This window comes from Manis javanica, chromosome 3 (genome assembly GCF_040802235.1).
Source record: "Manis javanica isolate MJ-LG chromosome 3, MJ_LKY, whole genome shotgun sequence".
NCBI classification, from domain to species: Eukaryota; Metazoa; Chordata; class Mammalia; order Pholidota; family Manidae; genus Manis; species Manis javanica.
The window spans coordinates 95976773-96048861 of NC_133158.1; positions in this window are offsets into that span (position 1 = coordinate 95976773).

Below are 72089 nucleotides of genomic sequence, written 5' to 3' on the forward strand. Positions count from 1 at the left end.
GGAAAAATGTCTCCAGATCCTCTAACCATTTTTAATCAAACTTACTTTTGCTATTGAGTTGTATGATTTCTTCAAATCTTTTGGATATTATTCCCTCATCAGATACATGATTTGTAAATATTTTCTCCCAATCTGTAGGTTGCCTTTTAATTTTGTCGATGGTTTCCTTTGCTGTGCAGAAGATTTTTTGTTTGATGTAGTTCCATGAGATTTCTGGTCAATATTATATTTTGTGAATAACCTCATGCGCATACCATCTATGAGATGAATTGCAAGATGCACTAATTTGTAAAGCCACATATTAGAGAAAAAATATTTTGTTTTAAATTCACATTTTTTCACTCATTCACTATCAGAAGGGAGTTTGAAATAAAGTACAATTGCTATAAAAAAAGGTTAATTTTTAAAATGTTACTTAGTATTTTGAATCATAAGAAATGTAATTGTCCCTTTGTACATTAGGTATTCAGTCATGGAGAAGTTCCAAGTCACACTCCTGACTAATTCTGATAAAAATATAGTGTTGGGAAAAGACCAACCATTTTTGGTGTGGGTATATTCATGATGGAAAGCTGGTATCTAAGTGCATTCCCAGTGAGACAAACACATAGCACAGGGCTGACTTATCTGATGTGATCTTCTTCTACCTCACAAACATATTAAGATGATTTGTGAGCTATTGAGAATAACAAAAGTGAGTAATTTCAGATCATAAAGGAGGGAATGGCTTGTTAAAAAATCATGAGCAACTATTAATGAATACTAATTGATCTGTGTTCTCAGGGCCTTCTGCCTTCAGAAAAGGACATTTGGGTCATTTCTTGTCTTTTCACTAGGGAAGGAAAATTTGTGATTGCATTTCCAAAGTTATTTCTGCTCCATGAAATCTTATTCATGGTTCAGATCCTGTGGATACTATGCTTTTCTCTTAATTTCACCAAAATCTTGTACTATGTTAAATGAATTTAAGTCTTTGTGCTGTTTATACCTTCAAATACTTGTAGACAATCAGTATTCTGCACCTTGTTTGGTACTTAGCTCTGCTTTACATACTTAGTACCTTAATCTCCCCTTATAAATTAGTCTTAGTGGGAAAGATGCTTGAATATGAACTACCAGTTTGGGAATTTATCGAAACTAAATGTTATTCAAATATCAACCCAGGGAAATAAGTTAAACTTTGTAAAGAGGGATCATTCAATTGACTTCAGAGATGGCTAAAAAATATGTAATAAATGTATTCTTTATTCATTTTTAGTTTCAGTGACCAGTACTGAAGGAATTCAGGGATTGTTGCCCCAAAAGACGGTACTCTGATATACTGAATATTTTAAGCTGTAGGAGTTTGAGAAGATGGCAGGAAGAGAAGGTCACTCTGATCTCCCTTCTTTGCCTTTTTTCCCTGAAACAGGCTATAAAACCTTCATGTGAGCGGTGCTCTTCTTATATCTCAATGAAAGGAACTCTCCTATCTCTGAAGACAAAGGGATGCCAACAAGAATTCTACCAACCAGTCCTGGCTAACTTTCCCCCAGTATATTACCTTACATTCCTTAACTTATCATATTCTGCTATGACTGTCGACTTTTCATCAAACCCAGGATCAAAGTACAGAGGTCTGTTTCTTTAGGTCTTCATATCCTTATGAAGTCTCCCATGTCACATAAAACTTACATTAAATGAATTTGCCTGTTTTTCTCCTGTTAATCTGTCTGTCAGTTTTTCAGACCCAGCCAGGGACTCTAAGAAGGTTCAGGAAAACTTTGTCCTCCCCTCTAATATATTAATTTCTCACATAGATTTAGTGGTAGAGAATACCTGGTACTGGACATTTGATTTAAATGGCTTCTAGTCAATTCAGTTTAGTCACTTTCATATGTTATAATTTTGTTTTTGTTTTTTCTTGGGATGGGCAGAGAAGTCCTTGCCCAAACAATTGAATCCATGCAGATAATTTATGTGGTTAGCTGGACAGCAGAGAATTTAGGCAAACAGCTTTTCATGGCATCCTTCAAACCCCACAGGCCTGTTGTGTCTAAATTACAGCTATTCCTTCATTGAATAGGTTAAGATTGCCATCTATGCTGCGTTTGCAGGCTTGTTCTGGAGTTCTGTGGTTTGCAGGTAGAAAATAAGAGATAAAGACAGCAAGGGAAGGGAATCCTTGGGATGGTCATGAAAATCTGTAGGCCTATCCAGCTTTGGAAGCCTGAGGATTGGACATATTTAACTGTTCACATCACTCACATTGATACGTCCCAACTCTTCGGGAAACTTTCAGGAAATTTTTGCAGATACTTTACCAAATGGTATCATTTTAGGCAAATTTTCCTTTTCTTTTCTAACAATCGTTCTCAATATAGCAATGGTTGACCTAACACATCCTAGACATTAATTCTGTTCTAAGAAGTATGCCCTAAAGGTTCTGTGCATCTCATTGCCAGTCCCAGGTTGTAGAAATAAAACTGCTTGTAGAAAGCTTCTTGCACCGCTTAAAAAAATTCTTCAGTATCTTCCCATTGTATTCATTTTTATCACCTACAACCCAAAACTCATTTGTATCACCTACAACGTCTTGCATGGCCTAACCTATACCTACTTCTCTACTGAATGAATGAAAGCAAACAAACACAAGGTCTTTTGAAGTCTGTGTACTTAAAGAACTTGTTTTCCAACTCTGGGTGTTGATTACATGGAGTTAAATAAGCCATAACCACAAAGCGCAAAATTCGCTGAAGAAAGGAAAAAGTAATTGGCTTTTATTAAGCATCTGTCATTCTCAGGAAATATCAGACGCCTTTGTGTATACCTAAACCTTGTGAGGTAGGCATGATCATTTTCATTTTTCAGCTGGATCAATTGGGAGTCAGAGTAATTGAGTGATGTTTCCAAGTTAACACAGCTGGTAAGTAGAAGAATATGAATTCAAACCTAGATGTGTCTGAAGAGCCAAAGACCATGATATTGAAATGTGTCACCCTAGAGGTACTATCAACATTTTTGCTATGGAGCGTTCACATACTCATTTTCTTCTTTCAAAGAATATTTGTTGTCTGCTAGGTATTCTGCAAGATGCTAGAGGTAGAGTAGGTAAACAAAGCCCAGAAACTGTCTTTGTTGCCTAGGAGCTTATGGTGTAGTGGGATGCCAAACTTCCAGCTAGTGATCATTACATTGACTATATGTAATATAAAAAGGACTCTGAAGGAATGGAATACAACTCTATAGAAATGTATTAAAAAAAGGAACTTGGACCAAGGTGTGAGAGGAAGCTTTCCTGGGTAGTATAACTGACATCTAAAGCATGATGAGTAAGAGGTAAACAGCTGAAAAACAGGAAATCAAAGTGGGGAGAATGGCATTTGCAAGAACACTTTGGTGTACTTGGAGATTTAAAAAAAAGAAAGTCAGTGGATATAAAAGTCAGAGAATGAAGGAGAGAATGTTAAAAGGTACAAAGGGAGAGAGAGTAAACCTGGAGCTAAAATTGCAGGCTCTTGCAGGCCATGCAAAAATGTAGATATTTCCAGTGAAGAGCACCAGATCTTCCATAGTATTTGCTAAGTTCTGAATGACTAGGCCAAGCTGAGGACAGTGGTGTCTTCAGTGGATCAAGTATGAGTACCGAGGCACTCGTATAATGCCACTGAACTTACAGTGAAAGGAACAAAAAACACTTCTTCATTCATTTATTCACTTTTGATAAAAACTACATAAAAAGCAAATCAGTCATTGATTAGCTTTTAAGAAGCCTATGATTTAGTGGGGAACAGAATTCTTATGTATGTGTCTCTGGACTTTTAAAGTTAAAAAGTTGTAAATGTCATGGATGGATATAGGGAAGATTTGTTAAGTCCTAAAAAGTGTCGTGGTGGTGGTGGTCAGAAAGATGGAAAGGTCTGTGAAGGAAGTGATCACTGAGTTAGGTCTTAAAGGATGGGCAGTACTGGGACATTCAGAGGTAACAAGAGTGGTTTTCCAGTCTGGCATATGGTGGGTAGAAGGGACAGGAAGACTATTAGAGTGGAACATTGTAAATGTGTAAAGATAAACTGGTGCTTGATTAGGGAGTTCCTTGACGAATGACAATAAATACAGATTATTTTTTTAAAAAATGGGGATCATCACTAGGGGAAGACCTAGGAAAAAATAAACATACATGGTAGACTTGCAGGAATGAGAATGTTCCCAGGAGAACAACTCATTCCAGTTGAATGAGATTCCTATCTGGAAATAGGAGGCAGCTTTGCTTTAACCAAAAAGAGTAGAGGGTTACTTTTTGAACTTAGGTGTCTTCATTTCCTTACCCACTTACTGGGGCAAGAATGTGACTCACTACTTCTCTGGGTCAGTCCTTGGACACTCTGAGATGTGGCACATGCACACAGCAGGCACGCCTCTCAGTTGTTCTCTTCTGCTAATGAACCCACATTCCTGTCACTGCTCTTCTTGGGAAAGAAGTGCCTTAAATTTCCCAACATGAACCACTGGGGCAACTGCCCTTTGCTGCCTCTAAAGTTCTCAGGATTACATTAATTAGTGACAGGGACAAAGACAAGCAGGAGAAGAGGGATTCTAGGGTCTGAATGCTGCTTGGTGTGCTCACGTGCCAACTATTTCCAGATCACACCCCTGCTTTAAAGATACCTTTGCTGCCTATGGTTTGGATAAAATATCTTTCTGGTTTTACATCAGTGTTATTTTGGTAAAAGCTGAGCATTTTGATTTGCTGATTGCATTTCTCCCTTGTGACAATAGCCAGTATTCAGTTGTCTCTATTACTCTGGGTCTGCTGTGCATGCACTGAGACAGTTGAATGTCATAAATGAGGTTCTTTTTTCCCCTTTTAGTGTTTTTCAATTTGGAGCAATAAAGCCTGCCGTCCTTAAGTGATATATTCAGATACATTGGTATGGAAACAGAGGACAAAACAAAGAACATCTCATATTTTTAGCCTTTTATTTTTTCAATGACTTTTGAAATATGATTTCTGGAACCTGTTTCTTAATGATGCTTCATAGACATGTAAAAACTATTGCAATGCTGTGATAACACAAAATGTAGACAAACCTTCTAAGTTTCAATTACCAATTTGTGTAAATAGTCCTTCAGCACTTTTTAAATTTTTACCAGCCACCCAGTCTCACCTTTTATTTTTCCCTGATCACTGTAGCTTTTCTATGATACAACTTTTAGTTGATTTATAGCACATTAAAAATTACAGGAGAATTAAATAAGATACGTTTCCAAGTAAAACAGGGTCTTGCTTTCTTGCAAAATACACAGTAACAATGCAGTGGATCCTTTTTGTTTGAAGTCAGTTTCTTTTCTGGGATCGCTTACTGGATCCATCTGCAATTACTTCTTTTTGTTAACTGCCTCAGTATTTATCAGAAGCTGCCTGTTTTTGATACAGCTCCAAAATGTGACTTAACTTTTAGTTCTGTGTTTTTTTCTTACAGTCTTGCATTAGGTTTCGTTCATACATTCACTTAGTGTTTAAAGCACACCCACAGGGGACCTGGCACCACTCTACATTCTGGAAAAAAAATGGGGACATGGGAGGCCTATCAAACACAGAAAAGATATTGCCCTTATATTCAGTTGTTTGGGAGGTACCCATTTTTTTCCCCGGAGTCTTGGATAAGGAAGAACATTGAAGAAGGGAGCTCCCTTTCACTTCAAAGGGTGTTTTGTGCATAAATGAGACTCTCTGGGGGGCCAGTCAAGAGAAACATAGAGTGGGCAAAGCTAAATGTAACAGAAAAAAAGCATGATGTTAAAAATATCCCAACAGGAATCAACAGCATCAGCTGTGTTTCATTATATAATCGGTGAAAATGGTAAAGGGCAAGGATGAAGAAGAAAAGGGAGGATCCAGAAGTGAAATAAACACTGATTAATATTTGGAATGCACAAGGGATTCACAATCTGAATAGAAACAAAAGCATTATCTCTGTGCTGCTGGTTTGGGACCCAGCCAGAAACAGGAACGTGAGCTGTAACCTCTCATTGCGTTGCTGACCCTCGGAGTGTAAACAATACCATTCCAAAAGGGCAGTAGGACTCTTACAGACCCACAAAACATCACATAGTATATTATTCTCTTACTCACAGAGCACTTTATGAAATAGTTTATTATTACACCCAGTTATTACAAAGAGGCATTGCATTAGTATAAAAATATTTTTATTTTTAGAAAACTATATCTGAAAAAGACATGTCCTATCCCTGTAACCTGAGTTCTGAAGAACAACTAGAACATTTCTATATTGTTCTAGTCATTCCTTATATTATACAAAGGATTGTTTTTCTAGTTCATTGTAGGGAAGCCAGTATATGTAAGTAAAGGCTATTAGATTTGGGGTATTTTGAAGAGTAAATTAGGAACTGAAAAAGAAGGAAAATAAGTATAGGACCCTATTAATATGTAAAAGAAGAAAAGAAGGGAGCAATGGCAGTAAACCCAATAAATATGATTTTGGTGAGCTTCAGTGCAACCACAACTACTGAAATGCAACCACATACAATTTTACTTCTGCAAACCACAGTAGTTATGCTGAATGTATTTTAAGCAATTGAGATTTGGGACATCATCAACTACATGCACACAGTATAATTTTGATATTTTGAAAACTCTGCCCTAAAGTCATAAATCATCTCTTTTCAAGGAAATAAAGCAACTGTAACTTCTCAAACTATGACGAACACATGTTTATAAAAAACACAAGTAAATTTCTATGTTAATACTAAGCATTTTCAAATACAGAAGTACACTGTGCCTAATGTATACATTCTAGAAAATATAAACCCTAGATAAGTCTGATGTGCAATAGTTTTCTGTAACAAATTACCACAAACTAAATGGCATTTATTCCCTCACAAAGATGGAAGTCCAAGCATCACTGGGCTTCAATCAAGGTGTCAGAAGGCCCACAGTATTTCCAGAGAAGGGAAAAATCCATTTCTCGCCTCTTTAGCTTCTGTGGGCTGCTGGCTTTCCTTGGCTGTGGCTTCAGTTTTCAAGGCCAGAATCTCCAAGTCTCTCTCTGTTCCATTTTCACACGGTTTTCTCTCTGTGTGTCAAATCACTCTTTGCCTTCCTGTTATGAAGATATATATATTGCATCTAAAGCCCAGCCAAATAATCTGCATAACTTTCCTGGCTCAAGATATTTAACTTAATTACATCTGCAAACAGCCTTTTCCCCTCCCCTCCCCCTATAGGGTAGTACAAGTTCTAGGTTTTAGAATATGGATAACCTGCATGGGGCTATTTTTCAGCCCAACACAGATGTCAGCAGGAGAGACCTGTTATTCATAGGGAAATGTTTGTGGGATAAGTATTTACTTGACAACTACTATCGGTGGGCACTATGTTATGCAAAAAGGATGTAACTGCAAACAAGAAAGTTACTGTCCCTGTCGTCACAGAGCCTACCACCGCTAGAGGGGCTGATAAGCCTGTTTTTCTCCATGAACATCTTTAGAAACTGAGGGATAGTTGGTAGAAACTTTAAAGAATGTAGAGAAGGTTGAAATGGCTGTTGTGGGAAAGTGAAAGAAAAGACTGGAAAGGAGGGATTTCTGGGATGATATGAGGGTCCAGGTACAGTAGCCGTTACTGTTCATTATATATTTCCAGCTCTTCACCCTCTTAGCCCATGGCCAACTTTTGCCTTCTGTTCCCCCATAACTATTTCTAGCTAATGAATTAACAGAGGAGCCAAGTGTCGCTGCTAGAAGGAACTTTTATTTGCCTGTGGAAAACCCTCAAGAGGTCATTTTTCCTCTCCTATAATAATTAATAAACATTCTAAGTAGTGGCTCCTTTATCCAGCTGGGTCTCAAATTTGTCATGGAGGAGAATTCCCACCTATCTCCAGTGAGCACGGAGTTTGAAAAGCAGTACACTTCGCTTTAGGCTGTCCACATTTTTGAGGTGGTTACTGCAGTCTAACCTGGCCCATGCTGCGTGGTGTACTTGGTATGTCTAGAAACCAGGACAGCTACCGGCTGTTGGCAGAGATGGACTCAGCTTCCTATGGCTGAATGAATTCAAGGTTGGTATGCACCAGGAGACGACTGAGGAGGACAGGAGCAAAGGGCAGCTAGTTACAGAGCGTCGAGGTCTAGCATTTTGTTGTTGAATCTGCTTTAATTAATAACACTGATAATAAAAAGGATAAAAAGAGTAATAAGAATAAGATGTATTACTATATGAAAAAGCAAATGCCAAGGTGTTCCTACATATTTGTCTATCATTTTAAATTAAACTTAAAAAAAGATAAAACACATGAAGGTTAGTGAAAATATACTGCTAATATTTAAAAATTTTGAACATCTGTTCATGTTCTGTTTCGTATCTATTTTTACCTGGTCTTTGGAAATAGATATGTATTTCTCATGTGAAATTTCTTAGTATTTTAACAAATATGGGAAATTAGCCAAGCTTATGTATCTACTTCTTCATTATTTCTTACATATTTTAGTACTTATCTCTGGGAAAGTACAAGACAGGAAAAAGAAAAAATTACTCCCAATACTACTGCTCCCCTAGTGAAAAAAGATCTGAATAAGGAGATAACACCTAAAACAAAGCTTTGGTTTGTGTAAAGTCCCTGGTTTTAACTACCCAGATTTAGGGTTTCCCACATTCCAGTGACTTCATGATCACCTCAACCTGCCACCCAGACTAATATCTTTGTCCTACATTTACTCTAACATTTTTAGCCTCTTTATATGCCAGATGAAACCAGATACTCTATGCTTTATCTCACTAAATCCTCTTAAATATCTCTGTAACATAGGAGGGGGCAAAATATATTTTGTTAACAATACTTATCAATCTATCGATCTGACTCTATCCCTACCCCTATTCCAGCAAAGTGATTTGCTGTGAGCTTTTTGCCTCCAAAGGGGAATCTGGAAGGATAATAGTAGGACACTTTTTTCTCCATTCCAATATCTCTTCCTGAGAATGTGAAAATATTCCTGAGCATAGACAAAGTGGCATTGTGGCCAAGAATGTGGAAAATGAGAATCATTTCCACTCTTGGCACACCACTCTCTCCTTAAAATCAAGCTGAGAAAAGGGAAGAAGGGGTACACTATTGTCCAGTACTACCCCAAGCTATCCAGCAAAACTCAAGTGGAAAATGGATCTACACTGGAATTTCTCTGTGTGCTGATTTTTGGTTGTGGGAAGCCGTTCTGTGCACTGTAAGTTTGTCAGTAGTATCCTTGTCTCTACCAATGGATGCCAATTTCACCCTCCTTCCCAACTGTGACCAACAAAAATGTATCCAGAATCACCAAATGACCCTGAAGGGGAGAGGCCACAGAGCACCCTCAGTAGAGAACCACATGACCACACAAGAGCAGGCAGACTGGACCTGGAACAGCTCCAATACGAGCTTCCTACTCCATCCTGCTGGAACACAGAGATTGCTTCAGGGTCTCTCAAGAAATCTCAAGGGCTAGTTTATAACTTTCCAGGTGAACAAGCCTCTTAGGGTAGGCCAGTCTGAATATGTGTTCACAGTAGGCCTGCTATTTATCCTGTTCAGTCTTTCATTTTCTCTTAAGACTGACCAACATTGCTTTTCAAAGCATTCTTTCTCTAGTGACAAATTGGATTACAGAGGAGAATTGAGGTGCATTGCCATATTGCACTCCAGGAAGTTTAACTCATATAATTTAACCTATTGAGTTTTTGAATATACTGAATCAGTATTGGCTGTTCCATCCATTATTTTATGTGGTTTTCATTACTTAAATATAAGCAATGCCTACCATCAAAACATATTTGAGGTTGTTCATAATAAAAACCACTATGTAAAATAGCTGCATAAACAAAGACAAATACAGATAAATTGGTACAAAGGAAATGGGGAAATAACAGCCAGGAACTATAATACAGCATTGCCCACCTGTGTTTCCTGGCAGGTAGGGAAAAACTAAAGAAAAAGCTTTAAGAAATTGGCATCTTGTAATCAGATCAAATCTCTTTTTGTGGTGATTCCTGAAGGCTAATGGGAAAAATGGATTATGGCCTGTAAGAGTTTTGTAATCTTTACACTTACACTGTTTTCTATTCTGAAACTGAAATAGGTTTACCCAGGTATTGTCATCTGTACTACCATCTTAAAAGAAACATAGGAGTTTACTGCTCTTATTCATTTTTTGACATTTTATATAAGGTTTATTTATCTGATTAAAAAAATGGTTTTTAAAACAGACTTATTTTGTTCTATTTATAATTAAGTTTTATTGTATTTTATGAATAAGAAATATGTGAATGATAAAAATGTTCAAAACTCATTCTCATGTAGAAAAGTAAAAAATAAGTCAAATTTTCTTCCCCAAACTACCTCCCAGTTTTCTGAGACAGTTGTTATTATCAGCTTTTTGTATCTTTTTACAAAGACATTTTATGCATAAAAGACATACACATATAAAATCTCTTTGTATGTGTGGTATTGCACTACATATAAAATTCTTACCAATGAAAGATCTGTAGGATTTTTTAAAATAAAAATTGACTTTGATTTATAAGCTAGATTTTAACTATGACTCATATTTGACTGTTTTGCCCATGCTCCTGGGACAAATTAATCTTGGGTGTACAAATAGGGACACTTTAAGACGGATGAACCTTATTCTGAAGAGGTTTACTTCAGCCTGAATATCCTTGTTTTTAGTTCCTTTTATGTCTCTCTTTTCTGTCTTTTGGCCTCCCTATGTGATATCTCAGCTGTCTTCACAAACAAGTCTTTCCAGCTTCCCCTGTCAACCTAAAGCCTGCAGCCTTCAGTCTGCTGCCAGAGAAGCTGGGTAAGGCATTTGGACATGTCCTCTGCTGCTCACCACTAGGTCCCTGTACCCTCCAACCCCTTCCTGGTTAATTGCTTTGGTTGCTGCCAGACAGCCCTGGGGCATTGCCTCCCTACTGGAGCATGGCTGGTTCTCTGCAGCCCTCAGAAGAATAAAGTTACACACAGTATTCTCTGCAGAACTGTCAAAATATCAATCTCCCTTTGGTTCTCATAGGCTCCCTTTGCCCACCACCCAGGCTTCCTCCATATTTAGTCAATCACTCAGCAACAGCACTGGGGCTTCTTTTTATAATTAGTAATACTGAAGAGTCTACATTATCTTGAACATTGTGATTGGGCATGACCTTGTGTTCGATCCTTTTTTCCCTTAGGAGAACTGTCCGAGGGGCCATTTAGAAACTCCCACAAATAAGCTCTATATATACATAAGCAAGGACTCAGCAGGCCATTAGACATATCTAGACTTCTCAGTCACTTGAAATAAAGGCAATTTATGTTCAAAACCAAATTTCCCAACTACAAATACAAACAAACCCCTTCCACTAACCTTGTGACAGCCTCTTCCTTTTCTCTCTACTGTTTTCTTGCTTAGTACAACTTGAAAAGTGGGGGAAGAGAACAATCCACAGTCACTTAGCACACTCCTCCCCATGTCACTTCCCACCTTCAATTAAATTTCACGATGATGCTAGATGTTTCCTCTGTTGCTATTTAGACCACTAGTCTAACTCTGATTTCCTTTTTTGCAGTAGTTAGTCATGTTTTATTATCAATGTTGTGTACACAGCCCCAGGATGTCTTTGCTTCCACAGTAATCTAACATTTCCCAAAGTTATTTATTTTTGTAGCACTTTCAAAATTGTAACATTTTGGTGGAATGCAAGCTAAGATTGTGAGTTACGATGATTGCATCCAGCAGTGCTACACTCAGCATACAAACTTACATTTTAAAGTTTTCTATTAAAGTAACAGGAGATAGTAGTCCAATTCTTGTTTCTCTTACATGGTATTAAGCCCGGTTTTCTTCTGATGTGTGTACTCTTCTAGACCTATACCATCTAGGTTTAACGATATGGGTTGATTTCCCCAGAAAGGGAGAATCTCTCCTATGGCAAAGAGGTCATTTTGCAGCTTTGTTTCACAGCTGAATTTTTTGAGTCATATGAAAAAACAGTATCCAGAACCAATATACCATATCAAAAATCAATCCTATCAAACAAGGGCACAATGCTTTACTGTAGTTATGAATAACCCATGACATCATGTAGAGATAATGGAAAGCCCAGCCTTTCTCCCTTGGGAGAATGTGTGAAAAGGAGTTAAATGGAATGTGTGCTAGCTTCTCTTTTCTGAACTCAGTTACCAGAGGAAGAAACTAAGTTACTTTGGTTGAAGAGAAGACCTAAAGCAAAAGAAGAATTTTTGCCAACAAGACTTTTGAGGGCCCTTGGAAGAGACTATACTGCAAAAAACCTGCCTCCTTCCATTTCCTATACTAACCCGGGCAAGCAGTATGACAGCAAAACATTAATTATTCCTGGTTAGGGAAAAAGAGAAATAAGGTCTTTTTCTAATTTCCTTCTCTCCCCTCTGGTGTTTAAGATACTCAAAAATTCCCACCTGCTCTCCAACAGTATATGCCACTATCATGCACTGTGCAGGCAGGGGATTGGCTGGGTCACTGTGCCCTATTGAAGTGACCTTGGCCAAGGGAAGAGTACTCTCCTGGGAATCTAGAGAGGTCACAGTTAGACCTCAGGAGGATAAAGTCTATCATCGGCAACACAGAACTGAGCTAGCAGGCATAACGCTGAAGTTAAAGAGAACAGATACAGTTCTAGGACACAAGTAAAAATGGAAACCCACGTACCATATTCTTCATATTAAAAGCTACAAATAATGCTAACAAATCATTAGATGAAATCTCCTATTTTCCTATCTTTGCTACAACCAAGCTCGCATCTAGATTTATAGTTGCAGGACTCATTGGAGCTCTGTGTCAGACCATAGGGAGGTAGAAGCTAGCCCAAGCTGCCTCCCTCCCCCCTCTCTTCTGCCCATCACCCTGACTCCTTCACATTCTACGAGGGGACATCGTACAGTGTTTGAAGATACCCCATCCCACGTATCCAAATGGCAGTCCTCCCAACCACCTTTCCTTAAGGCCATAAATACACATTTATCTGGCTCACTTTTCTCAACTCTTCTTCTATGTCCAAACCTATGTCTTCAGCTATGTCTATTGTAATTTTTGTTCTTTTTTTTTTCCACAGGGAAGTGACATTTATTTTATTTATTTATTTATTTTTCAGAGGGCATCTCTCATATTTATTGATCAAATGGTCTTTAACAACAATAAAATTCTGTATAGGGGACTCAATATGCAATCATTAATGAACCCCAAGCCTAATTCTCAACAGTCTCCAATCTTCTGAAGCATAATGAACAAGTTCTTACATGGTGAACGAATTCTTACATAGTGAACAGTGCAAGGGCAGTCATCACAGAAACTTTTGGTTTTGATCACGCATTATGAACTATAAACAATCAAGTCAAATATGAATATTTGTTTGATTTTTATACTTGATTTATATGTGAATCCCACATTTCTCCCTTATTATTATTATTATTATTGTTATTATTTTTAATAAAATGCTGAAGTGGTAGGTAGATGCAAGATAAAGGTAGAAAAGATAGTTTAGTGCTGTAAGAGGGCAAATGTAGATGATCAGGTGTGTGCCTATGGACTAAGTATTAATCCAAGCTAGACAAGGGCAACAAAACATCCACAGATACAGAAGATTTCTCTCAAAACGGGGGATGAGGTTCTAAGCCTCCCCTCTGTTGATCCCCAATTTCTCACCTGATGGCCCCCCTGCGACTCTGCCTGTCTTAGGTTGTTCCTCCCTTGAGGAATCTTACCCGTCTCTGGCTAACCAGTCATCTTCCCAGGCCATACAGGGAAATGTAAAGTTGGTAAGTGAGAGAGAAGCCTTATTGTTTGAAAAGGTTAGCTTTTTACTTCTTTGCAGATTTATGCCCTGTGGCTTCTATGCCCAGCATTTGTCTTGAGGTATCTTTACCACTTCGAAGAATTATGATACTCGGTAATTTCGATATGAGTCACGAATTTTTGTTCTTTTTAAGATGATTCCTATTTCCATGTTTCTTTACCTTTTGTTTCCTTTCTTTGTCTCAGCCTACTTTTTGTCTGCTTCTGTTTTATTTTACATTTTTATCTCCTTGACATTTTGTCTTGGCCACATATTTAAAGATTTCTTTGATGGTGTTTCTATTGAATATATTTTTTATTTTCTCACTAATTATTATTCTAATAGCTAGTCTTCATTTGCTCTCTGTTGATTTACTTTACTACTTGTATGGTATCTGTACCAATTTCAGTGCAAATTCCTTCTGATTTTGACTCTTTTTCTAATGGGGTCTATTCTGTCAGGATTAGCTCTTTGCTGAAAATTAAGGTGGGAAATAAATATTTCTCAGAATACTTTCTCACCCCATCTGTGCTGAGTGTATGTATATACCATCATCAGTATTCTGAGTGTTTTGGCAAAAAGTAAGTAATCTCAGACCAGACAGAGTCATTCGTTCATAAAATTTTGTTTGTAATGGTTTTGTGTTTTTGCAAGTGTCTTCAGGGTACCATGACTGGCTGTTGTGACACAGATTGTCCCCTTTACTCCTGCTGAGAGTTTTGGTCCTGTGAATTTTTGTCAGTTCCTTCGTTGGCCTCACGCTCTGAGTATGAGATAAGGCCCACTTATTTTTCCATAACCCATTGAGATTCTTAAACTTATCATCTCAAATAAGTAATTGATCAACTGTTAGGTCATAGACATGTTAGATCTGTGCCATCTGGTTTTGTGTACATTAACATACATAGATAGAAATACAGATATAGGCATAGATAGATGTAGTCCATACAACATGTCAACAAATTGATCCTGATATCACTGTTCTTGGCAGCTTATTTATAGATTAGAATTTGTAGTTGAGTTGACTTTTCATGTTTTCACTGAAGATAAAAAGTCCCTATTTGAACTTCATGTATTTTGTAGTTTTGATAGGTTTCAGAGAAGAGTGAGATAGAAATCCATTCCTCTGGCAGCTGTAACCCTAAACCTCATGTGTGTGCACCCATGTGCGTGCATAAATGACTCATAAAGGACACTGTTGTTAAGAAAACACTATTTAAAAGAGCAAGTGGGTACTCTGGGAGACCCTAGTTTGAACGAACTATCTGCAGTAAATGATGGGTTTGATATTCCCAATGAGCCTCAGTGCCAGAAACTGACTGACCCTTGATTTGCTCATACGGAAGTTATTTTTACTTAGCTACTATTCTTAAACAAATTCAATCTTTGACCATATTTACCTATACTTCGTAATCTAAAAAGCAGAATACAAGGACCTAAGAGGTCTCTTCTCCTTATTCACTCAAGAAAAGTTGTATTTTGAGAATGCTTACCTGGTCTTTCTCTCTCTAGCAAAAGGGTGATAAAAAGCAAAGAAAACCTCACTAGGGTGTATGGCAAGAGCAAAGGCAGAACTAAAGGTTTGGTGAGCTGCATGAGAAAACTGCAAATTTCCTACTTCAGGTAATTTATTTTGAGATTGAATTTAAAGCTATGAATACAAGGAACACAAGCTATTATTTTAATTCTACTTGGACCACTTACTGTTACCTCTTCATTTGTAGGGGACATTAACTTACGTTCCTTGATGTTACTAGTTTTATTCGAATGAGGTTAATTTTTATGATGTGCTCTAATATATTAGCAGAAAATAAACCATATAAGGCTCATTCTACTACTAACTCTAATACAGACTGGTTATATTTTTCCCTCAAATGAAGAGTATGTAAATTCAATAGAGAGCAAGCATTCATATACCTCCTTCCTACTACACTGTAGTATGACACACTACATAGTGCAGCACTAATACTTCCATGCTTTTAAATTAAAATTTGTTTAAACTTCATCTTTATTATCTTGAATGATTATGAAAGAAATTAAGTCCTATATGCTATAGTTTGTGACCCCCATTTTAGAGATGAAATTAAGGTCCAGAAATACCAGGTACTTCTAAGGTCACATTGCTAGCTAGGGGCAGGAGTGAGTTTCTAAACAGTCAACCTATGGTCTGTGATATAAAGAAGGCTTCTAAATTTTGAGAATTGTAGCTTGAAGGGCTAATATGGGAGAATGAAACTTGACTGAACAAATGACTTGTGAAAAACTTTGAAAAACAGGCATGAGAGTTTACTAGTAATTTATTTCATTTTCCACTGTTAATTGGTGCTAGTTGTGTTGAGAATATAATTTTATTTTAAACTATCTAATAGTTGACTATTTGAGGAAATTGTAAGGCAAGAATATTTCACTGAGTAGAGAAACCAAATCCTTAGGAGAAATCCATCTTTATAATCCTCACATTGGGTGTAAGTAGAGATAGGCCTGGGTCCTCATAAGAGATGTCATAGATATATTTACTCAATACTTAAATTTCCCTTATGATGTATTCCTTGACTAGCTTTAAGATATACTAAAGAAAAGGTATTTTACTTGGCATAAAGAAAGTTACAGCCTCTTATAAGGACACTCTTGTTCAGTAGAATTTAAGCAAATGATCAATTAAAATTTTAATAACTGATGGAAATGGGGAAAAGTAAAGGAGTATTAAACAAAAACACTTATTTCCATTCTTCAGATCCTTGAGGAGGTATAGCATACTTCTCTGGGTTTAATGAGTCTTGAGATCATTAAACCTATTAACAGTACAGAGTCAAAATGAAATCATACTTGCTGCCATACTTTTATTACATAGTTATAGATATTAAGTAAAATGGAAAACTGTAGCTTACATTTCAGCTATTAAATATGTTCTCATTTGGACTGAATCAGCACCTCAAGTTGATGTACTTGGGTTTATTATTCTCAAAAGCCTGTTTTGCTGCTACAACCTGTGTGGCTGACCATTGTCTCTTAAGAATCACTACACAAACAAGGACATTAAAGTAACAGGCAATCTACTTAAAATTGTTAACTTGTTGTTTTGACAGTTCTGTTTCATACATCCATGGACCAAGAGAATTGTGTATTAGTTGTCTGTCTATAACCAGAACTTGAAAATTAGTAGCTTAAAACAATATGCATTCATTATCTCACAGTTATCTCCCAGATACCTGGCTCAGAAATCTTGGTATTTTTTAGCCTCGGGAAATCCCAGGAGGATGCAGTCATCTCAGGGCCCATCTATGAAGGACCTTAGGCCATCGTTATTAGAGGGTTCCGTCTCTCATGGGCTGCTGGATTGAGGCCTCAGTTCCTCAGAAGCTGTAGGATGGATGCCTAACTCAGTTCTTGTCGTGTGAGCTTTCTTTTTTCTTAATATTAGTTTGCAAACAAAGCTTATTAACAAAAACCTGTAGTAAATGCTTCCCTACTTGGAGCAAGTAGACATATTATATACCACACTGAAAACAAGAGGGAAAGAGGGAAAATGAAGGTTTGTTTTTGATTCTTGTGATACATCTTGAAAGACAAGACTGAAATTTTATATTTAAGAATTATGTGTGCAAGCTCTTAAGCATTAAGTTGCTTTAACTTTTTTTATGTTACCTGAGATTCTTGAGTTGATTTAGTTTATGCCATCATATGATTACAACACCAGGACAATATTTAGCATATTATAAATAATTCACAGAACACGAATGGAGACAAACTCTTTGCACTTAGCTTGATCAAAGATAACTTCACTGATATTATGAAAAATACAGCTGAATTCCTGACTTTGTAATGTTTTTGGAGTTCTTCCTTTTCCATATATTGATTTCTTTGGACTTAACCTAGAGTAAGATTAAGGAAATAACGACCTGCATGGATTTTATTCTCTTTCTCAAAAGTTTTCCAATATAATTAGTACTAATGTATGTTCCATCTTCCAACTATTTTCAGAATTTTGACAACTCCTTACTGACTCTATTGTTATTAACCTGTTTTAAGACATTACTGTCACTCATACAGATCTCTGCAATCTCACTGTCATTTTTTTCACTGTCATGCCATCCCCCTACAAGCCAAGCTCAAAGCAGCCAGAGTAATCCTCTTAAAATGTAAGTCAACTTCCAGCACTTCAAAGTCAAAGCCCTTCAGTGCCTTCTCACCTCAAAGCATAACCAAATTCCTGTCAAAGGCCTGCAAAGGCCTATGTTTGGGGCCAACACTGTGTCTCTGACATCTCCCTATTATTTTGCCTCTTGATCATAATTTTCAATACACAATTGCTTTCCTGCAGTTTCCCAAGCACACCCATAATGGTCCAGCCTTTGTACTGGACACTCATTCTGTTTGGAATACTATTCTCCCAGATACTTGCTCGATTCACTCCAACATCTCTCGCAATAGTACCCAAATATTTCTTCTCACTCCTGACGTATGAACCTATTTATAAAACAATATCCTGTCTACCTGGCTTTCTTCATCCATATTCCCTGATTTAATTTTCCTCTCTAACTTTTCACATCAGTTAACTAATTATTCTGTGTCACCCTCTGAGGAGGCCTGTCTATTCTGTCTGTCAAGGTACTAGAACAGTGCTTAGGGCACTCTATGGTCAGTTGCACAAAAAATTGTTTTTGAATAAAAATTCCTGTTTTTTTCTGTCAGTAAAATATTTGGACTCATGCCCATCTTGTTCTACCTCTTATAAAAAATTTGCATTTCTTCATTTATTTACAACATTCCTGTTATGCATATGGACAGTGTTATCTAAATGCTACATGGATTATGTGATTTGCCTTCCCTGTAATATCTTATACTCAACACACAGAAGTAACAAACTCTCTAACTAAATATTTTGATTTTATATGTAATAATTTTGCTGCTGACTCATGATAACTCTTTATTATGAGGACCAAGATTAAATTTTTATTTGGTTTATATAATAACACGTATAAGTGTCTCCTACTATATTTACTTCTTTCTACTATATGCAAAAGAATACACATTTTCTAAGAGTCTAGAGGCTGGGAAAGAATTTTCTTCCTCTTCATTTATTCCATTCCTTTTTCAGGTTTTCCATTGAAGTGAATGATAGAATTTCTCACAAGCTGCTTATTTTTAAAAGCCTCTTCCTCTGTACCATGACTTGATTTACCCATCTCACCCAAGTTCCCTTTGTGCCAGGATGGGGCACTTTCATGGGAGAAAGATTTAGTCAAACCTGACCAGGCAAAATGTAATCAAAGGAGATACATCATTCTAGTTTGGGTACAAACCCCCACTTAGATTTTATAACTTAGAAGTTATATACTTTGATGTTAGTGATTTCAATTGGCAAGATTTTGCAATATAACATGGCTTCCAACAACAGGTACTCTAAACTTAATTTATGCTAATGACAGTATAATACATTGAAGTCAAGAAATGGTGCAATTATGTTCTAGACTACCTGTAACAATGTAACTTGTCTTGTGTGTTAGAAAGGCTGACAACCTTAGAGCAAACTGAGGGGGTCAGACCACTGGGGGGCTTCTGGATCATCTTGTGGTTCAGGGGAGAACTAGCTGGAGCAGGTCGAAGGAGGAAGCATAAAACTCTCCTGGGGAAGAGAATTTAGAAAGTTCTGTATTGCTCAAAAGATACAAAACCCGGGTATGAAAGTAACAGTTTTAGTTTTGATGAAAAGATGTTTTAACAATAAGAGCTTTTGTGAAGTGGAATGTGTTGCTCCGGAGGAAATGAGTTCTGGAAAGCAGGCATATTTGAGCAGAACTCCGAATGTTGAAGAATTAAATGGGGCTTGAGTTTGAGGATTTTTATTTCCTTTTTCACCCTGAACTTCCATGTTTCTGAAAGAGAAGGGTAGAAGAATGCTGATGGATGATGGAGTTGTGTTTAAAATAAAGGTGGTAGTTATTTACTATGATGAAACACACCAAAATTCACATTCCTTTTGATATCATGGAAGAGATAATGTCAAAAAGCAAATAAAACTTAAAAACTTGATGAAAACACACAGCAAAATATATAGGCACCAGTAGTATTTTAAATTTAGGGGAAGGCAAAAAATAAATCAAGCAGCTAAAGAAGTCAGGACTCAAATCTCCAAATAATAAACTCAAGCTGAGAGAAGCCCCGGCTTCTGTAATATTGCATCAGTACATGAGAGAAGTTGTTGTTCACTGTGACCTTCAAACAATCTGGACAAAGAAAAGGCAAGAACAGCCTATATCCTGGTATAAATCAACACTCAGTATGCTGTGCTGTCTAAAAAGGGGGAACCAAAGGAGGCAGAGTATTAAAGGAAAAAGTCATTAAATTCATATGGGAAAAGTTCCAGCTTTTATCCATTAAGATGGTATCAATGGGCTGACTGTGAAATGTTTCAAACAAGCAGGGTTTAAAATGCTGATTTTTTAGGGGCGCATATTCACTCACCTTGAAAGTTTTAATGAGAAAAGCAAGAACAACTGAAAAGGCTCATGACCAGGCATTTCTGGGAATGTTTTTCTGAGTCACCAGTATATATGCCCAGGTCTTTGGCTTTTAAGGACATATTATTACAGAAATATCTGACATCATTTCTTACCATTTTTTTCCCCAGTTGGTAAGTAAGTGAAGAAATAAGAAAGAAAAATAAACAAAATTGCCATTTATTCTGTAGTATTTAGTAATTAATTCTTGTTTTCCCTTTTGAATTATAGCTCAGTAGGGAGAGCAAAGGAATGTATCCTATGATAAAAGCCAGAGGTCTTTTTAGTATCTGTTAAAGAAATTACATTATTGGGGAGGCTTAAAACAGACATAATTATAACTGAGGTAAGTGAAATTGGTTTATGCAGCATACATTGTAGGGCCCTGAGTGATATCTGTCCTGGGTAAATCCTCCTCATTTCTGCTTTACCATCCTCTACCACTTTACATTTTATTATAAAACGATAGCGCCAACTAGGAATTAGCTGATTTCCCTTTAATTAGAGGAATATTTTTCTTCATTTTTTCCTATTTCACATGTATGATTTATATTTTGATAACCAAATCATGTGTTGTTGCTGGACTGTGTGAAAGTAAGGAATGAATGAGAATGATATCCTTGTTTTTAAGATACAGGAAGCACCAAATCCATCTAAGATTTCTCCGTGTGAGAGAAGTTGTCTAAAGCCCACAATAAAGTAAAATTACCAGATGTAATCACAGAGGGAAAGCATTTTGAAAACAGTATTATAGTGTGCATTTGCAGACTTCACTCTGAATCTTTGCTGAAAATGCATTTACCAATTGCTATTCAATAACAATTGTTGAGCTAATGAGATAAGAAAATCAGAAAATATTGCTATGGAAGAAGGTATTTTTTTTTTAAACACAATATATGTTTTTGCACTGGATGTGAGATACCAAAATGTATTTGTATAGATAAAGATGATGAGAGTCTGAGCTTTAATAATGCCAATAAAACTGGAAGAGTATGAGAAAATTAGGTAATTGAAATAATTTTTTATATTGAAATTGGGAATTATTCTCCCCTTCATTCAATAATGTATTTTAGAGTATAAGCTATGAAATTGGAGCTAATATTTTTCCTGTCCAAATGAAAATATTTTTACTGTTTTTGAAGTCCTTTAATTATAGAACTTATAATGCCCTTTTTAATATGTTGTAATTTTTATTTCTAACCCACTATTTGCTAAAATAAAAGAAACTGCTGAAGTATATTAACAGCATCAGTTAATGGTTTTTGTAAGGGATTTACAAAGAAGGCAAATTTAGTGAGTTAAGAATAGCAAAGAAAAATGGTAAAGGTGAGGAAAGTTTAAGATACATTCATGTAATTGGCTAGAATTATTGCATTTATCTCTCTGGGTCTTGAACTGAAGAAAAAAACACATTAAGGGAAGATTACAAACTTTGTTCCCCTTAACCTTTCCTAAGAATTTTCAATTATTTAAATGTTATTTACTTTTTTTTACCTCTCTTGCATGAATAGCCACACTTTTATTTATTTTGATTATAACAATCTCTAAGTAAAAAGAAAGCCCTTGATATGAAACCTCAATCACAAAACCATTAGCAAATCTTCCACTATGGTTCTGTGTTATAACAACCAATTTCATATACTCATCTTTTTTTATCCACTTGCAGCCAATTTATTATATCATAAATCTGAACAGCCCCTCCTCCTCAGCTCCTCAGTCTCATTAAAATAGCAGTTTTAATCTCTTCTCCCTGGGTTTCTTATCACCATGAAAACATATTCAATAGTAGAGAGCATAGAGGAGCTGTCTTGGATTAATAAATTTCATTACTTCTATAAAATTTGTTAGCATATTTACAGATAGGTAATGGATTATTATCAGATACTATACCTGGCAGCTGATTTGGATATCTTTGAAGACTGGACTAGGTAGCCTCTTCTTGCTTTCAAACCCAACTTTCCTGAGATCCTATGATTATCTCGGCATGAAGCTTAGGGAGCTTCGTTTCTAAGGAAGAACATAGCAGGAACTAAAACAGCAGATCGACCACCCAAAAGCCAACTGAATTTAAACCAGGAGATAACTTCAAAGATAACTGGATTTAGCAGAAATAGAGTGATTGTCTCATCCAATGGCTTTGTCTTTCCAAGATGGTTACCCAAGGCAGATAGCAGGCAAAATTGTGAATTATGGAACAGTACAGTTTTTCACTGATACTTTTTCTTATGCTTTCAAACAGCATGTATTAAGAGTCTCTGTAGTAGGCTTTGGGCTAAGTATTTGTGATTTGGTGGTACTCAAATGAAAGAGAACCATTCACTGCCCTCAAGAGTTGATAGTTTAATCAACTTTTTTTACTGCCATATGTAAATGCTAAGAAATAGACATTTAGAGGTAAAGAGGAACAGAAAAGAGACTATTAATTCACATAAAGAGGTCTAGGGGACATTTGCAAATGGTAACTGAGTTGATGACTGAGTTGATAACTTAGGTGAGTATAACTTGGTGGGGAAGCTAGGATATCTAGTCAGGGAGAATGTAGTGTGAAAGAATGGAGACTTAGAATGGAATTACATATATTAGGGACTGCAAAGTAACCAACATGACTGGAGGCAATGGTGTTTGTGTGGTACCTGAGCAGAAGATAGGTCCCTACATGGTAAGGACTTTAAAAGTTAAGCCATTTGGAGTTTACCCTAGAGACATTTGGAAGCCATTGTAATGTAAGAAGAAAATAGAAATATTAACATTTCCCACAGGAAGGTCAGTGTCAGTCATCAGAGTAGAAGCAAGAAGGGTACTGTAGTTCTAAGCTGGAATCTGGAAGGAAAGATGAAAGACTGTCATGGCAGTGGAGAAAGGAATAAAGGTTGGTCTCAGGCAATATTGTGACAGAAACAAGGGATAGTTAGGAAGCAGGATAAATAGCATTTGATGAATGTGGATATTTAACTGGGAAATAATATACTAGCTAACTAATGCTTTCATTTTCTGAAATAGAGACTATATGAAGAGGAGCACTGATGACAAGTTTGTTTTGGCCATGTTGTTTTTGTTTCATGAGTAGAACATTCCAGAAAAGATAGAGCGCAAGTGTTTGAGGAAATAGTGAAGCCTGCCGTGGGCAAGAAACCGTGTCTGAAGGGAGTTGAATTCTTGCTGACACTCACAGTCTTGAACCTTAGAGCAGTTTTTGGCCCCTCTGAACCTCAATTTCTTTATCTGCAGAAGGAAATATGTCTACCTCAGAGATATGGTCCATGCCCCAGCAGGGTTCTCTAGGGCTGTGAGCTTCCACTTGGAGGACAAGAAAAATATTCCTTTGCTCAAAGCATTGACCTCATGCCAAACCCTCCCAAGGCATCCCAAAGGATGGAGACCAGGAGCATAGAGTACTTACATTTATTTAATGAACTATGTCTAACTGATAAACTTTTCAAAATTGCAGAATATAATAGATTTTTAGATACATGGTAGTTCTCTTCTTCCCCCTTTCCTACAATTCCACAGTTTTCTTGATAATGAGCTAGGTGATCAGAAAATGTTATCTATCTCTTAGCAATAAATCAACATAACAATAAATAAACATTGGAGTGATAATTTTTTAAAGGGTGCTATGTGACAATATCATTAACCCTCTGTGAGGTGAAGGTTATGAAAGCTCATTTTATTAGATTTCCTAGATTTTGGACTATTTTAATATCCCTTAAGCTATGTGTCAATTGATGTAATAATTTATGGACCTCCTTTATGGAGCAGGCACTGTTTTTAGCATCAATTATATAAAACTATGTTTTGACAATGGACAGGCAAGTAAATCATAATTTCAAGTAGAAGTGATATAAAATTCAAAACAAAATAATTTTAGGCAGTGATAAATAAGAAGCAAAGAAAATGGAGGAAAAGGAAAGGTATGACATTTAAAAACTGGAAGCTAATATATCTGCTTTGGATATGGTGGTCAGGGAAAGTCTCTGAGATGATAGTTGAGTAGAGACATAAATGATAACTTTGACACAGAGAATTGGGGGGTCAGGTGCTCCAAGGAGAAGGGAAAACAAATTCAAACCAGGAGCCAGTCTATTATTTTTGATTAATAGAAAGAAGTTCAATGTGCCCAGAGCTTCAATGAAATAGTAGTAAAGTCTTTTACCATCTTTCTGTGGATTCTATGAACAAGAATATAATATGTTGTGACTTGTTCAAAGCATTCAACTTTTTTTTTTTTTTTTTTTTTTGAGAGGGCATCTCTCATATTTATTGATCAAATGGTTGTTAACAACAATAAAATTCAGTATAGGGGGGTCAATGCTCAATGTACAATCACTAATCCATCTCAAGCCTAATTCTCGTCAGTCTCCAATCTTCTGAAGCATAACGAACAAGTTCTTACATGGTGAACGAATTCTTACAGAGTGAATAAATTCTTACATGGTGAACAGTACAAGGGCATTCATCACAGAAACTTTCGGTTTTGATCATGCAATATGACCTATAAACCATCAGGTCAAATATGAATATTCATTTGATTTTTGTACTTGATTTATATGTTGATCCCACATTTCTCCTATTATTATTATTATTTTTATTTTTAATAAAATGCTGAAGTGGTAGGTAGATGCAAGATAAAGGTAGAAAACATAGTTTAGTGCTGTAAGAAGGCAAATGTAGATGATCAGATGATCAGGTGTGTGCCTATGGACTAAGTATTAATCCAGGCTAGACAAGGGCAGCAAGACATCCACGGATGCAGAAGATTTCTCTCAAAGCAGGGGGGGTGAGGTTCTGAGCCTCACCTCTGTTGATCCCCAAATTCTCACCTGATGGCCCCCCTGCGACTGTGCCTGTCTTAGGTTGTTCCTCCCTTGAGGAATCTTACCCGTCTCTGGCTAACCAGTCATCTTCCGGGGCCATATAGGGAAATGTAAAGTTGGTAAGTGAGAGAGAAGCCATATTGTTTGCAAAGGTTAGCTTTTTACTTCTTTGCAGATTTATGCCCTGTGGCTTCTATGCCCAGCACTTGTCTCGAGGTATCTTTACCACCTGGAGGAATTATGATACTCGGTAAATTCGATATGAGGCACGAATTCTATTTAAGGTTTGTAATTAGGAAGGAAGAAGAAAAGCTATAGATGTAGCATATGAAGGAAACTTGGGAGGATTGATTATTTCTTTGACATATCTTCTTGTATAGTACCTTAAGTATGTATAGGTTTTAAACTACTAACTAATTTGCACACACATATTAACATAATAGGAATACGGTGACATAAACAAAGCAAATCTATAATTACCAGCCATCTCCAGTGAAGCCAAGAAAACCATTTAGGCACCCTAGGCATTTGTGAAAATTTATCTATGATATGATGGATATTTTCCAACTGTACTTGAACCATCAGACAAATTAAAGCAGCCCATTTCTGGGATCTGTTCACATCCCATATGTTCTTTTAACCATAGATAGTCTATAGTCATGAGATTTTGGGGTGCTACAACTTGCACCCCTCCCAACTCCTGGTTGAGTTCCAACAGTACAGATCCAGTCAAATTCGTTGTCTCACTGTATGCACATGCCAGCCTAGACATCTCCCTCCTCCTTCTTATGGCAAGTCCAGGAGACGGTGGGCTGGATGCAGCCACAACCGCAGCATCGTCCGGATCCCTGTGGAGGCTTTTTGATGATCATCCCCCGGCACGAGTCCTCCAGAGAGTGCTGATGCCGGAAGCTCCTCCTCATATCGTATCTTAGTTCATTTTCTGGGTATCCAAGCTAGGCCTTGATCTTCTGCGTAGAAACAAACAGACCCTTTGCCCACACTTTGACATGCCCTCTATACCACTGTGCAGAACTCATTGGAGGTCAGCACACAGTAACAACTTTTTTTTTTTTTTTTTAATTAAGAGAAAGGAATATTATCAGAAAAGAGTACCTCCATAGCTGATCATCTGACACCCTTTAAGTGATCAACATTAAGGATATTTAAAGCATGCGTTGATCTTTGATTTACCAATAGTTTTATCCTGTTAAGGAGTAATCCCCCTTTTCTTTCTTTCTTTCTTATTTTTTTTAAATTTTTAATCTACACTTACCTGAAGAATACTATGTTTACTATGCTCTCCCCTATATCAGGTCCCCCCTAACAACCACATTACGGTTACTGTCCATCAGCTTAGCAAAATGTGGTAGAGTCACTACTTGTCCTCTCTGTGTTGTGCAGCCCACCCTCCCCTTTCTCCCTCCCCACCATGCATGCTAATCTTAATACCCCCCTTCTTCTTCCCCCCCCTTATCCCTCCCTGCCCACCCATCCTCCCCAGTTCCTTTCCCTTTGGTACCTGTTAGTCCATTTTTGGGTTCTGTAATTCTGCTGCTGTTTTGTTCCTTCAGTTTTTCCTTTGTTCCTATACTCCTCAGATGAGTGAAATCATTTGGTATTTCTCTTTCTCCGCTTGGCTTATTTCACTGAGCATAATACTCTCCAGCTCCATCCATGTTGCTGCAAATGGTTGGATTTTTCCACTTCTTATGGCTGAGTAGTATTCCATTGTGTATATGTACCACATCTTCTTTATCCATTCATCTACAGATGGACATTTAGGTTGCTTCCAATTCTTGGCTATTGTAAATAGTGCTGCGATAAACATAGGAGTGCATCTGTCTTTCTCAAACTTGATTGCTGCGTTCTTAGGGTAAATTCCTAGGAGTGGAATTCCTGGGTCAAATGGTAGGTCTGTTTTGAGCATTTTGATGCACCTCCATACTGCTTTCCACAATGGTTGAACTAATTTACATTCCCACCAGCAGTGTAGGAGGGTTCCCCTTTCTCCACAGCCTCGCCAACATTTGTTGTTGTTTGTCTTTTGGATGGCAGCTATCCTTACTGGTGTGAGGTGATACCTCATTGTAGTTTTAATTTGCATTTCTCTGATAATTAGCGATGTGGAGCATCTTTTCATGTGTCTCTTGGCCATCTGTATTTCTTTTTTGGAGAACTGTCTGTTCAGTTCCTCTGCCCATTTTTTAATTGGGTTATTTGTTTTTTGTTTGTTGAGGCGTGTGAGCTCTTTATATATTCTGGACGTCAAGCCTTTATCAGATCTGTCATTTTCAAATATATTCTCCCATACTGTAGGGTTCCTTTTTGTTCTATTGATGGTGTCTTTCGCTGTACAGAAGCTTTTCAGTTTAATGTAGTCCCACTTGCTCATTTTTGCTGTTGTTTTCCTTGCCCGGGGAGATATGTTTAAGAAGAGATCACTCATGTTTATGTCTAAGAGGTTTTTGCCTATGTTTTTTTCCAAGAGTTTAATGGTTTCGTGACTTACATTCAGGTCTTTGATCCATTTTGAGTTTACCTTTGTATATGGGGTTAGACAATGGTCCAGTTTCATTCTCCTACATGTAGCTGTCCAGTTTTGCCAGCACCATCTGTTGAAGAGACTGTCATTTTGCCATTGTATGTCCATGGCTCCTTTATCAAATATTAATTGACCATATATGTTTGGGTTAATTTCTGGGGTCTCTAATCTGTTCCACTGGTCTGTGGCTCTGTTCTTGTGCCAGTACCAAATTGTCTTGATTACTATGGCTTTGTAGTAGAGCTTAAAGTTGGGGAGTGAGATCCCCCCTACTTTATTCTTCTTTTTCAGGATTGCTTTGGCTATTCGGGGTCTTTGGTGTTTCCATATGAATTTTTGAATTATTTGTTCCAATTCATTGAAGAATGTTGCTGGTAATTTGAGAGGGATTGCATCAAATTTGTATATTGCTTTCGGCAGGATGGCCATTTTGACGATATTAATTCTTCCTAGCCATGAGCATGGGATGAGTTTCCATTTATTAGTGTCCCCTTTAATTTCTCTTAAGAGTGACTTGTAGTTTTCAGAGTATAAGTCTTTCACTTCCTTGGTTAGGTTTATTGCTAGGTATTTTATTCTTTTTGATGCAATGGTGAATGGAATTGTTTTCCTGATTTCTCTTTCTATTGATTTGTTGTTAGTGTATAGGAAAGCTACAGATTTCTGTGTGTTGATTTTGTATCCTGCAACTTTGCTGTATTCCGATATCAGTTCTAGTAGTTTTGGAGTGGAGTCTTTAGGGTTTTTTATGTACAGTATCATATCATCTGCAAATAGTGACAGTTTAACTTCTTCTTTACCAATCTGGATTCCTTGTATTTCTTTGTTTTGTCTGATTGCTGTGGCTAGGACCTCCAGTACTATGTTAAATAACAGTGGGGAGAGTGGTCATCCCTGTCTGGTTCCTGATCTCAGTGGAAATGCTTTCAGCTTCTCGCTGTTCAGTATAATGCTGGCTGTGGGTTTATCATATATGGCCTTTATTATGTTGAGGTACTTGCCCTCTATTCCCATTTTGCTGAGAGTTTTTATCATGAATGGATGTTGAATTTTGTCAAATGCTTTTTCAGCATCTATGGAGATGATCATGTGGTTTTTGTCTTTCTTTTTGTTGATGTGGTGGATGATGTTGATGGATTTTCGAATGTTGTACCATCCTTGCATCCCTGGGATGAACCCCACTTGGTCATGGTGTATGATCCTTTTGATATACTGTTGAATTCTGTTTGCTAATATTTTATTGAGTATTTTTGCATCTACATTCATCAGGGATATTGGTCTGTAATTTTCTTTTTTGGTGGGGTCTTTTCCTGGTTTTGGTATTAGGGTGATGTTGGCTTCATAGAATGAGTTTGGGAGTATTCCCTCTTCTTCTATTTTGTGGAACACTTTAAGGAGAATGGGTATTATGTCTTCTCTGTGTGTCTGATAAAATTCCGAGGTAAATCCGTCCGGCCCCGGGGTTTTGTTCTTGGGTAGTTTTTTGATTACTGTTTCAATTTCTTTGCTTGTAATTGGTTTGTTTAACTTTTGTGTTTCTTCCTTGGTCAGTCTTGGGAGGTTGTATTTTTCTAGGAAGTTGTCCATTTCTTCTAGGTTTTCCAGCTTGTTGGCATATAGGTTTTCATAGTAGTCTTTAATAATTCTTTGTATTTCTGTGGAGTCTGTCGTGATTTTTCCATTCTCATTTCTGATTATGTTGATTTGTGTTGACTCTCTTTTTCTCTTAATAAGTTGGGCTAGAGGCTTATCTATTTTGTTTATTTTCTCAAAGAACCAGCTCTTGGTTTCGTTGATTTTTGCTATTGTTTTATTCTTCTCAATTTTGTTTATTTCTTCTCTGATCTTTATTATGTCCCTCCTTCTGCTGACTTTAGGCCTCATTTGTTCTTCTTTTTCAAGTTTTAATAATTGTGATGTTAGACTATTCATTTGGGATTGTTCTTCCTTCTTCAAGTGTGCCTGGATTGCTATATACTTTCCTCTTAAGACTGCTTTCGCTGCATCCCACAGAAGTTGGGGCTTAGTGTTGTTGTTGTCATTTGTTTCTATATATTCCTTGATCTCTATTTTGATTTGTTCATTGATCCATTGATTATTTAGTAGCATGTTGTTAAGCCTCCATGTGTTTGTGAGCCTTTTTGTTTTCTTTGTAGAATTTATTTCTACTTTCATACCTTTGTGGTCTGAAAAATTGGTTGGTAGAATTTCAATATTGTGGAATTTACTGAGGCTCTTTTTGTGAGCTAGTATGTGGTCTATTCTGGAGAATGTTCCATGTGCACTTGAGAAGAATGTATATCCTGTTGCTTTTGGATGTAAAGTTCTATAGATGTCTATTAGGTCCATCTGTTCTAGTGTGTTGTTCAGTGCCTGTGTGTCTTTACTTATTTTCTGCCCGGTGGATCTATCCTTTGGGGTGAGTGGTGTGTTGAAGTCTCCTACAATGAATGCATTGCAGTCTATTTCCCTCTTTAGTTCTGTTAGTATTTGCTTCAGATATGCTGGTGCTCCTGTATTGGGTGCATATATATTTAGAATGGTTATATCCTCTTGTTGGACTGAGCCCTTTATCATTATGTAGTGGCCTTCTTTATCTCTTGTTACTTTCTTTGTTTTGAAGTCTATTTTGTCTGATATTAGTACTGCAACCCCTGCTTTCTTCTCACTGTTGTTTGCCTGAAATATGTTTTTCCATCCCTTGACTTTTAGTCTATGCTTATCTTTGGGTTTAAGGTGAGTTTCTTGTAAGCAGCATATAGATGGGTCTTGCTTTTTTATCCATTCTATTACTCTATGTCTTTTGATTGGTGCATTAAGTCCATTTACATTTAGGGTGACTATTGAAAGATATGTACTTATCGCCATTGCAGGCTTTAGATTCGTGGTTACCAAAGGTTCAAGGTTAGCTTCTTTAGTATCTTACTGCCTAACTTAGCTCACTTATTGAGCTGTTATATACACTGTCTGGAGATTCTTTTCTTCTCTCCCTTCTTATTCCTCCTCCTCCATTCTTCATATGTTGTGTGTTTTGTTCTGTGCTCTTTTTAGGGGTGCTCCCATCTAGAGCAGTCCCTGTAGGATGCCCTGTAGAGGTGGTTTGTGGGAAGCAAATTCCCTCAGCTTTTGTTTGTCTGGGAATTGTTTGATCCCACCATCATATTTAAATGATAGTCGTGCTGGATACAGTATCCTTGGTTCAAGGCCCTTCTGTTTCATTGCATTAAGTATATCATGCCATTCTCTTCTGGCCTGTAGGGTTTCTGTTGAGAAGTCTGATGTTAGCCTGATTGGTTTTCCTTTATAGGTGACCTTTTTCTCTCTAGCTGCCTTTAAAACTCTTTCCTTGTCCTTGATCCTTGCCATTTTAATTATTATGTGTCTTGGTGTTGTCCTCCTTGGATCCTTTCTGTTGGGGGTTCTGTATAATTCCATGGTCTATTCGATTATTTCCTCCCCCAGTTTGGGGAAGTTTTCAGCAATTATTTCTTCAAAGACACTTTCTATCCCTTTTCCTCTTTCTTCCTCTTCTGGTATCCCTATAATACGAATGTTTTTCCTTTTGTATTGGTCACATATTTCTCTTAGTGTTGTTTCATTCCTGGAGATCCTTTTATCTCTCTCTATGTCAGCTTCTATACGTTCCTGTTCTCTCCTTCTATTCCTTCAATGGCCTCTTGCATCTTATCCATTCTGCTTATAAATCCTTCCAGGGATTGTTTCACTTCTGTGATCTCTTTCCTGACATCTGTGATCTCCTTCCGGACTTCATCCCACTGCTCTTGCATTTTTCTCTGCATCTCATCCCACTGCTCTTGCATTTTTCTCTGCATCTCATCCCATTGCTCTTACATTTTTCTCTGCATCTCTGTCAGCATGTTCATGATTTTTATTTTGAATTCTTTTTCAGGAAGACTAGTTAGGTCTGTCTCCTTCTCAGGTGTTGTCTCTGTGATCTTTGTCTGCCTGTAGTTTTGTCTTTTCATGGTGATAGAGATAGTTTGCAGAGCTGGTACAAGTGACTGCTGGAAGAGCTTCCCTTCTTGTTGGTTTGTAGCCTTTTCCTGGGAGAATAGCGACCTCTAGTGGCTTGTGCTGGGCAGCTGTGCGCAGACAGGGCTTCTGCTTCCTGCCCAGTTGCTTTGGGGTTTATCTCCGCTGTTGCTGTGGGCTTGGCCTGGCTGGGGCTGTTCCTCCAAAATGGTGGAGCCCCGTTGGAGGGGGAGCAGCCAGGAGACTATTTATCTCCGTAAGGGGCCTCTGTGCTCCCTGCTGCCCAGGGGGTTAGAGTGCCCAGAGATCCCCAGATTCCCTGCCTCTGGTCTAAGTGACCTGTCCTGCCCCTTTAAGATTTCCAAAAAGCACTCTCCAAACCAAAACAACAACAGCAACAATGAGAGAGGGAACAGAAAGAAAGAGAAAAAAAAAAAAAGGAAAAAAAAGGAAAAAACAAGCGATTTTTTTTTTTTTTTTTTTTTTTTGTCCTCAGGTGCCGGTCCCAGGTACCCGCTCACTGGTCCTGCTGCCCTGTCTCCCTAGCACCAGGGTCCCTGTCCTTTCAAGGCTTCCAAAAAGCACCCACCCACCGGTCCCGCAGGGAAGGAACGCTAGATATTCTTTGTCCTCAGGCACTGGTCCCAGGCACCCGCTCACCAGTCCCGCCGCCCTGCCTCCCTAGCACCGGGGTCCCTGTCCCTTCAAGGCTTCCAAAAATCACTCTGCAAAAAGAGAGAAAAAAAGGGGAAAAACTCGCGATTTCTTCCGTCCTCAGGTGCTGGTCTCAGGCACCCACCCACCGGTCCCACAGGGAAAAATGCGGGATATTCTTTGTCCTCAGGTGCCGGTCCCAGGCACCCGCTCACCAGTCCCGCCGCCCTGCCTCCCTAGCACCGGGGTCCCTGTCCCTTTTAGGCTTCCAAAAAGCACTCGCAGAAAAGAGAAAAAAAAAAGGGGAAAAACGCGCGATTTCCTCTGTCCTCAAGTGCCGGTCTCAGGCACCCGCCCACCGGTCCCGCAGGGAAAAACGGGGGATATTCTTTGTCCTCAGGCGCCGGTCCCAGCCACCCGCTCACCAGTCCCGCAACCGTGCCTCCCTAGCACTGGGGTCCCCGTCCCTTCAAGGCTTCCAAAAAGCGCTCGCCAAAAAGAGAAAAAAAAAAAAAAAAAAAAAAAGGGGAAAAATGCGCGACCTCCTCCGTCCTCAGGCACCGGTCTCAGGCACCCGCCCCCCGGTCTCGCAGGGAGAAACGCGGGATATTCTTTGTCCTCCGGCGCCGTTCCCAGGCACCTCCTCACCGGTCCCGCCACCCTGCCTCCCCAGCAACGGGGGCCCGTCCCTCTAAGGCTTCCAAAAAGCGCTCGCCAAAAAAAAAAAAAACCGCTCCGGTTTCTCTCCACCCGCCGGGAGCCGGGGGGAGGGGCGCTCGGGTCCCGCCGGGCTGGGGCTTGTATCTTACCCCCTTCACAAGGCGCTGGGTTCTTGCAGGTGTGGATGTGGTCTGGATGTTGTCCTGTGTCCTGTGGTCTCTATTTTAGGAAGATTTTTCTTTGTTATATTTTCATAGCTCTATGTGTTTTTGAGAGGAGATTTCCACTGCTCTACTCACGCCGCCATCCTGGCTCCGCCTCTCCAAAGCATTCAACTTTTAAAAGTAAATTATATTTCAAACATTTTTATTTGAGCTAAGAAACTAAGTAAAACCATATTTTATATTCAAAAAGAAAAAACCAAAAGGAATTTATTTAAATAAGATCAGCACTATAAATCCAACCAACTTTAAAGGTGCAAGAAACAGTTTTATCTACAAAGTAGTTGACAAAAGTTTATCAACTGTAATTTCTGTAGAAAGGGAGAGGAGAGTGTCAAGAGAATGAATGATATTTTGATATTAAACAATTATAGAACAGAAGATATATATATTATATATATTAAGAATGTATATAATTTTATTTAAAACATATTTTAATATGTATTTTTATTAATATATGTATTAATATATATATATTTTATTGTATTGATATATAATTTTATGAAGGTTTCACAGAACAAAAGATATTTAATAAGATGAACACAATCTTTCTGGTAGCATTTTTCATAAAACTAATCACTTATTTAAATGCCAAGGACATGTAACCAAACAAGCCAAGTTAAAAAAAAATTCAACAAGAGGAGATGTGTTAGTAAGTTGTGATTCAGAAAGTTCCTAAATATACTAAGAAATTTGAAGTGGAATTCAACTAAAGTGAATCTGTATAAATAGCAAATAAAGTCAAAAGACATTGTTTTAAAAAGTATTGACTGGAATTATCATGAAGAAAAGAAAATTTATTATATATTTTATAACATTCAGATTATTAATGCAAAGATGTGCAAATTATAACATTGAATAAGAAATGATTCAAGTGTGGCCTTTTTAGATTTGGGTTTTTTAAGTTTTACTCTGAGTAGGCTATTTAAAAGTATACTGTACCCATCACTTTACATTGGACATTAGCAATATGATCATAAAGTGGATCATTTACTTTTCTGAGCATCTCTCATTTAAATAATTTTAAAGTGGCATCCACAGTATTTTTTCTCTGTCATTGATTTGCTCTGAAACTTCCCTGAAACTTAAGTACTTTTTTCCTGCCTACTTGACTTTTTCACATAGATGACCAATAAGCATTTCAAAATGAAATGTCCAAACTAGAACTCCTTATTCCCAGAATCCCTTCTTCCATCAAACTGCTAACTCTTAAGTTTTTACTACTCAGAAAATAGGACCATTGCCTATCCATGTGATCAGAGAACTACAAGGGACCTGTCACCCTCCCCCAACTCTGTTTCTGTCCTCTCTCATCTCCCATATTTGTCAAGTGGATCCATCTGCTTCTTTACATATCTACTATTAGCATTATAGTATGCACTGTACTCATTTTTTAATGGATTCCTACAAGCCCCCTGATTCTTTTTTTTTTCTTCTTCTTCTTCAATCTCTCAAAAATGCATTATCCACTTAGAAGCCAGAGCAATCATTTTAATAGCAATATTGGGGCTTCAAAATGTGGATCCTTTTCATTGCAATTAGAGTAATTCAAAAACTGTTCTGAGCCAGAGAGACCTACATGACCTAGTTCCCATTCACCTGTTTAATACCAACACTCTCACTTACTAAGTCTCAGCCATTGTTCTTTGTTTGTTCCTCTCTTGTTGTTGAAAGTCTTTACACTAACTGGTCTGCTTGGATTTCTCTTTACTCTCAATTTTTTCTTGGGGTTCTTATCAAGCATATTTCACATTAAATACTATGTCATAGTAGGGTTTGCTGAACTTCTTAACTAGAGCTGATATTCAGGCATGCCCTATTATCACATTACCCTATTTAATCCTCTGGATAGGGTTTGCTACTTCCTCACATATTCTCACGGGATATAGAAGCACTGTGGGAACAAGAAGTTTGCCCTGTTAGTCGTGTATACTCAATCTTAGATTAATGCCTGGCGCATAGCAGAGCCTATGTATATGCATGTGCTCACATACATATGTATATGTGTAAGTATATCTGAACAAATGAATGATCCAGTGCTATCCAATGACATTAAAATGCTAGTTTGGAAGTGCCTCACTGCATTTTATAAATAGTGAAGAAATCATCTAGAATATGCTTGTGTTATCAATGTTTTTAAATTAATGGAGAGCCCTGTGGAGATAGCTAGGTTTGTGTTCATTGATTCCTGTTTGAAAAATCTGGGCAGAGAGGCTTCCTTCCTCCAGTACTAGAAGACTTGGATGATATTCATATCTGTGTGTCTTTTCCAAAAAGGGTCCAGACGCATTCTCTGTGGAGCAGCTGCTTCGGGCCTCTATTTCTGATCCTTAGTTATTTGGCCTTTTTTCTGCATATGTCAAACTTTTCAGACCATTTGGAACCTTCCTCCCTACTTTTATCCCATCATTAAGCAATTTTTACATTGGACTTTCCAACAGTTTGATATAAGTAAGCATCTATTAATATTGACCACCATCTGCAAAGCTTTAGATTATGGTTACAGCTTAATAATCGTTGGAGTCTGCATTCTACCAAAGAAAAGAGAGTTAATAATCTCAAACGGCAGGAAAGGCGTTCCCAAGTATTTTGAAGTATTTTTGTTGTGTCCTTTCTCTCATTAGCATTTTACTTCCTGTTTAGTGATGTGCTTATTCAAGAGGAGTAAGACATACCTCTCTCAAAACTCCATTTGGTTTCCAATTCATTTTGATCAGTAACCTGACATATAAGATGGGACACTTGAAAGTATATAAGGAATCTACCCCTCAAGATGACTTGTAAATTCCCAAAATGCCTCTACAAAATCCTCAAAACATTCAGATAATTACCATTGCTTGTTGTGAAAGAAAAAAGAAAGGCAAAACTGAAGTTTACTTAATTGGAATATGTAATGTGAGGGTCTACAGGACATTAAGTGCTTTTTGGTAGCAGTTTATTCTATTACCTCCTCCTCTAGGCAGCCAGCACTACAGCATTAATGATACAGATATTTAGAGAAAGAGAAGGGATGCAAATACTACTCTTAACCTTCTTTTTATCTGCCCTATTTGTGTGATTTGCTTCTTTATTTTCTTCATATTTGCACTGAATTTCACTTTTAAAAGTTTACATAGATGAAAAATGATCTCTTGGATTAAAAATTACAACAATGAGGTGAAAAGAGAGTAAATGTAAGATACATGAAGTTATAAAACAGACAAGAGAATTATAAATGTACACTGTTGCCAACATAAAATTCATTTGTCAGCAGAGGAAACTGTTTTGAGAGAAGATTATTTTCACTGCATATGTGTGAAGTGCATATAATAAGTCATTTAAATCGAGGTTATACATTGTCTTTAGGCAATTACTCTTCTGTATTTGTCATATGTAAAAAGACAATTGTAAGCAGTTTTGAACTGTTATTTTGTTGCAATTATGCACTCCTTTGACAAAAGATAATGATTTATTTTACAAAGAATGCTGCGGTGTTGCTTTGTGGAATTTATAGTGTAACAGAGAGAAATAATTAACCAAACAGGTATACAGGAGTGGAGTGGATACTCTGTGCCGTTGAAATGAACCAGCTCATCTAAAGATTGACAGATGCCCTTTAAGTTCTTCCTAATTACGTCAGTACTCCTTACTAGCATCTGCGCATGATATTCACTGAGATGAAAATTTATTTTTGCCCCTCTCTGTCCAGTGAGACTAGCTCTGAAAATAGATAGTACTGGGTTATTTTGTTGGTTTTTTTTAAGGCTATTTAGAAAGTGGCATTAAATGTGTGGGGACTAGAAAGGCTATGAAAAGAATTGACATAGCAAATGCAAGCCCCAGCTGAAAGGGTGGACAAGAGTCCTGATCAGGGTCAACACGTCACATTACGGACATGCTGGGGCATACCCGTGGAGCTGCATGTTTTCAAAGGACTGTGTTGAGCAGGGAGTTTATGCATGGAGTTCTCAGAAGTCACAGCGCAAGAGAGAATCCTCCTGCTGATTTTTTTTTTAACCAGATTTATGCCTCAGATCACTTGTTTGTTCTTTAATTATTGAAAAATACTTTAAAAATTAATAACTTAATAATGACATCTTAATCTTTGTTGTACTTTTAATGTTTATTTTATATTGAATGGCTCATGCTTTTGCATTAGACAAAAGAGCAATGAGGAAGGTTTCATCACAATAAGAATAACAATCAGACATCCTTTATGTCTCTAAGTGTTGCCAAGCAGAATTGTTGGGATTCCAAGTTCTTCCTATGGCTCCTGTCATTTCCTGGTGAAAGTTGGATTACTGGTTTGTTCTCCTTAGCAGGTTTGATATTTGCCTCTGTAACATATGGGCATCCATTTCCTACACTGAGACACTGCCGAGGGTGGCTGCTCTTTCGCAGCTTTCGGTTATGTGGCCTGACCTTGGGATAGATGGTTCTCACAATGGTAGGACGTCTTTCATAATTACTGGTAGTGATGGCCCACCTTTGTCACATTGCATTTCTCTCATTAAAACAAAAAGAGGTTCCATTTTTATATGTGTTAGAACCATGCTAGGGCTCCCTATAATGGAGATAGAAGTTCTTGACTTTTTAAACAATATTCCAAATGTTACAGCAATAATATTTATCTACTTTTTTCAGTTTCTTATAGCTCTTATTTTTAAGAAATTTGTCCAGTTGCCTCGTATTTGGATAGAAAGATAAAACAAGTTTCAACATGAAAGTGTTATTTTCATCCACAATCAGCTCATGCCCACTGACCACTGAGTCTTTTCTGGACCAGTGAATTCATTTTTCTTATGTTAATAATTGATACCACCTTTACTCAGATAATGATTATTATATTTGTATGAAAGTTTTATTTTCAGCTTTCCTCATTTATTATAATGCATAGGTGTATATCTAGAAAATAACATCAGATTATGGTTATATCTATTTTTAGAAGTTGTGTATCTTAGCAGGTATATTTAGTTTGTTTATATTAATTATGATAACTGATATTTTGGGCATTATACCGTTTAAAAAATCAATGTGCTTTTCCTTTCTTTTTTATCAAGGCATCATTGATATACAATCTTATAAAGGTTTCACATGAACAACATTATGGTTATTAAATTCACCCATATTATCAAGTCCCCCAACCTCCATCCCATTGCAGTCACTGTCCATCAGCATAGTAAGATGCTATAGAGTCACCACTTGTCTTCTCTGTGCTATACTGCCTTTCCCGTGACCCCCCTACATTATGTGTGCTAATCATATTGCCCCTAAATCACCTTCTGCCCCACTTTCACCCTCCCCACCCACCATCTCCATCCCCTTCTCCCTCCCACCCTACCCATTCACAGAACCCCCTTCCCATTGGTAACCCCTAGTGCCTTGGAGTCTGTGAGATTCCTATTGCTTTGTTTCTTCAGTTTTAATTTGATGTTATACTCCACAAATGAGGGAAATCATTTGGTACTTGTCTTTCCCCACCCTGGCTTATTTAATTGAGCATAATAACCTCTAGCTCCATCCAATTTGTTGCAAATGGTAGAATTTGTTTTCTTATTTTGACTATAATGGAGTCACATTGTGTATATGTGCCACCTCTTCTTTATCCATTTATCTACTGATGGACACTTAGGTTGCTTCCATATCTTCACTATTATAAATTGTGCTCTGTAAAACATAGGGGTGCAGATGTCTTTTTGAATCTGGGGATTTGTTTCCTTTAGGTAAATTCCTAGGAGTATAATTCCTGGGTCAAATGGTATTTCTGTTTTTAGTGTTTGGAGGAACTTCCATAGTGCTTTCCACAATGGTTGAACTAATTAACATCACCACTGACAGTGTAGGAGGGTTCCCCTTTCTCCACATCCTCGCCAACATTTGTTGTTCCTTGTCTTTTGGATGTTGGCCATCCCAAATGATGTGAGGTAATATCTCATTGTGGTTTTAATTTGTATTTCCCTGATAATTAGCAATGTGATAGATGGTTCTCACAGTGGTAGGACGTCTTTCATAATTAGCAATGTGCTAATTATCTTTTCATGTGCCTGTTGGCCACATGAATTTCTTCTTTGGAGACGTGTCTGTTCAGATCCTCTGCCCATTTTTTTAATTGGATTATTTACCTTTTGGGTGTTGAGGCATGTGAGTTCTTTATATATTTTGGACATTAACCCCTTAATTGGATATGTCACTTATGAATTCATTCTCCCATACTTTAGGCTGCCTTTTTGTTCTGTGGATGGTGTCCTTTTCTGTACAGAAGCTTATTTGTTCAATGTAGTCCCATTTGTTCGTCTTTGCTTTTGTTTCCTTGCCTGAAGAGATGTGTTCAGGAAAAATTGCTCATTTATATCCAAGAGATTTTTGCCTAAGTTTTCTTAGAAGAGTTTTATAATTTCATGACTTATATTCAGGTCTTTGATCCATTTTGAGTTTACTTTCACATATGGAGTTAGATGGATTATCCAGTTTCATTCTCTCACATGTAGCTATCCAGTTCTGCTAACACCAGTTGTTGAAGAGGCTGGCATTTCCCTGTTGTATAGCCATGGCTCCTTTACCACATATTAATTGGCCATATATGTTTGGGTTTGTATCAGGGCTCTCTAGTCTGTTCCATTGTTCTATGGGTCTGTTCTTGCACCAGTACCAAATTGTTTTGATTACTGTGGCTTTGTAGTAGATCTTAAAGTTGGGGAACATAAACCCCCAGATTTATTCTTCCTTCTCAGGATTGCTTTGGCTATTCGGCATCTTTTGTGTTTCTATACAAATTTTAGAACTATTTGTTCTAGTTAATTGAAAAATGCTGTTGGTATTTTGATAGTGATTGCATTGAATCTGTAGATTGTTTTAGGCAGGATGGCCATTTTAATAATATTAATTCTTATTCATGAGCATAGGATAGATTTCCATTTATTGGTGTCTTCTTTAATTTCTTTAATGAGTCTTAATAATTTTCAGGGTATAAGTCCTTCACCTCCTTGCTTAGGCTTATCCTAGATATTTTATTATTTTTGATGCAATTGTAAATGGAATTGTTTTCCTGATTTCTCTTTCTGTTGGTTCGTCATTAGTATATAGGAACAGGACAGATTTCTGTGTATTAAATTTGTATCCTGCAACTTTGCTGAATTCAATTATTAGTTCTAGTAGTTCTTAGCATTATATTCTTTAGGATTTTTATGTTAGTATTTGTTTGACATATGTAGGGGCTCCTATGTTGGGTTCATACATATTTATAATTGTTATATCCTCTTGTTGGACTGACCCCTTTATAATTATGTAATGTCCTTCTTTTTCTCTTGTTTGTTTCTTTGTTTTAAAATCTATTTTTATCTGATACAAGTACTGCAACTCCTGCTTTTTTCACCCTATTATTTGCATGAAATATCTTTTTCCTTCCCATCACTTTTTTTTCAGAAAATTTTACTTTTATTTGAAGATGGATCACATGGACTATGTTCTGTATTGATGAAAAAACTCCAGACCAAGGAATGCCTGCAAATACATTTACAACAGAATATCATTAGATGACCTTTTACTCACTCTGAGTTTCACATGAAGAAATGTTGATTGTGTTGAAGTGGGTGTGCCACCAGCTTCACTCTGCAATTGTCTATCTATCTGTGAGGCTGAATATGTATGTGCATTTATCCCCCACTTACCCATCTCAAATTGTTCATGAGCCCTTGCCTTTTGGAGAATGGGGTCAGAGTGTTTTTTGTTTGTTTGTTTTTGTTTTTGTTTTTGTTTTTTATTTTTTATTTTGGTATCCTTAATGTAGAATTACTTGAATAACATTATGGTTACTAGACTCCTCCTATTATCAACTCCCCACCATATACCCCATTACAGTCACTGTCCATCAGCATAGTAAGATGCTATAGAGTCATTACTTGTCTTCTCTGTGTTATACTGCCCTTCCTATGATCCCCCACCCCCGCTACACTATGTGTGCTAATCTTAAGGTCCCTTTCCTCCCTTATCTCTCCCTTCCCACCCATCCTCCCCAGTTGCTTTCCCTTTGGTAACTGTTAGTCCATTTGTGGGTTCTGTGAGTCTGCTGCTGTTTAGTTCCTTCAGTTTTTTCTTTGTTGTTATGCTCCACAGATGAGTGAAATCATTTGATAGTTGTCTTTCTCTGCCTGGCTTATTTCACTGAGCATAATACCCTCTAGCTCCATCCATGTTGTTGCAAATGGTAGGATTTGTTTTCTTCTTATGGCTAAATAATATTCCATTGTGTATATGTACCACATCATCTTTATCCATTCATCTACTAATGGACGCTTAGGTTGTTTCCATTTCTTGGCTATTGTAAATAGTGCTGCAATAACATAGAGGTGCATATGTCTTTTTCAAACTGGGCTCCTGTATTCTTAGGGTAAATTCCTAGGAGTGTAATTCCTGGGTCAAAAGGTATTTCTATTTTTAGTCTTTGGAGGAACCTCCATACTGCTTTCCACAATGGTTGAACTAATTTACATTCCCACCAGCAGTTTAGGAGGGTTCCCCTTTCTCCACATCCTTGCTGACATTTATTATTGTTCATCTTTTGGGTGGTGGCCATCCTAACTAGTATGAGGTGATATCTCATTGTGGTTTTAATTTGCATGTCTCTGATGATTGCAATTAGAGGGGTGTTGGTCTCATAGAATGAGTTTAGTGATGTGGAGGACCTTTCATGTGCCTGTTAGCCATCTGAATTTTTTCTTTGGATAATTGTTCATATCCTCTGCCCATTTTTTAATTGACTTACTTGCTTTTTGTTTGTTGAGGTTCATGAGCTCTTTATGTACTTTGGATGTCAACTCCTTAACAGATATGTTATTTATGAATATATCCTCCCATACTGTAGGATGTCTTTTTGTAATACTGATGGTGCTCTTTGCTCTACAGAAGCTCTTTAGTTTGATATAGTCCCACTTGTTCGTTTTTGCTTTTGTTTCCCTTGCCTGGGAGATATGTTCATGAAGAAGTTGCTCATGTTTATGTCCAAGAGAATTTTGCCTATGTTTTTTCCTAGGAGTTTTATGGTTTCATGACTTACATTCAGGACTTTGATCCATTTTGAGTTTACTTTTGTGTATGGGGTTAGACAATGATCCAGTTTCATTCTCTTACATGTAGCTGTCCAGTTTTGCCAACACCAGCTGTTGAAGAGGCTATCATTTCCCCATTGTATATCCATGGCTCCTTTATCATATATTAATTGACCATATATACTTGTGTTTATATCTGGACTCTATAGTCTGTTCCACTGGTCTATGGGTCTGTTCTTGTGCCAGTACAAAATGGTCTTGATTACTGTGGCTTTGTAGTAGAGTTTGAAGTCACGGAGCATAATTCCCCCTGCTTCATTCTTACTTCTCAGGATTGCTTTGGCTATTCGGGATCTTTTGTGGTTCCATATGAATTTTAGAACTATTTGTTCTAGTTCATTGAAGAATGCTGTAGGTATTTTGATAGGGATTGCATTGAATCTGTAGATTGCTTTAGGCAGTGTGGCCATTTTGGCAATATTAATTCTATCTATCCATGAGTATGTGATGTGTTTCCATTTATTGTTTTCTTCTTTAATTTCTCTCATGAGTGTCTTGTAGTTTTCAGAGTTTAAGTCCTTCACTTCCTTGGTTAGGTTTATTCCAAGGTATTTTATTATTTTTGATGCAATTGTGAATGGAATTGTTTTTCTGATTTCTCTTTCTGCTTGTTCATCATCAGTGTATAGGAAAGCAACAGATTTCTGTATATTAATTTTGTATGAATTCAGAAGTTAGATCTAGTAGTTTTGGAGTGGATTCTTTAGGGCTTTTTATGTACAATATCTTGTCATCTGCAAACAGGGACAATTTGACTTCTTCCTTGATAATTTGGACCTCCAGTACTATGTTGAATAAAAGTGGGGAGAGTGGGCATCCATGTCTTGCTGCCTATCTTAAAGGCAAGGCTTTCAGTTTCTCACTATTAAGTATGATGTAGATTGTGGGTTTGTCATATATGGCCTTTATTATGTTGAGGTACTTGCCGTCTATAACCATTTTGTTGAGCATTTTTACCATGAATGGATGTTGAATTTTGTCAAATGCTTTTTCAGCATCTATGGAGATCATTATGTGGTTTTTGTCCTTCTTTTTGTTGTTCTAGTGGATAATGTTGATGGATTTTCAAATGTTGTACCATCCTTGCATCCCTGGGATGAACCCAACTGATCATGATGGCTGATCTTTTTCATGTATTTTTTAATTTGGTTTGCTAATATTTTGTTCAGTATTTTTTCATCTACATTCATCAGGGATATTGGTCTGTAGTTTTCTTTTTTGTGGTGTATTTGCCTGGTTTTGGTATTAGAGGGATGTTGGCATCATAGAATGAGTTAGGGAGTATTCCCTCCTCTTCTACTTTTTGGAAAAATTTAAGAAGGATGGGTAGGTATTAAGTCTTCACTAAATGTTTGATAAAATTCAGCAGTAAAACCATCCTGTCCAGGTGTTTTATTCTTACATGGTTTTTTAAATTACCAATTCAATTTTGTTGCTGGCAATTCGTCTATTCAGATTTTCTGCTTCTTTCTGGGTAAGTCTTGGATGGTTGTATTTTTTTAGAAAGTTGTCCATTTCTTCTAGGTTATCCAGTTTGTTACCATATAATTTTTCATAGTATTCTCTCATAATTCTTTGTATTTCTGTGGTGTCTGTAGTGATTTTTACTTTCTCATTTCTGATTCTGTTTATGTGTGTTGACTCTCTCTTTTTTTTTTCTTTGATAAATCTGGCTAGGGGCTTATCTGTTTTATTTTCTCAAAGAACCTGCTCTTTCATTCATTAATTTTTTCTATTTTATTCTTCTCAATTTTATTTCTTTCTGTTTTAATCTTTATTATGTCCCTAATTCTACTGACTTTGGGCCACATTTGTTCTTCCTTTTCTAGTTTCATTAATGGTGAGATAAGACTATTCTCTTGGGATTGTTCTTCTTTCCTGAGGTATGCCTGTACTTGCAGTATATTTCCCTCTTAGCATGGCCTTTGCTGCCTCCCACAGATTTTGTGGTGTTGAATTACTGTTGTCATTTGTCTCCATATATTGAGTGATCTCTGTTGTTATTTGGTCATTGATCCATTGATTACTTAGGAGCATGTTATTAAGCCTCCATGTGTTTGTGGGCTTTTCCATTTTCTTTGTGTAGTTTATTTAATTTCATACCTTTGTGATTTGAGAAGCTGGTTGGTACAATTTCAATCTTTTTGAATTTACTGAGATTTTTTGTGGCCTAGTATTAGATCTATTATTGAAAATATTCCTTGTCCACTTGAGAAGAATGTGTATCCTGTTGCTTTTGGATGGAGTGTTCTGTAGATGTCTGTTAGGTCTATCTGTTGTAATCCATTGTTCAGAGCCTCTGTCTCTACTTATTTTTCTGTCTGGTTGATCTGTGCTTTGGAATGAGTGATGTTGAAGCCTCCTAAAATGAATGCATTGTATTCTATTTTCCCCTTTAATTCTGTTAGTATTTGTTTCACATATTCCATCCCTTCACTTTATTCTGTGTATGTCTTTGGTTTTGAAGTGAGTCTTTTGTAGGCAGCTTATAGTTGGTTCTTTTTTTATTTCCATTAAGTAACTCTGTGCCATTTGATTGGTACATTCAGATCATTTACATTTAGGGTGATTATTGATAGATATGTATTTATTGCCATTACAGGCTTTAGATTTGTGGTTACTAAAGGTTCAAAGGTAGGTTCTTTACTATCTAACAGTCTAATTTAACTCAGTAAGCTATTTGAAATACAATCTGAAGGTTCTTTTTCTCCCTTCTTCATCTTACTCCTCCATTCTTTATATGTTAGGTATCATATTCTGTACACTTTGTGTATCCATTGATTGACTTTGGGGGTAGTTGACTTAATTTTGCATTTGTTTAACAATTAATTGTTCTATTTCCTTTACTGTGGTTTTATTACCTCTGGTGACATCTATTTAGCCTTAGGAAGACTGCCATCTATAGCAGTCCCTCCGAAATGCACTGTAGAGATGGTTTATGGGAGGTAAATTATCTCAACTTTTGCTTCTCTGGAAATTGTTTAATCCCTCCTTCAAATTTAAATGATAATCTTGCCAGGTAGAGTATTTTTGGCAGGAGACCCTTCTGTTTCATTGTATTAAATATATCATGCCACTCCCTTTAAGGTTTCTGCTGAGAAGTCTGATGATAGCCTGATGGGTTCTCCTTTATATGTGATCTTATTTCTCTCTCTGGCTGCTTTTAATAGTCTGTCCTTATCCTTGATCTTTGATATTTTATTTATTATACATCTTGGTGTTGTCCTCCTTGGGTCCCTTCTGTTGGGAGATCTGTACCCTTCCATAGCCTGAGAGACTATTTCCTTCCCCAGACTGTGGAAGTTTTTAGCAATTATTTCCTCAAAGAGACTTTCTATCCCTTTTTCTCTCTCTTCTTCTGGTACTTCTGTAACGTGAATATTATTCCATTTGGGTTGGTCACATAGTTCTATTAATATCCTTTTTTGCTGGAGATCCTCCTTTCTCACTTGGCCTCAGTTTTTTTGAATTTGTGTTGTCTAATTTCTATTTCATTTACCATGTCCCTTACCTCATCTAATCTGCTTTTAAATCCCTCCATTGTGTGTTTCATTTCAGATACTGTATTTTTCAATGTTTGTATCTCATTCTTGAATTCTTCCCTGAGGTCTTGAATATTTTTTGTAGGTCCATGAACAAGTTTATGATTTTTATTTTGAGATATTTTTCTGAAAGATTGGTGATTTCAGTTTCACTTAGCCCTCTTTCTAGTGTCAGGGGGATTTTGGTTTGGACCAAATTCTTGTGCTATTTCATATTTCTAATGATTACTGTGGAATAATAACTTTGTGTATGTGGTGCCCTTTAGTGCCCAGATACTCTACTCTCTGGAGCTGCCCAGCTCCTTCAGCAATGGCAGGGTTCACAGGGGTGCAACAACAGTGCCTGCATGGAGGAAAGAGTTCTTTCCTGCTTCCTGTCCACAGTGGCTGCCTCCACTGCAAGGGCCAGTGAGCTGAATGTACAGGGAGGAGCTTCTGTGCTACACCCTTGTAGCTGCTCTAGGCAAGGCCCCCTTCTGGTTGGCCTGGCATGTTGGCACAGGCAGCAGGTTTGTGATCTAGTGTTGGCTGGGAGGATGGAGCAACCATGCTGTGTATCTCAGTGGGAGGCCTCGGCACTGTGTTGCCAGCCAAGGGTTGGAGCATGTGAAGCTCCTGAAAGTTCCCAACCTTCTGGGCTGTGTATGCACAGATGATTTTTTCCACCTGTTCTTTCTGCTGAGAAGCAAGCTCTTTGTAATCCTTGCTCATTTAATAGCCCTTGTGCTATAGAGAAGTCTTTCAAAGTACCTGCCTTTCTTTTGTCCTGAGCAGCCTGTTGTGGGTTCTTAGTCTCTACAAGTGTCTGGAATCTCATTCTCTCTGAGTATTCTTGCCTGTCTTTGCTTTCCAACCCTTCTAATCTCCAGAGCACCCTGTAATGTGGTTTCATACTCCCAGAATAGATCTTCAGGGGTGAGTATTTAGCAGTCTTGAGCTTCTACTCCCTCTCCTCTCTCTTTCTTTCCTCCCACAAGTGAGCTGGGGTGGAGGGAGGGTTTGGGGCTCTCTAGATTGCAGCTTTGCTACTTTACCCTTTTCCATGAGGTCTTCTCTTCTCCCCAGGTATTGGCCATCTGTTGCAGTCTTCTTTCTTTCTTGCCCTTTCAAGATTAGTTCTATTTGCTGTTTTTTTGTTATATGTGGTTTCTGCCTGTGCTTTCTATTTAGTATCTTCAGTATCTCATTTTTGCCTTCTGATCAAATGCATAGGGTTTTTTAATTTTTTACTTTTCTATTTTAGAAAATATATTCATATTTCTATTATTCTTGTTCTTACTCTTAAATTATAACTTGCATAATTTACTCTGTTTTTGCCAGAATATTGTTTCAAATTTCCTCAAAGCCCATCTTTTATCATTGTCTATTTATTCTATGTTATTTTTAAACCCTAAGAAAATTGCTATTATTTTTATTATTTATATTTAATCACTATTTATAATTTGAAGTCTTCTAAAATCCAACAACACACACAATTTGCACACTATTTCTTCTTGTAACTTTTTCCTCTAGGTTCAGTTTCTTTCCGTTTTACTAGTTTATTTTAAGTTAGTATTATAGATTTCCTTTTAACTGTGGTTATGGATCATCAGTTTTACACATCTATCTGAAAATGCTTTTATCTGACTCAAATTGAACAATAGTTTAACTGGGTGTATACTTCATGGTTGACATTTATTGTCTTTCAACTTACTAAGATATTCTATTGTCTTCTGATGTCAATCTTGCTAATGTGAAGTCTTCTGTAAATTTAATAGTTGTTCCATTGTTTGCAACTTGCTTTTTTTTCTTGCTGCCTCAAATGTTTCCTTTTTGTCTGTGAGCTTCTTCAATTTTGCCACATTTTTCCATGGGTAGAATGATTTTTGTTTATTAGTCTTGAGTCTTAGAGTGCTTTATGTGAAGAACAATGGCTTACTTTAATACTGAAAAAATTCTCACCATTATGTAAAATTTTACCTTTTCTCTAGTTTTCTAATATTTTATTCCAAAATACTGATATATGTATTTTTGAGACCTCCTGTTCTTTTTTCCAAATCTTTTGCCTGTCTTTGTTTCTTTTTTAAAGTTCATTGCCTTTTTCCTTTGAGCTGACTTCTATTTCTTTATTGTTCTTACCTGAGTAATCTGCTTAAGATATTTAATTTTTTTAAATTTCAGTAATTGTTCTCTTCCCCTGAAAAACCTATCTTTTTCTTCTTCACTTCATATCTACTTATTCCTTTTCCATACTGTATTTTTCTTCCTATATGAGTTCTATTATTTAATTATTTTTATAACATATATTTACTATCAATTTTTGTATTTTTATTTTACTGGTAAAGATTGTTTGATGTATTTGCTGAAAATCCATGTAGGTTGTTTCCTTGTGGGCATCTTGGCCCTGATTCCTCAGAAAACTAGGCCTGTGGCAAAAGCTTAAATGCTACGATTATATTGGAGGACAAAACATCTGGGGAAGGAGATGTGAAGGAAAAAGGAAAATGAGCCAGAGAAGAAATAGGAGCAAAGACAAGATAAGGTGTTACTGGGTTGTCCACATCTTTGCACCAAAACACAGCTGTTGCTTAGTCACAAATGGCATTTCCAAAAAAGCCTCCATGGAACAATGCATTTTGAAAAAGGATACTGGTGGAAGGACAAACAGAGAACAATGCCTCTGATGTCTTTTTCCTGTCCCTTCTCTCTGATCAGTCTTCTCCTAGGGGAAGAAATCCCCCTTGCATTTAGGCAGCTATATTTGGAAAGGCAGCCCTTCCACCAGTTCATTCTGGCCATGTGCTGGTGTGATAGTTTCCCCTTGTTAATTGGTTTTAGATGCATGTCATCTTTAGTCGGTGTAGTTGTACATGACGTCTGTAATGGGGCAGGAATTTTTGGCTGTAAGAATAGTATGAGCCATTATTAGGGTTGTTTATCCAGGAATTGAGACAATCAGCTGAGCCCTGAGCAGCAGAGAGGCCAAACTGAATCTAGGATATACATAAACCAAATCTGTAAAGGAGACATAGTTACTTCATGGGAGTCCTACATGCCCTAGATTCTGCAAATATCCCCAAAGGAGGTTTTTGTGTGGACTTCTGCTGTGGTCCAAAAGGTCCTATACCAATTTTCATATTAACTTCTTGGTTTGTGATTACAGTACCATGATAGGAATGAAAATTCATTTTTAACACTTATGCTTAGAAGAGGTTAGGGCTTTTGTTTTCTGTAGTGACTTTTATTTCCTACCTTAGGCCCTAGGAAGAAATAAAAGTTTTCCAATTAATTTTCCAAACTGTTTCTGATTCTCTGATCAGAATTATAGAAGCTTTTCAGAAACAATTTTTAGCTATGCTTGTCTCCCATCATCCGTCTGTGGGTATGAAAGACTAGCTATCATTCCCTAGATTCTAAACTTTGGTTAAAAAAAAAAAATCACAGAAGCTGCCAGAGCATGAGTTTCTGCTTGAGGATGCTCTAACTTTGTTTTCTTCTTTAGTGTTGATACCTAGGGATTTACTATTCCTTCTTTTGAAATTACTTATGAATTTAAGCATTTTTTTATGTTTCATCCATCATTTCAGTGTGTTTGTAAAGGAAAGGAGGATTTGTATCAGCTCAGTCCACTATATATATATATTTCAGTATATTTCCATTGTTTTTGAAGTATCAATAATTACTCACAATACCAGTTGGCAAAAAGAATGAAAGAGGAATGATACAAGACTGTTTAAGAGAGAGGAACTAATCTGAGCTGATGGGTAAGAATGGCCATTAGAAGGCAAATGTTGTTGGTGTATTAAGGGCAGATTATAAATGATGATATCAGACCCTGAAGAGTTATGTGTGGCTCAACAGAAGAAAGGGTGTATTAAGAATTTAGTCTTTACAAGTAATGAGATGGAAGTAAATAATTTTAAATAAGGAAGTAAAGCTATCTTATTTTTTATTATTTAAATATAATTCTCTTTTCAGTGTTAATGAAGGAGTCGCCTGAGTATGTAGGAAACTACATGTATGTAGGAAACAGATGCATGTAGGAAACCAGTTAGGAAGTCATTAAATAACTGGTAATTGATGAAACAGGGAAAATAACCCAGCTTTTAAATACTGAAAGGAGAAACCACAATAATTACTTGTTATTTTGGCCACATTCACAGCCAGTTCTAGCCACTATAACAGTGACTGTGCAGCAACTGTCATGTACATCACTTCATCTCTTACATTACTCTACAATTACTATGTCCCCACTGTCTTGGGCTTTCTGATTCCAGCCTCTCCCAACTAGTGGTGCTCAACACTGTTTTAACCAGAGTGATCGCTCTAAGTGAAAGGGTCGTAGGACTCCCTGACTTCGAATCTATTCATGGCTGCCCACATATCTCAAAAATCCAACATTCGAGATGTGTAAAAGGGTGTCCAACCACATTTGGATCCAGCCTTTATTTTCCTCTTAAAATTTTATCCACTCATGTCATACTCTGAGATCTAGCAAGAATGAACAATTGCCATCCCCAAATAAACCATGCCCTCTTTTACCTCTGGGACATTAGACATGACCTGCAACAGCTCTGATGACAAATCCCTTTGCCCACTCTAAGCCCCATCAGACATGAAAACACATTTTACCTGGCTTCTGGTCACAAACTTTCAAATCACAGGTTTTCTGTCATACATCAACTCTTTTAGAAAGCTTTACCAGTCTGATAGTGGTGTCCTCCTGTTATTGCAATTAATATTTAATTTGAATTGCTTACTTACACTTGGAAAGTGGTTCCTGATTTTCCACAAGGAGAAGTATTATTTAATGTTCTCAGTTGTATACATAGTGCCAACCACAGTAGATCCTTGAAAAATATTAGAGTTAATGAGGAAATGAATGACTGAATATTTGAATTAATGAGAAGATTTAAGTATTTTATATATCTTCCCCCAACAGTATTCAATCAACCTTGTCACTTAGGAACTATATAATACAGCAAATGGTTTATTCTCAGTTTCTCAGACAAGTGCCTCATGGTTGGTGGCTGAAACAGGTGTGAGATCTCACCTGCTTTAATTTTTTCTCTAACAAAAATGTGGAGAAAAGAAAGATACTTTCAATTATGGGTCAACATGTAATCCTCAAAAATATGAAAAAAAAAATAAGCAGGAGGGATTCCCTGGTCCTAGGCTTTTCTTTCCTGTTATTTAACTTCATGTTTTGAGGTTTCTGCCTTACCCAATGCTGGCTTTGGATCAGTCTTTTGCAGACTGCTGGTTCTGCCCAGGGCATTTGTTCCCTTGGGAAATTTGCATAAAATCTAGAGATTATTCAGTCCAAGCTCTTAGTTGCTGCCTATTTCAACAATTTCACAACATCTTGTTTCCTAAATCTGACATGATTCAGCTATAATAAATTTTATTGGTTCTTGATATTGACATTGTCCTCTGACAGTTTCAGAAACACCTGATGCCCTTTGGAATATCTAAAACAAGTCTAATAGCTTGTCAAGGGAATTTGACTAGGCCCTGAGGTCAGATTAGATATAACTGGGAAGAAATACATAGATTAGCCTTAATTATTTAAGAGTTCAGTGTCCCTTCCCCATTATTCATATCCTATTCTCTCTGCTTATTTCATCTTTTGTTTTATATTTATTCTAACTTAACTTACTACATCTTTAAAAACTGCAGATTTTAAAATTCTCAATGTGCTCTGTAGCTCACCCTCTTAAAAATGCATATATTAACTTCATATAATGTAATTTTTTGCATTAATTTATTTCAGTAAGGCTATTGATTTTGAAGTAAAAAAGACAGAAAAGAATATCTCCTTTTTATTTATAACTACATAATGCAACAATTTATTTTGAAATCCCTAATCATAAAATGTCCAAAAGTGTTAAGTGAACAAAAATATTTGAAGGTTAAACTGTAATAGAAAGCAGAGGGAGCATATATATAAACTGAGTAAGATTTCTCATTATATATGACATCATTCTGAGTCAATTTACTGATTGGATTTATAAAATTGTCCAAAGATGAAATTTTTGTAGAGTTCAAGGAAAATGTGAATTCTGAATACTTCTTTATGTGAAGCTCCACCTTCAAAGCAAGTGCTAATTGTTTACTAATGTAATCTGTTTTGATAAAGTCTTAAAAATTTGAAACCATTCTTCATAGGAAAAGCTGCCATTTTCTTCTATATAAAATTATTGTCAACATTATAATGCTAGCTGTATCAATATAAGGATGTATGACAGAGTAGGTGCTCTAAATGCAGTAGCTTCCTTTATGCTTCTACAAACTTTTACTATAACAATTCATTATAAAATTGTTTTCTGTGAACTTTTTGTTAACTTATTTAATCTATCTTATTTTAGAAAATAAAAATATCTAATAATATTTTTAATTGAAATATAGCTTATATACAATATTATATTGGTTACAGATAAACAACCTAGTGATTCATCATTTACATACATTACTAAATGCTCACCATCCTAAGTGTAGTTACCATTTGTCACCATACAAAAATATGACAATATTATGGTCTGTATTCCCTGTGCTCTACGTCCATCCTTTTGACTATATTATTTTATAATTTGATGTTTGTACCTTTTTTTACCTTCATCTATTTCAACGCACCCCACCCCCCTGCAATGGTAACCAGCTCTCCATTCTCTGTGTTTATGGAGTCTTTTCCTGTTTTCTTCATTTGTCTATTTTTGCTTTTCAGATTCCACATGTCAAGGAAACCATATGGCCTTCATCTTTTCTGACTTACTTCATTTAGTTTAATACCCTCTAGATCCATAGTATTTTAAGTGAAGATAGAAGTTATGAATCTACTGTAGAAAATCTGAATTTAAGGAAGAAATTGAGGCTCATTCATACTCCTGCCACCCAGTGATTATTACTTTTAATATGGTGACATATTTCACTTTTATGCATTGCTTTTTTTAAAATTTTTTATTTATTATTGATATACACTCTTATGAAGGTTCCACATGAAAAGTGGTTCCTACATTTACCCATATTATCAAGTCCCCACCCATACCCCACTGCAGTCACTGTCCATCAGTGTAGTAAGATGCCATGGATTCACTATTTGCCTTCTCTGTGCTACACTGTCTTACCCATGACCCCTCCCACCATTTGTACTAAACATAATACCCCTCAATCCCCTTCTCCCTTCCTCCGCACCTGCTCTCCCACACCCCTCCCTTTGGTAATTGCTAATCCCTGCTTGGAGTCTGTTAGTCTGCTGCTGTTTTGTTCCTTCAGTTTTGCTTTGTTATTTTACTCTACAAATGAAGGAAATCATTTGGCACTTGTCTTTCTCCACCTGGCTTATTTCACAGAGCATGATATCTTTCAGCTCCTTCCATGTTGCTGCAAATGGTAGGATCTGTTTCTTTCTTATGGCTGAATAGTATTCCATTGTGTGTATATACCACATCTTTTTTATACATTCATCTACTGATGGACACTTAGGTTGCTTCCATATAGGCTATTGTATAGTGCTGCAGTAAACATAGGGGTGCATATGTCTTTTAGAATCTGAGAACTTGTAATCTTTGGGTAAATTCCAAGGAGTGGGATCCCTGGGTCAAATGGTATTTCTAGTTTTATTTTTTTGAGGAATCTCTACGTTGCTTTCTACAATGGTTGAACCAGTTTACATTCCCACCAGCAGTGTAGGAGGGTTCCCCTTTCTCCACATCCTCACCAGCATTTGTTGTTCTTAGTTTTTATGATGCTGGCTATGCTTACTGGTGTGAAGTGATACTTCATTGTGGTTTTAATTTGCATTTCCCTAATAATTAGTGATGTGGAGCATCTTTTCATGTGTCTGTTGGCCATCTGAATTTCTTCTTTAGTGAATTGTCTCTTCATATCCTCTGCTCATTTTATAATAGGGTTATTTGCCTTTTGTGTGTTGAGGCATGTGAGTTCTTTATATATTTTGGATGTTAACCCCTTGTTGGATATGTCATTTACAAGTATATTCTCCCATATTGTAGGATGACTTTTTGTTCTGTTGATGGTGTCCATTGCCATACAGAAGCTTTTTAGTTTGATGTAGTCCCATCTGTTCATTTTTGCTTGTTTCCCTTGCTCGAGGAGATGTATTCAGGAAGAAGTTGCTCATGTTTATATTCAGGAAACTTTTGTCTATGTTGTCTTCTAAGAGTTTATGGTTTCATGACTTACATTCAGGTCTTTGATCCATTTTGAGTTTACTTTTCTATATGGGCTCAAACAATAGTCCAGTTTCATTCTCTTGCATGTAGCTGTCCAGTTTTGCCAACACCAGTTGTTAAAGAGGCTGTCTTTTCCCCATTGCATAGCCATGGCTCCTTTATCTTATATTAATTGACCATAAATGGTTGGGTTTATATCTGGGCTCTCTAGGCTGTTCCATTGATCTATTGTTCTGTTTTTGTGCCAGTCCCAAACTGTCTTGATTACTGTGTTTTTGTAGTAGAACTTCAAGTTGGGGAGCCTGATCCTACCAGCTTTATTCTTCCGTCTCAGGAGTTCTTTGGCTGTTCAGGGTCTTTCGTGGTTCCATATGAATTTTAGAATGATTTTCTCTAGTTCATTGAAGAATGCTGTTGGTACTTTGATAGGAACTGCATTGACTCTGTAGATTGCTTTAGGCAGGATGGCCATTTTAATAATATTAATTCTTCCTATCCATGAGCACGGGTTGTGTTTCCATTTATTGGTATTTTCTTTAATTTCTCTCATGAGTTTCTTGTAGTTCTCAGAGTATAGGTCTTTCACTTCCTTGGTTAGGTTTATTCCTAGGTATTTTATTATTTTTGATGCAACTGTGAATGTAATTGTTTTTCTGATTTCTCCCTCTGCTGGTTCATATTACTGTAGGGAATGCAACAGATTGCTGTGTATTAATTTTATATCCTGCAAGTTTGCTGAATTCAGATATTAGATCTAGTAGTTTTGGAGTAGATTCTTTAAGGTTTTTATGTACAATATCATGTCATCTACAAAGAGTGACAGTTTAACTTCTTCCTTATCAATGTGGATGACCTTTATTTCTTTGTGTTGTTTAATTGATGTGGTGAGGACCTCCAGAGCTATGTTGAATAAAAGTAGAGAGAGTGGGCATACTTACCTTACTCCCAATCTTAAAGGAAAGGCTTTCAGCTTCTAGCTGTTCAGTATGATGTTGGCTGTGGTCTTGTCATATATGGCCTTTATTATGTTGAGGTATTTGCCCTCTATATCCATTTTGTTGAGAGTTTTTATCATGAATGGATGTTGAATTTTGTCAAATGCTTTTTTGTCATCTATGGAGATGATCATGTGGATTTTGTCCTTCTTTTTGTTGATGTAGTGGATGATGTTGATGTATTTTCTAATATTGTGCCATGCTTGCATCCCTGGAATAAATCCTACTTGATCATGGTGGATGATTTTTTTGATATATTTTTTAGTTCTGTTTGCTAATATTTTGTTGAGTAATTTTGCATCTATGTTCATCAGGGATATTGGTCTGTAATATTCTTTCTTTGTGGTGTCTTTGTCTGGTTTTGGCATTAGAGTGATGCTGGCCTTTAAGGTTTCTGCTGAGAAGTCTGATGATAACCTGATGGGCTTTCCTTTGTATGTAATCTTATTTCTCTCTCTGGCTGCATTTAATAGTCTGTCCTTATCCTTGATCTTTGCCATTTTAATAATTATATGTCTTGGTGTTGACTTCCTTGGGTCCCTTTTTTTGGTAGATCTGTGTACCTCCTTGGCCTGAGAGACTATATCCTTCCCCAGATTGGGGAAGTTTTCAGCAATTACCTCCTCAAAGACACTTTCTATCCCGTTTTTTTCTCTTTCTTCTGGTGCCCCTGTAATGTGAATATTGTTCCGTTTGGATTTGTCACACAGTTCTCTCAATATTCTCTCATTCTTAGGGATCCTTTTTTCTCTCAGTGCCTCAACTTCTTTGTATTTCTCTTCTGTAATTTATATTTCATTTATTTTCTCCTCCACCATATCTATTCTGCTTTTAAAACCTTCCATTGTATGTTTCATTTCTGATACTGTGTTCCATAATGATTGGATCTCCGACCAGAATTCATTCCTGAGTTCTTGAATATTTTTCTGTACCTTCATGAGCATGTTTATGATTTTTATTTTGAAATCTCTTTCAGGAAGATTCATGAGGTCAATTTCATTTGACTCTTCTCTAGTGTATTTATAATTTTGCTTTGAACCAGATTCCTTTGATGCTTCATATTTGTATGTGGCACCCTCTAGTGCCAAGAAGCTCTACTCTCTGGAGCTCTACTCTCTGGAGTAATGTCCAGGCCCTCAGGGAAGTGGTGTTGGTGCCTGGTGGGAGGAAAAAGCAGTTTCCTGCTTTCGGGCTGCTATGTCGGTCTCCACTGCCAGAACCAGTGGGCTGAACACACAGGTATAAGCCTCTATGCTTTGCATTTGTAGCTGCTGTTAAGGAGGAAGGTGCACCAATCTGCATATCATGGAGGGGGGCCTTAGAGCTGCATAGCCAAGCCAGGGAGCAGGAGTGCCTGAAGATAGTGAAAATTCACAACCTGCTGGGCAGAGTGCACCTGCACAATTTTGTCTGCCTGTCCTTTCTTCTGAACAGTAAGCTCTGTGCAATCCTTGCCCCTTTAGCAGCCCTCTTGCTGTTAGGAAGTCTCTCAGACTGCCTGATTTTCTTTTGTCCCAGAGCAGCCAGATATGGATCCCTGTTATCCACAAGCAGCCGGAATCTCAGTCTCTCCAGGCATTCTGACTGTCTTAGCTTTGCAACCCACCTAATCATGAAAACACCATGTAATGTAGGTTTGTGCTCCCAGATCAGATCTCCAGAGCTAGGTGTTCAGCAGTCCCAGGCCTCCACTCCCTCCCAGTGCTGTTCCTCTACCTCCCACCAGTGAACTGTGGTTGGGGCGTGGCTTGGGTCCTGCTGTGCCATGGCTTCAATACGTTACCCTGTTCCATGAGGTTTATTCTTTTCTCCAGGAGTGTGCAGCCTGGCACAGCCCTCTTTCAGGATTGATTGGTTGTATTAATTATGATTTCTTATTATATGCAGTTATAGGAGGAAGCCTCTGTCTCACTTCTCATGCCACCATCTTTAATCTCATTCTATGTATTACTTTCTATATTTAACATAATTAATAGTTACATTTCTAAAAAACCAACTGTTTTTGTACCTTTGCTGTAGATGAACTTCAGAATCATTGTTTTAATATCCCACAGAAATTTTGATTGGGAAGGCATTTAATTTAAAAGCTAATTTATGGAGAATTGTTGATTCTTCCCTTTTTAAAACATGTTATATTTTTCTATATTTTTTCAGATTCCTTTTAAAACACATACATTAAAAACAATAATTACTTTTTTACACAGACCTTAAACATGTCTTTATTTAAAAATTAAATTGTTTTTTATTAATGTATGATTAATATCCAAACTTATACTTGTTCCAAATATACTAAACAAGTCTTTTTAATATCAAAACTATACTCTAGTTTTGTTACTATTGGAAATGTACTAAACCCTACCTCCCACCCACACACATTCCCTGTTTACTTCATTTACATTTTTTGTTGTATTTAATTATTTTTACCTAGAAACCCAGCTATCTTCCCAATTTGTCATTTTGAAAATTTTGATTGACTCAAAAATCATATCACATAAAGATGATAGTCTTATCTCAATCTTTATTAAGTTTTATAACTCACTTTTTTTCTTAAATCATTGATTTTAGTTATGGTGTTAAACAATATTGAAAACTAAAGGTGATAGCAGAGATCTTTGTTTAATTTTGAACTTTCAAATATTAGAATTAGAAACTATTAGAGAATTAAAAACTGTTAAAATATTAGTAAATATTTCTAATATTTGACATAGGTATCTTTACTGAGGAAAATTTCTTCAATTTGGAATAATATTTTTATTTAGGAATGGGCCTTGAATAATTACCTAAAATTTTGAAATGTTGGAAGATGGTCATATGTTCATTTCTCCCTTACTCATTTAATATAGAGAATTAATAAATATACATATTTGTAAATGCTGAACCTTTCTTAAATTCCTCGGTAAATCCATTAGCCATAATGTGCTATTATTCTTATATGCTATTGGTTTTGGTCAATCAAAATTAGTGGAAGTACTGAAAGTATCTGCAAATTCCAATTCAGACAAAAAAGGGAAATGTATTAGCTCACAAAACAAGAAGTTCAAGTAAGATATGCTATGAATGGGTGAGTTAAGTGCTTAATAATATTAAGAACTTGTTTTCATCTCCCTGTGGTGCAATTCCTAAATTTGGCTGTAAATACCATTTTTAAGAGCCAAATTCCATTCCATGAATGAATTAGAATTCAATCATTAGCTTTAGCTTACATATTTATATTATTCAAATAATTTATACTTATGAAAGAATGAGAAAAATGCACACTGGTCTTTTTTACACTACATATTGGAAGTACGGGATAAATGAGCAGTGTAAGGCCCTGATTTAGAAACTATCTCCCACTCTCAGCAACTGTGTAAGACAGTGCCTATCTTATTGCTCAGTCCACCATCACCATCACCATCACCATCATTAAGTATTGTAGTTAAAAAGGAAAAATAAAACCAAACCTGTGATTAAGAATTTGTGTATGTGTATGCTAATTAGATGATTTCCACCTAAGACATCTTGTCCATTCTGTATAATTTATCCTCCAGTCCTTATGTTTCTATTTTAGATTAATTGTTTATGGTGCAGGATACAAAATTAACACACAGAAATCTGTGGCTTTCCTATACACTAACAATGAACTAATAGAAAGAGAAATCAGGGAAACAATTCTATTCATAATTACATCAAAAAGAATAAAATGCCCAGGAATAAACCTAACTAAGGAAGTGAAAGACCTATACCCTGAAAACTATAAGACACTCTTAAGAGAAATTAAAGAGGACACTAACAAATGGAAACTCATCCCATGCTCTTGGCTAGGAAGAATTAATATTGTCAAAATGGTCATCCTGCCCAAAGCAATATACAGATTTGATGCAATCCCTATCAAATTACCAACAGCATTCTTCAATGACCTGGAACAAATAGTTCAAAAATTCATATGGAAATACCAAAGACCCTGAATAGCCAAAGCAATCCCGAGAAGGAAGAATAAAGTGGGAGGGATCTCACTCCCCAACTTCAAGCTCTACTACAAAGCCACAGTAATCAAGACAATTTGGTACTGGCACAAGAACAGAGCCTCAGACCAGTGGAACAGAATAGAGACTCCAGACATTAACCCAGACATATATGGTCAATTAATATTTGATAAAGGAGCCATGGACATACAATGGCAAAATGACAGACTCCTCAACAGATGGTGCTGGCAAAACTGGACAGCTACATGTAGGAGAATGAAACTGGATCACTGTCTAATCTCATACACAAAAGTAAATTCGAAATGGATCAAAGACCTAAATGTAAGTCATGAAACCATAAAACTCTTAGAAAAAAACATAGGCAAAAATCTCTTGGACATAAACATGAGTGACTTCATCATGAGCATATCTCCCCGGGCAAGGGAAACAAAAGCAAAAATTAACAATGGGACTATATCAAGCTGAAAACCTTCTGTACAGCAAAGGACACCATCAATAGAACAAAAAGGTACCCTACAGTATGGGAGAATATATTCTTAAATGACAGATCCAATAAAGGGTTGACATCCAAAATATATAAAGAGCTCACACACCTCAACAAACAAAAAGCAAATAATCCAATTAAAAAATGGGCAGAGGAGCTAAGCAGGCAGTTCTCCAAAGAAGAAATTCAGATGACCAACAGACACATGAAAAGACGCTCCACATCGCTAGTCATAAGAGAAATGCAAATTAAAACCACAATGAGATATCACCTCACACCAGTAAGGATCGCCACCATCCAAAAGACAAACAACAACAAATGCTGGTGAGGTTGTGGAGAAAGGGGAACCTTCCTACACTGCTGGTGGGAATGCAAATTAGTTCAACTATTGTGGAAAGCAGTATTGAGGTTCCTCAAAAAGCTCAAAATAGAAATACCATTTGACCCAGGAATTCCACTTCTAGGAATTTACCCTAAGAATGCAGCAGCCCAGTTTGAAAAAGACAGACGCACCCCTATGTTTATCACAGCACTATTTACAATAGCCAAGAAATGGAAGCAACCTAAGTGTCCATCAGTAGATGAATGGATAAAGAAGATTGGTACACATACACAATGGAATATTATTCAGCCATAAGATGAAAACAAATCCTATCATTTGCAACAACATGGGTGTAGCTAGAGGTTACTATGCTCAGTGAAATAAGCCAGGCAGAGAAAGACAAGTACCAAATGATTTTACTCATATGTGGAGTATAAGAACAAAGAAAAACTGAAGGAACAAAATAGCAGCAGACTCACAGAACCCAAGAATGGACTAACAGTTATGAAAGGGTAAGGGACTGTGGAGGATGGGTGGGAAAGGAGGGATAAGAGTGGGGGAAAAAAAAAGGGGGCATTATGATTAACATGTATAATATGGGGCTGCATGGGGAGGGCTGTGCCACACAGAGAAGACAAGTAGTGATTCTATAGCATCTTACTACGCTGATGGACAGTGACTGTAATGGGGTTGTACAGGGGACTTGGTGAAAGGGGAAACCTAGTAAACATAATGTTCTTCATGTAATTGTAGATAAATGATAAACAAACAAAAAATATGGGTAATCCTTTCTGCCTTCAAGGCAGTGATAAGAATTTCACATTTATAGGTATAAATAGGAAGGGAGTTAGTACAGACAGTCCCCCACTTATGATGGGTCTATGATTTTTCAACTTTACAGTGGTGGAAAAGAAACAGTTGTTAGTAGAAACATACTTCAAATTTTGGACTTTGATCTTTTCTAGGGTTAGTGATATGCAGTACCATACTTCCTGTGATGGTGCTGTGAATTGGCCGTGAGCCAAAGCTCATGGTCAGAAATACAGTCACAAGGGTAAGCAAACACAGTCATTCTATACCCATACAACCAATCTGCTTTCCACTCTCAGCACAGTATTCAATAAATTACATGAGATATTCTACACTTTATTATTAAATAGGCTTTGTGCTAGATGATTTTGCCCACCTGTAGGCTAATATAAATGTTTTGAGCATGTTTAAGGTAGGCTATGCTAACTAGCTTAGGCGTATTGAATGCATTTTTGATTTACCATATTTTCAATTTATCATGAATTAATCTGGACACAGCACTATTGTTAATTGAGGAAGCTCTATAATAATGCCACAGGGTGGTGGAAGAAGAGTGCTCAGTCAGTTTGGGAGAAACACAAGAGTTAAACAACACATAAAAGCTGAGGATGGCAGAGAAAAACAAGGGGAACCATGTTTTCTTTCTAGGGATTATGGTCTTTCTAGGGATTATGATTCCTTCCTTGTATTTGATGAGAATGTCAGTAAAGGCTTTGATGCATGTTGACATTATATTTGATTGTATGGATTATGTCTTATTGTCCAAAGCATCTCCATGAGACTGAACCACATCATATTTTAAGCTTCTCATATACATTTTGATTATGTCCAGAATGGCCATTATTATCCAAGATAACAAGTCAGTTTGAGCTGGCATTTTAGTATATACTCTGATACTCAGTTCTTCCTCATTTCTGTGGGTTTTTTCAGCATCCTCATGAAACTATACGGTAGGGATGCTTCTTCAGATTCCTCCACAGGCAGGGCAATGAAACATCTGTCAAGCACCAACCACATGTAAGTTCCCATGCTGATGCTACGATGAGGGAATATGAAGAATGCACTTATAATCACTGGTGAAGACAGGCCCACAGTTGTAGAATGCTTGTTTATTTGCCTAGCTTGAATCCATTCCCCACTTTGTCCTTCCCAACCAAACTGCAGTTTGTTCAGATGTTGACAAATGAATCAGCCAATTTCCTTTAGGGGAAGCTGGCTCCATTCTCAGTTAGAGGTAGTTTATGATTTGTTTAAATCACCAAGCATATGCCACTCTCCTGGTTACAGAAATCCTAGTTGTTCAGACTTAAGGAAAGGACCACATTCCCTGGTAAGGGAGAAGCTCCCTTCTGCTGGATGTTAGTAAGGAGGCATATTCTTGGGCACTGCTGAGAACCTTTATGTGATTCCAAGGGTAACCAGCCTTAGACCTGAGCCAGCAATCTGAACAGAAGAACAGAGGCATGGAAAGAACTAAAGTCCCAGATGATATCGTTAAGCTTCTGATTCATCAGTCCATGACATCTGCCTTACCTTTGCTTCCTGTTATGGGAGCTAATAATTTTCAAAACATTTTTGGATGGAGTTTCTTATTTACAGTTAAAAGCATCCCAACTGATAGAACAGTTAATCATTAAATAAGAAAGTTCTGATGATTATTACAATATTTTTATTTGGAAGCTTTTATTTACTTCTATGTAGATATGTACTTTCTGGTCTATATTGTTACTTTTAGTGCAAAGGAAAATATTAGTTATCTTCCCAAACTTGTTTGCTTTTGTATTAGTAACATACTTTTTTTCCAACATACCAATATCTCCCTTTCCTCTCCTTTTCCTCTGTTTAAATATTATGGTTTGAAAGTAAAGTATAACCTAAATATTTATATGAGCAGATTTGAAAGGCTACTGTCTTTCATTTTAATGAATCTTGACTATAATATTGATTCAATTAATTTAATTCTCTAATGTTCAATGTATTAAAAGTTTTTTAATGGTCAATTAATTTGGAAGATTCATCTTAAAGTATATGTAACTGGTTGTTTTATATGAATTTATAAGATCTTAAGGTTTGAGAGGATATATTTGCATATTTATTAGTAGCATAATCAGTGATTAAAAATGTATCAGGCCTCTCAATATCCCTTATTGTTAATTTTTACTATATAAAATATGAAAAAAGAGAACTCTGATAGGGTAAACTTGATAAGCCACCAATAAGGAGAGACTGAACAAATGTTTTATATTTTTAAAACTATACATTCAAAATTTATAAATTTTGCAAAATTCAAAATTACAAAACACCTTGGCCTGAACATTTTATTTTGCAAAATGTAAAGCTTTCTTTTTTTCAGTTCCTTTTCTGCTACAGATAAATCATGCACAGGGACAAATAAAATCTTCAAATATGTAAAAACATTAGGTCATATACTTTCCTTTCAGAACTTTGTATTTCTACTTAGGAAGTGTTTGCCTTGAACGCTCCTGCAGTAGGAATTTGCACTCAGGAAGGCAAAAGCGCCAGAGGAAAAGCAGGATTCTGTATTAGAATAGGGATTATGTTTAGAGGGCAGACATTTGTTAAGGTTACCTGATAATAAACTTGGATTTTTAGGTAATTGACCTCTAAATCTTATTCTTTGCTTTGCTAGAACGTGAGAGAGACACAAATGGGGAAGAGATTCATTTACACAAAAGGCCATCTGAAAGGAGAGCAGAAAATAATATACAGATTCATGTGGCAAAAAATGTATTTCTGTATTACAGTACAATGAGCAATCAGAGATGAATCTGAGGTACCTAGTGTGGATGATGGGCTAAATTATTACAGATTTAGGAGATAGAAGTAAATCAATCAATAGATAAATAAGTAGGAAGGAAGATATGGTCTGTGGGTTTTTTCAGCATCCTCATGAAACTCATGATTTCATCTATACTATATGTTTGTATTGTATGTTTGTGTGGGGGGAAGAGTGGGTTGTTTCATGTGGCAGAGTCAGGCCCAGGCCTCATCTCTGGTTCACTTTGATGTGTGCAGTGCTTAGAACTGTGTCTGGCACAGAGTAGTACTCCACATGCTTGGATATGAATAAAAGTAAAAGTGTTATGATGTCAAGTCTTCCTCTGCTAACACCTATTATGGATGACATTCATAGGGCAGTACCTTGCTCTAGATATATGTTTATATTGTCAAAAAGAAATGTGTTCAAGAGAGTAAAACATTATAGTAACTCTGATCAGAGTGGTAATAAACAACACAAGATCTTGGCAGAGATGAGAGTCTGCCATTTATGTCTATCTGTGCTCCTTGTAACCATATTTTATTATATAAAATATATTTTTTATAAAAGAATCGAAATTCTTTCAATTTTATTTAAAAATACTTAGCAATATCATTAGTAGACATGACTTTCTGTGCACCTCACAATCTCAGGATGCTGCTGCTGATCTATGTATTTGTATAATGTGTATGACAATGCAGCCCAGTTTCCCTTTCTCAAATATAAGCTCTAGGCCCAAGAATTGCATTTGAATGATTGGGATTCATGATCTTATTTTAGAGCTTGACAATGAGTTGGTTTAAATCATCATTTCCTCCAGAGTCGATGGTTCTTAAATTGTAATCCAAATGTTTTGACCTTGCTATCACTGCAAATATGTCTGAAATGTAAGGAAAATTTAGCTCTCAATTTTCTGATTCATTTGCTCATCAAACTATCTTATTAAAGTCACTTCATATTCAAGAAACTTCTTAGCAAATTATTTCCAGCTTATTTCATAGTCCCAGGAAGTTGACACTTACTAACCCGACTAAATCCCTGTAGAGTCTCCTCACTGTATATTTCAGAGCTCACACAAATTTTATGTTACTACAATTAATTGGGAGGTGGGTCTCTATATCCTCCCTAAAACATTTGTAACTCAAACCAAATTTCTGTTACTCACTCCTAGTCTCTCACTCTAATATACATTTTAAGAGTAATTTTCATTCTTTTGCTATTTCTAGAATCATTTCCTAATATTTATATGAATCTTATTCACTCTATAGGGTTCCTTTAAAACCCAATATCCTCTATATTTCTTACTATTCCTTTGTTATTAGAGATGTTCCTCTTTTCCTTACAAAATAATATAGTTGCCATATTTTTATTTTTTTCTTTAAAAGAGAATGCAGGCCTTGATTTGTGCAACATAAATAAAAATCATAACAATTTCAATGAGAACAAGAAGAATGCTACTGTGCACCCAAAGGAATCTGATTTAACTATGGCTGGAGGTGGTTGGAATAAATGTCACTTGACAACAATGTTAAATCCAAACTGAAATTAATGTGGTGAGAATAAATGAAAGAAAATGAAAGACATATTCTGGGTTACTGGACTAAGGTGACCTGGAAAGGAGTAGGGGTATAGACTTGTGTACAAAGAAGTGAAAGCATAATTTTTTACAGTGGAAAGCTATCAATTTTCTATGTAAATTCTTTTGGAAATAGAGGATAGGGATGAAATGAGACAACTTTAGTCTAGTCTCAGTTAACCAGAGTATTATAGGGGAATGAAGGTGTGATTTGTCCCATATCAATTGCAAACATCATATAAATTCTGGGCATATACTGGCTAACCAGTAATATTATAAACTGTCATTAATAAAAATGATAGAATGTGCCTTAGAATATTTTGGAGATTCAGCAATTTTAAAAGAAAGCAAGAAAGTGAAATATTGAGGAAGACAGAGAAATTCAGATGTACTTTCTAATTGTAAGGGTGGATGTTGTTTTCCATCACATGCAGGAGAGCACACTCTAGGTTCTGGAGAATGAGGAAATTCTTGGATGCACAGAACCTGGGATTGATTTTGCAGTGGAAAAAGGATGATGGATTCTGTTTTTCTCCTTGGGTCTACTTCTCAGTTCATCCCTTGCTTTTTATTGGTGTACAATTATGTATGATAAATGCACAGATCTTAAGTGTACAGTTTGATGAGTTTTGACAAATGTATAGTCTCATTTAGTCAAGATCCCATCAAAATACAGAACAGTTCTAACATTCATGTCTAAGATTGAGAAAACATTCAAAATGTTTTCTCAAACTTACTCCCTATTCTTTTCTCTGCTCCCCTACCCCAACTTACTCTTCTGATTTCTAAATCTATCAATCTATTTTGACATTTCCTGAGTTTCATATCAGTGGAATTATATATTGTACATTGTATCTTGCTTCTTTTGCTCAGCATGATCTGATGAGGTGGTATGTCAGTATGTAAATCAGTGGTTCATTTTTTATTACCGAGTAGTGTTCCATTATATGACTATACCACAATTAGTTGAACCATTCTCTTAGCGGACATTGGTGTTTTTTCCAGTTTGTTGATCCTGCTATGAATATTTATGCATATGCCTTCTTTAAGGGAGCACACCTTTTAAGGTTAAAAGAAAATAAGGTTGAATGGCCAAAGAAATTGAGTCCTAATCCATGGAACTTGCAAATGTTAGCTTGTTTGGAAAAGGGTCTTCACAAATGAAATAATAGTTAGGATTTTGAGATGAGGTCATTCCCCTGTACTATCTTAGTGAGGCCTAAATATAATCACATATATCTTATAAGAGAAAGGCAAATGGTATTTTGAAAGACTCAGAGAAGTGGAGGCAGTATATCCACAGAGGCAAATTAGAGAGATGTGGCCACAGCCAAGCAATGCCTGGAGTCAGCAGAAATGAGAGGCAAGGAATGGATTTTCCAGTAAGGCTCCATATAGAAACACAGCCCCATTAGATTTAGGATTTCTAGCCTTCAGAATTGTGGACAAATTAATTTCTGCCAAGTTTGTGGCAACATGTTACAGCAGCCACAAGAAATTAATACACACTTTCTGGCCTTTCATACCCATCTGCTTTTGACTTGAAACTGGAGATACATTGGGAGAAGCTCTTGCTTAAGAAAGGAGCCATGCTTTTTCATGCCCATTTTCAACTGTAATTTCTGAATTTCATTCCTGGATAAACAAAATTCATTATATTGATACTAAAGATAATTAGAAAAGCTTGAGTTGCCACATTGTTTTGTAAGGAGGGAAGAATATCATGTCGTAGTGCAATTTTTTTCTTAATGCTATAGGTAAAATTTAATCATCCCAAGATCTAGAGAAGAAATGCTGGGATAAAAAAAAAATACCGCAATACACTGAGGAACAAGGAAATTAGGGCATAGGCTCTTGTCCTCACTAATCTGAGATGCATGTTTGTCTATAATCCACACCATTTTATTCAGTTAACCACTGTCTTCTGACTTCTCAGTAAAACACTTCCATTTGGTGTACTGGGAGGGCTGGAGGGTCGCCACATGTTTTTAGCTTTGTCGTTAGCTTCAATTCAGCAATCCACAAATAACGACATAGCTTCTAATATGTGTGTGTGCAAGTAGTAAAAGGTGTTCCAGTACAGATAAGGGACATCCAATGTCTTATCTACAGTTGGTACCCCTCAAAATAGATTTGAGTTATATAAATGGTACAGTGAGAAATATGTATCAAATGACATCTTTACAAATGAAAAATAAAAGTGAAAAATTATTTACCAATAATAAAAATACTATTTAAAATCCATATTAATATTTCTATTATGACGCCAAAAAAAGTTACATTAGTCTGTAGCAAAATACCATAGAATGGATGGCTTAAAAAAAATAAGTTTATGTTCTCACAGTTCCGGGAAGTAGAAATCCATCCATGAGCCAGCAGGGTTATGTCTAGTAAGAGCTCTTCCTGGGTTACAGCCTCCTCTCTGTGTCCTCATATGGTGGGGGTGGGGGTAAAGGTCAGGCAGTGGGAGAGGAAAAGAGGTATTTCTCTTTCTACCTTTTCTTATAAGGCCCTAGTCCTATTGGATTAGTAATCTATCATCTCATTTGATTTAAATTACCTCCTAAAGACCCTGTCTCCAGATATAGTCACATTGGGGGTTTCTACTTCAACATTTAAATTTAGGTAGACACAGTTCAGTCTATAGCACATGTTTAAATCTTCAGTAATTTGAAAAACATATCATATGTAGACAAACAAAATGCTCAAATGACCTTCATGTCTCTCAGTATCTTAAGTGTCCCTTTGTGGCTAAGCTACTTGGTTTCAGCTTCCTATCTCACCCCTCCGATGACCTTTCTGGCGAATGTCATCAATGACCTATCAGAGTATTTTGTCAATTTAATGTCCTCTTCTTGCTCTTCCGTTGCATTTGACACTTGTGACTCTTTTCAGCTTGAAAGTTTCCTCCTTTAGCTTTCATGAAATCATTGAGGTTAGAATGACACACTACTTTATTACTTGCCCATAATACAAACTCAGTAAATGTTTGTATAAAAGACTTGATAAATGATCTTGGTAATTGTGTTAGTTTACAGTTATTATATATAATCTGACATGTTAGCAAGTATAAGAGTTTAATAAAGTTCATACACATATTAATACATAGAAGAGGTTGCTTTGTAATTTCAAGTTATGTTTTATTTTCTTCTAACTGCACTTACATAATATTTTATATAAGCCAATAATATCTGATTTATATGTAACACAATTATTTTCTTTATTTTCTCTTCAAAAATGAGATTTTAGAGGCAATGTTTATTAAACATGTTATAAATTAATGCTTTTTGAAGAGATTATCATTTTGCTGGATAAAGAGATTAGTAATACTTCATATTTAATACCTGATTTGCAAAGTTACATTTTTGTTAAAATCATGAAGGTTATTCCAACTGCTACTTCATGCTGTGTTTGATTACTTTCCATTTTGTTATATTAGAATGAATTAGCATTCATACTCTTTGAATCCAATTATGTTCTAAATGGTTTACATATTCTAAGTTGTATTGCCTTAATATCTTTTGCATTCTATTTATATTCCCAAACTAATTAAAATAACCTCTAAAATATTATAAATGTCTAAATTTGTGTAACCCAAAGATGAAATGCATTTTAAAATCTTTATCTTCACGCTGTTTTTTTCTAGTAGAATGATACTTCATGGAATACAATGCACTTTGTTTTTATAAACTATTGAATAACTATATTAGGAAGTACTTTAAGAATTTTGTAAAATTTAAGATTGTCTCCCTGAAGTAGTCTGGATAAATTTCCAAAAGATAGGGACTTCAGATTATATGTTTAGGGCTTGAGATGATGCTACTGTACATCTCAATTTTTGAAAAAAAATGTATCTACAAGTACAGATACCCAAGTCCCTATGTTTCAGATTCTCTGACATAGTCTTGATAAAATGCTTGGCAAATTTTGTTTAAAAGTTATGAAATACATTAAGGAAGTGAGTTAAATATATAAATGTATGTTTATAGTTTAATAATCAATAATTACATAATCCTCAAATTCTTACCAATCAGATTAAGCAAAGAGAACATGACAAGTATCTTAAGCTGCCCCTATGTGTCCTTCTATCATGGTGTCCCCTTTTCCTATCCTCCAGATTATCATGGAGAATTTGGGTTTATGGTTCACTTGTATTTCCAACATATGCCTAGTGAATATCCTAAGAAAAATATGAGATCCAAGAAGTGATAGTTCAGCTATGACAAGGATGAAGGGGATTCTCAAGAAATAAAGAAAGGATATATCAGTAAAACACTCATACGCAACATTCCAGGAAACAACCAATTCAAATTGGAGGAGGATGGAAGTTGCAAGGAAAACAAACAAAAAAAAACAAAAAAAATCCAAAATTGGTCTATTCCTTGCAGAAATAGAGTAGTTTAAACTGACAAAGATTTTGAGGAAAAATAAGAAGACTAAGCAGAAGAAAATTAATGCAATCATCAACTCCCACCAAAAAACTTACGCTACACATATTACCTGTAAACATTCATAAAGATGAAATAATGTATTATTCAAAATGAATGATAAAACAGTGCATTTAGTGGGATATAGGACTTGGAGGATTTTATGCATTTATGTGTGTCTATACGTTTGTTCATGTTCATTTATGCATAAAATGTGGACAAAAAATGAGAGCTAAATATTAGTCTATATTAAGTCAATAAATTGGGGCTAAAAATAATAAGCAATAAAACATGTCAGTTATCAATACCTATATCAATAACAGTAGAAAAGAGATAAAGTGTGAAAATATTTGCTTCTCTTAAAGAGTCATAAAAGTTAACTATTTAAAACTATGTCCAAGGATTCCACAAAAATGTAATCAGTTTCTAAAATGATAAGATATGCTTATGCATAGTCTATTATTTTCATTGAGGTAGTTACTGATGTGTAGATATAAAATATTGGTCATCAACAATGGGAAATCGTTTGTTTCCTTAGAACAGCTTTTGGACATCTCCAATAATAATTTGGGGCTTTCAAGTTTCTTATTTCTTTAAGATGAAATGTTCAGTAAAGACAATTATTATACACTATCTACAGAGCTTTTACATCATTTTATGAAAATATTTGCATTTATGACAATGTTACTAACACTATTATAGACATAGAAATGGTCGCACTAGTATTTCTTATTCATTTTTATCATTAACTTTCTGTATTTTAAGAGCTGAATATTTGCTATCATTTCTCCATGAGGTAGAAATAGATATGGATCCCTAATTCTAATTCCATTTCATCCTAAATTATGATCTGACTGCCTTCCTGTACAACTTGGAGATTCATGAAAAGAGATTAAAATTACACCATTTTTCTTGAGTATTACTTTTAGTTTATTTAAATTTTTCTTCTAAGTTCCATAAATTTTGGGTAACTGGCTATAAGTTTTATATTCAGTGTCTTTGTTCTCTCTACAATTATACTGGCTTACCCTTTAGAAAAAAACTGTAGTTTACAGCAATTATTTAAAATGATCTTTATTAGATTCTAAACTACTTCTGTTAAGTCAGTGTTTCTATAGTATTTGAATGATCTTTTTAATTATCCCCACAGTAGACCCAAGATACAGGCAAATATATAAATGGTTTTCCACTAAAACGCTATTGATGGTTTTCATAGATCTGATGAAAAAGCAAGCCAAATGTAAACACTAAATACAATTATCCTAACTTTTCTCCTTATGGAGTATGTGAAATCTTTCCTTAACTAAAGAATATTTGAAGCCCAAGAATTTACTATAATTTTGAATTAGAAACATCTCATTAATTAGATTAATAGGACTGTTCTCACTATTGATCTCTATAGCTTTGAATAAATAAGAAGCAAAATATTTGTTTATATGCATCCAAAGCTTTATTTGACTTCTAAGTACTGAATTATGTATTCCATATAAATGAATTTTTTCTTTTATGGGTTATTTTTCCAATATAGTTCCCAGCTAAATTCAATTTTCATGGAAGTGGAGAAACAGCTATCCTAGCATAAGATAGACAATTACATAGCATATAAAGAAAAATTAATGAATATTAGTACTACAGAGGACCAAACTTGTCATCCGTATTTGAAGTTATATACCAGGAAAAGTGCTCACTCAAGTAATTTATGAATGTGGTAATCAAATGTGACCAAAATGCAATGTGCTGTAACAGAAATTCTGCAAATAAAAATATGTTCAAATATACTTTAAATAAATCTATCAATATATAATAGGTTATAAAAGGGAAGTACTAGAGTTTGATAGGACATTCTTTCTGAGAAAAATATTAAGAGAAATCAGTTGCACTTACTATATAAAATGTCATTTTCTATTGTAAAATAATATAAATAAACCACAGATCTTATCAGCTGTGACATTTAAAAATATACATTTGAAACTCAGTATGTTTTTACCAATTGCTGTTTAAACAAGTGAATATAATTTAGAAAAATGATTTAGATCTTTGATGTAATTTACCTCCATGCACTTTTAGCTCATAGGTACATAGTTTTCACTTCTGAAAGTACAATGTTCAACACCTACTTATGTTTTTACCATCATGACATTGCAGTATAACTGCATTATAATGTGTCAATTCCCTCTTAATATAGATGATTATTAGTACTAACTCTATCATTGACTTATTCCTTTTTCTTCAAAATTTATGTAACTATCCCATTACATATAGGTTTGATAAATATTTAAGATCATCAACAAAACCAATATGACATTCAATGTTTGATGTATACAAATTATCTTTGTCACTCTTTATATCCTAAAATGAGATAATATTCAAACAAAATAATTATTTTCAATAAAATTTTACATAATTAATATATTTCTAATGTATCAGTCACAGAGATGATGCCCAGAGATATATATCAAGCATCATTGCTACTAAGTTAAACTACATAATATTACTATGCTTGTGTGCATAATGGTTATAGGTGACTGGATGCTTTTTTATGCTCAGAGAGGGCACAAACTTATTTAATCATTTTAGCTGATATTTGAGCATGGATATTAAAAAGGCAATTTGCAATGCCAAAGTGACAATTGAATGAGTAAAATAATGCAGAGTGCTTAGAATGTACTCTTCTTTTGTAAACAAAATCGTACTCTAAATCTTGAAGGATTAAAATA